Source organism: Neodiprion fabricii, chromosome 6 (assembly GCF_021155785.1).
Source record: "Neodiprion fabricii isolate iyNeoFabr1 chromosome 6, iyNeoFabr1.1, whole genome shotgun sequence".
Classification (NCBI taxonomy): Eukaryota; Metazoa; Arthropoda; class Insecta; order Hymenoptera; family Diprionidae; genus Neodiprion; species Neodiprion fabricii.
The window spans coordinates 8,470,320-8,522,939 of record NC_060244.1 but is presented as its reverse complement, the minus strand read 5'-3'; the positions used below and the strand labels follow the sequence as shown (position 1 = coordinate 8,522,939).

At 39.5% G+C, this 52,620-nt stretch overlaps 1 long non-coding RNA gene across 1 annotated transcript; it reads right to left on the bottom strand.

Annotated features, from left to right (window-relative positions):
- Positions 1-20,672: 20,672 nt before the first annotated feature.
- On the bottom strand, positions 20,673-31,384 carry LOC124184395. Its single transcript, XR_006871187.1, has 4 exons — positions 31,080-31,384; positions 25,882-26,548; positions 24,787-24,926; positions 20,673-21,234 (listed from the first exon to the last, which is right to left on the bottom strand). It is a non-coding gene; the product is annotated as an uncharacterized LOC124184395 (long non-coding RNA).
- Between the last annotated feature and the right edge of the window lie 21,236 nt (positions 31,385-52,620).

The window sequence follows — 52,620 nt, the reverse complement described above, 5'->3', positions numbered from 1 at the left end:
GAGGTAATGACCGTAAAATTGCAAAATACAGTAGGTATAAAATACTGGTTTGTCCAGTTGAGCGGTAAAATCGTACCGGCGTATTTGTAAATTCAAACCTGTCGCAATCGTGTAATACAAGGAGTCGAATTTTGCATCAGAAAATTTAGGTTATTTCAGACGAAAATTGTTTCCAATTAATTCATTCTCTTTTCTCAGTAATCCGTAAAAAATACCTCTTCAGAGGCTCGTTCAATGGAATATTGAAATTCGTAAACCATATTGTATTTTTTTAGGAAAACATGATGCGCCGAAAAAATGAACCTTCAACATTTCTTCAATCCGCGGACAAATTCTGAGGCTGCCAATTTTTTTCTCGTTGTACGGTGTAAAAATCTACAGCAATCTTTCATTTCGAAAAAGGATTTACTGCCATAACCGGGTAGCGTAATCTAGTTCCAGTCAATCGTGGCTGCGGAGATACCGCCGTATTTTCACTGTCAACGGAAACGGTATCGAAGACATTATCGGTTTCGAGTTTATATACCCTCGTAAAGATATGACGAAACGTTCTACGGTGGCTCGCAAGGCCTTGGTACACAAACATATACTATACATGTATAGATATACGCTGGCCAAAGTCCTGCGTATCACCGGAAAGTAATGAATAATTCATTATCGCTGGGACACGTCGATTATCTTACCCCGAAAATATTCCTAATGGCGTGCCAAAGTATATTTGACCTGTCGGAAATTGGGCTGATGAAAATCACGCGTGTATTTTATGTGGCTATTTTAGAAATTGCCTAATGGCCTGGATAATTACGGGGAAAAATCAATCAACTTTTCAAATTAGCTGTTTCGAGTAGAGATGAATGGCAGACTTTTTCAAAGCTACTGACATTGCTTAAAAGGATTGTTCGAAAAAGAGAAAAACAGTTTGCGACAGCAGCATTGAGAAAAATTTCATTTGTTACAGTAACTAGAAAAATTAAGTAAAACAAGTATCGTTAAAAAAAGTGTTTGTATATTGTTGGAATTACGAAAAACGAGGTACACGTAACCATTTTGCGCTATTGTCGAACCTTTTTTGGTAATTGCGACGCAACATCAGTTTCTTCGGTTCACTCTACGTTTTTAGTTAAACGAGGCTTTAACGTTAATTTATTCTTGCACAAGCATTAAATTTTCGCAACAGTTGCAAGAAAATTTAGTAACAGTGATCGTAATGAGAAAGAGTAGTAACGGATACTAGACTTTCCGGTAACAGCCAGAAAGCTAATTTTCATTTTGTACCTAGAACTATATTTTTCGATTGTAGTCAAAAATGAAAGTAGCGAAGGACTGAGCGCTAACCGGAACTAAAAATTTCTATCATCAAGTTATTAGCTGAATTATGTGTCATTGAATCGATAAAATCTCGACGAACTTTGACGAAATGCATTGATTTCCGTTCCGCTAAGAGATAATTAAACTCCCAACGTCCCCTGCAGAAATCGGTAAATACCCGTTCAATTACCCGATCAGACATAATTGGCCATAAAGATTTTAGCGAATGTTCAAACGTTACGCGAATGAAGCGTATAGAGGTTCAAAGTCTCTCCGAACCCGATATTGATGTTGAATTTTATAATAGCTTGAAACGCGTTCGCGAATTAATCGTGTGCTCGGTAATCAAATTTCGTTGTAAAATACCGCGTTACTCATTTCCGTTTTCAATCTATATTTTCAGCTAAAGCTTGGCTCCGAAAACTGATCTCGAGATAAAAAACTATTAAGGAATTTCGGGTCATCTCCACACTTGAGTTTAATCTGAATAAAAAATTCGTGCGGTTTAAGGGGGATCAATTCCCTTGATCGTTCCGCCGTAATTGCAAAGGATGCACATCTGTTGCACCTTTTTGGCCAATGGAACTCGTGAGAGCTGAGAGAATACGAGCGTCCAATATGGCGCTCGTAAATTACCTTCTCTCCTCCAAGATTTGCAACCGCTCGATGTATCCTCGGTAATTGAAGCCCGCAGCTTCTTCTTCGTTAGTCCCTCAGCTCTTATTTGCCCCTTCAATCAAAGCTGGCTACACAAATGCGTGTGTATAAGACACATAACGCGGTGCCTTTGCTTTATTCTTCACGGTACTTTGAAGAGTCGAGCCGAAGTCTGCGCTGTTTTACAAATGATCAGCTTCAGCGTTCTATTTGTGATTACAAATTTTTTTCTACAGTATGAGGAAAGAGTCGACGATTTTCAGAAATCACGAAGAGAGACCGATCTTATCTTTTTTGGAAGTTTAGGTGAAATTGAAAGCCCAAAAACAGCGATGCAATAAAGAGACAGGTACGAGGGTTTGATAAAATTCTCGAATTCTAAAGGCCCGCAAATCCCGAATGGCTTTCAAATCTTGCGAGATTTGGAAAAAAAAAAGATCTCACCAAATCCCCGAAACTCTATAAAGCTTCGCGAGATTTTGTGTAGTCTTGTGAAAACTCTGGGGGTATTTTGTTGGAGCTTTTCAAGTCTCGCATATTCGAGAGTTTATCAAGCGTCGTAAAATCGTGAAGCTTTTGAATTCCGCTATTTTATGTAATTAATCGAAAACTTAAGTATCAACGTTACGACAGACAATCGTTACCTCAGAATCTGACCCTATATAACATTATTACACATTATATATATATATATGAAAATCGACGAACTTTGCCAATCGGAAGAAGGATCAGAGTTCCATCAATCAATAACCCAGCAATGCTCTTTTCTTCCGTATTTCCTTCATCTATCTCGGCTGGCGGTGGAAAGTTTGGTGCTCGCGTACTCGGGCTTACACATGTATCTGAGGGTGGAGTCTGTCCGCTTTGGGGGTTGATTCCGCCCTTGTATCTCAGCGTGCGGCTGAGCTCAGGGCCGAAAGACGGAGTGCAGGTTATAAATACAATCTATGCCCGTTCGTTTTCCTCGGCGAGTCCTCGTCCCCAACTTGTCGAGGATTCCTTTTATTCTTCGTGCCTTCCCGGCCCCGACGTTTCTCCTGCAGGCTTTCCGGGGGCTTCGGCTAATTTAAAACGTAACCCAAAACCCACCGCCACGTTTCGCCCCCCCGGATATCAGCCTCGACGCGTTTCGGTGCCTGCAGCGCCTGTCTGTGAATTCGGTCGCACTTGAAAAGTTTGCCTTTTCGCAACTTACACTCGTGTTTAACTTCCGGTGAGGTTCGCATGCGGGTCCGATCGCGATCATGAGCCGATGTTTGATCGTGTAATTGTCAGAGGAATATATATATGTATATATATATATATATATATATACAGCCTTTGAAGTTGAACCAATTTATTCGGTACCTGCAATTTGCCTCAGAAATCAGAGCGTGTGTACGTATATCCTTTTCCTGGGATACGGAGAGAAGAGGAAAACTGTGTTATATACATTGCATAAATGAATACAAAAATAAAATCATGTTCCCGACCGAATCGAGTTGGTCAAAGGAACGCGGCGGGCCGGTTTTTATTTTAGAACGCATGAAATACACTCTTGAACTTCAAAGAAACATCATCCCGAATTTGCAAAATATGAATTAATTTGAATACTAATTCGAAAGATATTCAATTATATTTTTTTTTCTTGTATATTACGCGTCTCGTTATGTTTATTAACTTGTTTTTAAAATATTCACCCGTTTTACATTCTTTTTTTACGCCTGTTATTTAAACGTTTTGCAGAAAGTTTGCAGTAAATTTTGCTTGCTTTCTTCTTGCCGGGTATTGCAATCGTTGAGTTCGAAGTTTGTACGATAAATAACGAAGGTTCAAATCAATTTTAAGGCACATCTAAGTTTACCTTCAACAATCAGTTAGTGGATAGTTTATACCGATAAAAGATTCTCTTTTTTACGTTATTTCTTTTTTCAAATTTATCGCGTCACAAGAATATAATAAACTCTTACTTGTTCGGTATACTTTTCTCATAAATTGCCATTTTTCATCATGATCATTGTACGTATATTGAACATCAATTCCTCAACATTATAGTTTCCATAATATCATTGTACTTTCAATGCTTTACGATAAGTTTAATAATTAAGTGAACATTTCCTCTGATTAAACCAAAAAAGCAGACTAACTGTACCGAATAAAATACTAACCGCAAAATTTCAGGTATACACGTTTCTTGTAACGAAAGAAAGTTGAAGAAAGTAGTTTTGTCTAATTGAAATAAAAGGTCAATGGGAAACTTAATCGACTCTTCGGTAACACCATTATTTTCTGAAAAAAGTTGCTTTTGCGCAGAGATAAAAAAAAATTAATTCCTAGTCTTGGTTGCGAGAAAACACCGTCAAAATCCGGCGCACGTGATGCGCCAAATGCCAATGGGATTGTTACAGATGGTGCAGAAAGGTGGAAAGTGGAAACGTAAAATATTAACAATTGTGGTTGAGAGGGTTAGCCGTTGTCGCAGCGCGTAAGAATCGGGCTTACCGGCTATTTGCGTTGAAATAACAAGAGTGGGTTCGTTGGATGGGAGGACATTTTTTAGGCAATATTACATGGAACGTGAAAATTTTACTCCGGCGAAATGACGGTTGAATTTAAATGGTGGTTTGCAGAGAGAATTGTTTATAAATGGATTCAATCGCTTGCAATTCGTTCGGGAACATCCGGGTTTTTGAACAAAATGAGAAAAGATGAAAAAAAAACATGGTGCAGAAATCGTGGGAAATATTTTGCGGATGTATGTTTTCGACGAGAATTCGTGGAAAATGTTGAAACTATCGTTTTTTCGTCGCTACGAAGCTAAATACACAAAGTGAATACACTACCTATCGTGTTCTGAAAAATTACTGTGACTTTTTTTTTTTAATTGACATTTTGAAAAAATTCTTCTACGAACTGCGAAACACTTCATCGTAAATTTACTACCACTGTTATAAGAAAGAAAATGACGAAAGTAAAAATAGTTGTAAAGGTGAAACTATAACAGTTATTGGAATTGAATCGTTGAAGTTTACTCGATGTGATTTAAACGTGTTTTATTTAAGTTGAATAAATTTAATGAATATTTGTTTATAAATTATCCTTACCACCGAAAGGAAATATGTAACACCAACTTTTTATATCGTATTTTTTCTCTTTCGATCCTACTGTAATTTAGAGCAAATTTCTGGGTAAGTTTCCTTCCTCGTAGAAGCTTAAATACTTTATTATAGTCTGGTTCGAGGGCTACTCCGTTTACACACTTATCCAGTTTCCGAACAATCGGAAACTTGCGCAATCTCAGTTCATATTCCCATGAATAAATCACTGAAAAGGGATCGCCGGGATCAGAGGAGAGGAGAAAAAACGAAGAGAGAGAAGAAATAATAACGCGTTCGTGCTTCTCGGTCCGTTAACCTTAACGCTCGCTTATCGTTAGGGCCGGATTAGATCTTATTAGATTAGATTAGATTGTGTTAGCGTTCAGCCTTCGCTGGGTTAGGTTAGGTCAGCTTTGGTTAGTCTGGATAACCGACAACGTGTAAAGACACGCTTATTCCAAACAAAACGGCCATCGCGAGCGAAACCAGTTTATTACTAATTCTGTATTCTTGTTCACCAGCCTTGGTTTGGAGTCTTTCTAGGCTCGGTTGCCTCGAGGAAAATTCCACAAATTTGTGGCGGTGGTTATTTCAGCTGAAATTACAATTTCAGGAGGAAAAGAAGTTCTTTCGTAGATAATAGTACAAGAAATATTTCCTATTGTATACCTTCAAGCAGATACTGTTGACTTTTAGGTTGGAAATAAAGCGATTTAACTTTCTTCTCAATCCAATGGATGTGCTTTAATTGTTTCTAAAAGATACTATTCATAGAACGCTATTCATTCGTCAGGGATGAATTTTCTTAATCCGAGTTTTCACAAGAAATTTGATAAAAATCGATGAAATTTCGTGACTGTATATTCAGTTTTTATTTGGTTAAGACCGGTCAGTTTCGATATGTCGAAGTCAAGAATTTGGATCTCTCGAAAATTCCTATAATATTTTCCACTCGTAGTCAAGTGTGAGAATTGGAAAGAATTTTTCATTCCTTCGAAGAGTTTCCGTTCGTATCATTTTTATCCCCGTGATATTTCTGTATGAAATTTGTATTAGTTTACGATTCAATAATCTGAGTGTTTGAAAATAGGGGTCTTGGTGAAATCCAATTTGACATATACAAGATCTATTGAGGATAAGTACCGCAGAAGTTTGAAAGATAAAACTGAATTTACAAATTCCGCGTGATACGAAATTGTGGGAAATATTTCTCATCCAATTTTCATCGGAATGACTAATTAAAATTCAAATTCTTGAATCAGAATGCTCGATCTGTGATGTTCAAGCACAAATTCGAATGAAAGTAAAATTGTTACACCGTGTGAAATCAAAAATTCTCAATAAAAATCGACAGATATACGATTTTCTTTTTCACGCGATGTCGTTTCAGATCCACAACAGAAAAAAAAAACTACAGCCGCGTTCAAGATCCGAGCATAATAGTCACACACGCTTAATTACAGAATCGATTTGTGTTTGACGGTGCGCGGGTGAATGCGCGTTGAAAGATCTCACGGCACGATACGGGGTGTAATCGACCGGCACGGTGTGAACACACCTGCACCCCTCGATAGGCGGCGTTGTGGTCGCGTGTGAAAATCCATTAGTAATAAATCGGTATCAGATACCCACTTTATTACTACGCAAAAGGAGGCTGTTGTATATAATGCTGGAAAGCAACCCTCCCACCTTCTCAACTCTGTCCGTTTCACCCCTGCGTATGTAGAATGAGGAATTCGTGGGCACAGGGTGGGTACAACAGGCAAGGCGTCACCTGGCTGGAAACGGCCTTCGTGAACCGTAAAACTTTGATTTAATAACGAAATAAATTTCGAGGACGTGCGAGCTTCGCTGAACGAACGCAGGTAACGCCCGGGGGCTCAACTTTTCACGACGAACAAACTCTTCTTCATTTTATTTCTTTTTTTTTTTTTTCTTCTTTTCTAATATCGCACGTTTTCTCGTACCTCGGTTTTTCATTTTACCGCCTTCGTCGCGAAAGTATCGTTTTATAGATTGTTCGAAGTGTCCTGTCAATATTTAAACTCGCCTCATCTTGTTTCCAACATTTTTTTACTCGTCAACATCTTACGAAGTAACGTGCTATGTATTTTGGTTTTTCTTTCGGCGATAGCACGTTTTAGATTATTTCCATATCTTTACGTTATGATTTATAAATACTCGAATTTCATGTTGTCTATTATATTACTGAAACAAGAGAGAAAATTCACATCATTAAACTTCTCAGAATCAGTCGACAATCGGATACCGTAAAATCTGTCTTGCGAAACGTTTCGGCGAATGAAAATTAACTGAAGGAAAGCGTGGATTTGAACTTTGAACTCTGTACCAGTGGATAAAAGTTTATCAAATTTGAACGATCCTTCCATATATGTAATACATAGGTAATGTACCTGTTATATATTTCCTGAGATTCTATATTTTCGATGATTTTGCTGCATTTCCTTACCTCGATGATTTTTATTCCGCAGATCATAAACCCTTGCGATTTCTTGTTAATTCGAATTTCGATCACGATTTACTTTGTATTCTCGAAAAGAGCGTCAAGCAAAAAGTACTCGAAGATGAATTTTTTTTTCATGCAAGAATCGGTGACCCGCATTTGGACGTTTTCTAAGCTGAATTTTGATGTTTCATCTCCTCGCCGACGTTTGCGATCACAAACATCACGCGTCGACGAACTTCCTATTTTCCATATCTAAAAACTGTTCAAAACCGTCTTGCCTGGGTCCCTCTATATAATATATCCTTAGAATAACACGGGCAGATGCCTATACAATAAACTATACATACGTATATGTACCCGACCCAATAACCTACGCAATTTTAACACCTGTTGTCGGGGGTGTTTTCCTGAATACAAATGGGGCAATAAAGCCGGCTGTTCAGGGTGGTTCGACGGACCGCAGGATCAGCCCGCGGAGTTCGCTGCGGACGAGTGAATTTATTTCCAGGCTCAAATCCGAAAAGTTAGGTAAGTCTCGAGGCTCTCCAGGATCCCGATTCTCTTTCCTCCTCGCTTGTATACATTTGCCTATGTATACATACGGACACCCACAAAAATGCCAGGATACATCGAAGTTATTGAATTCCCCGCTGCAGATGTTCTTTTTCGAAGACGAAGCGACGCGTTTCGGTGAAAAATATTGTTTCTTATTATTATCGTCGTTATTAAATAAATCGGGTAATCGATTCGAAAAATAGCGTCATTGGTGGAAAATTTTTACGCCCGAATCGGTTCGACATTCGATTCACGATCTTGCATCTCGTCTTCCTCGACAGTCGCTGATCCTGCTGCGATACTTCCTGCGAATTACGCGTCGGCACGCATTTCGCTCATCGATCCTGTCTCACCCTTCGTTATTTCATAGTACTTCTTTTTTCTCACCACCTCCAGCGAGACGCGTACTCGGCCTTTTATCGCCTCAACGTCATACTTTTATTTGGAATTTACGTGACTTTTGCCTTAATTCCTACCCCCGCATTCTCAGCCTGCAGCTTTCGTCATTCCCACTGCTCGTTTTTTACAACTTTAATCTTCCCGGTGTGTTGGAAAATGTTGAAAAAATTTCATTCGGGTGAAACGTAACTTCATTTTAATTATTTTTTGCTTTTTACGATTTTTTGGATATTTAGGGCGTATTTTTTACCCTGTTTAACATCAATTCCTGTACTCCACGAGAGGAAAAAGAATTGCTATTTTAACCAGAACATTTCTAGCTAGCTATGAATACGTACCTTTAAATATTTTTCCGTCACTGTAATACATTAAAATTGGTACTAATACCTAACAGCAGAAGTCGTGAAATCGTTGAGAAGACAGAATTTCAGAGTTTCTCAAAAGTGACAAAATTCAATTAACTAACTTTACCAGCAAATATTCCGTGAGCAGCAGCGGAATTAATTAAAATATTTTTTCAAAGTCTGCAAACTGATGCAGAAAAAAGCTTGTATGTACGTATAATATAACGGAAACAAGTAATATACCTCAAATGAATGGAACATAGTCACATAATATGCTTCGAAGCACGACTTGGACTTGATACGAAAATTCTTTACTTGGACAATGTTTTTGATGTACCTCAAAAAAACCGATGTTTAAATCTTGTTTCGATGAGAATTCGGCAAAAAAATAAAATAATACTTCCGTGATTTCGATGTAAGAGTCTGTTGCACAAACACCATCGTCGAAGAGAACGAATCCTGCCTGTGTGTAGATATTCGGCAAATTAAGTAACTTCTTCGGCGACATTTCCTCCTCTCAGATCGTTACCCGGGCCGAAAAAGGGGCGCTGGCTTGCCAGAGGCTGGGACCTTGGGGTGTTCTTATTTGACCTTTCCCGGGCGGCAAATCCGCCCTCAAGAAAACACAGAAATAACGAATCCTTTGCCGGTTGGTCCCGCTTCTTCGATGCTCGGTGTCGCAGCTTCGCTCTGTCATTCTTACGCCCCCGCAAGCCGCAATCTTTCTTTCGAGTTTACTCCGCCTCCGAGCAACGAAGAACGGAAACAAACTCATTCCTGCCTCGCAGCGTTGCTTCGCCCCTCATATTTTTATACCCACGGTACAGATATACGGTCGTTTTATTCCTACGAATATTGTACGTGGCGAAAAGTTTTTTACTTATACTTATTGGCCGTGGGATCATGTTTCAGATAAAAATTCTGCCTAATCACGTTGTGAAATAATTTTTTCCAACTGCGAAGTCACGAAGGTTCGGATTCAAAGTCGACATAACTTGTCGAATCACTAATTTAATCAATGCAGCTGTGAATGTTATTCTTACGATTATTTGTCGCTTTGCTACAAAACTTGCAGTTCATTTTTAATTTTATTTTTTGCTGCTCGCAACTCAATCATAACTGTCAAAGTTTTGCAAAATTCATATTTGTAATTTACAGTGTGTCTAATGAAAAATAATACAATTTATGTAAAAAAGAAAAAAAAGAAAACTCGTTCCAATTAACAATAATTGAAACAGGTTTTATTCAGGTATAACAACTTGTAGAATAACCTGTCTGTGCTCAAAACTTTCCTGTAAAGCGGAGGCACTTGCAACAAAGTTTGAGAAACGAAAGTATTCTCCGCTTTTTTACCCTTTGCTGTATATTTCGCTTCCTATGTCGGTGTAATACTTTTGGCGTAATGCGGAAGTTGTTCAATTGGGGCTTTTATTTGACTCGACTCTATTTCAAACCCGTTTCACTTTCAAATGTTAACACAAAGTGGCATTTAAACGATCAAGACTAATTAAACAAATAATTTTTCCATGGTTATTAATGATTGTCGATTTGCAACAATTTCGCACAATTTCTTACTTCAACATTTTTTCATCACATCTGAATTCAGTTTCCTGGAATTAATTAATATATACATATATGTATACCTTCAAAAGAAATAAAGAAAATAGTAACTGTAGTACTGAGAAAAATGAAAACATTAACCAAGGAATTCAAGTTTTCAACTTTACGCGGACAATTATTAGATTCTTCGAATAAGTAAAAGCTATAAATTGTGATTAGGAAATTCAAGGCAGTTGTTATGTGATTTTCCTGTAACGTATAACGCTGAAATTACAGCGCTAAACCTGTCAATTAAGAGTCATGATCAAAGGATCACTAGCTATAATCATTCGAAGGAATGTCTCGCATATTTTCACTATTCCTTTAATTTTCTACCAGCAGTCTCTCCGCGTTATGCGCTTTTAATCACGAAGGAACAATTTATCACCACATCGTCGGGTCTAGCAATAAGGTGTAAAATTGCAGTGTAAGTAATAAAAAGTGGGGCTAAGTATTTATCCATACCTAACCCCATAAATTGTTATCGTAGATGGCTAAGTACTTTTCTGCACACCTCGCTTTAGCGATACGAGATTATCACCCTGCATCATCAGTTTATGTTTCATGAATTATTTACTCGATTCACCTTTTACCTTCGCAACAAACAAATCGTTTTGGCCCGATTCTAATAATCTGGGATATTTCACGGCTTGCCACCGCATGCAAAACCGTGGTGTCGACATTCTTTACAAAGTTACTATATTTTGTTTCGCGTATTATTCACAAATGCCATTTGAATTTTATTCAATTTACTCCTCTCAAGAAAACCCTGGTGACGTATGGTTTACTTTAGAAGCTTCTTGCTGGTTGATTTAAAAAATTTCTCACCATATCGCAAATCTTTTATCACTAATTTTTGAACCTGTTTTTCAACGATCGTTTCAGTGACCTGAAAATTATCATGCCCGCCTTTCGATCATTTTTTTCTATTTTGGCTGTTTTTTCTTCGGAGAAAATACACGCAGTGTTTTCACGTGTGTGTGTTTTATTTATTTACGCCGGGCATATAGACTTGTGTAGGCGACTAAAACATGTCCCGTACTCTGAGAAAAATTTCGTTTGTTACAGTAACTAGAAAAATTGAGTAAAACAGGTATCGTTAAAAAGAACTGTTCGAATATTGTTGGAATTAAGAAAAACTAGGTACGCGTAACAATTTTGAGCAATTGTCGATACTTTTTTGGTAATTGCAACGAAAAATCAGTTTGTTCGATTTACTCGACTTTTTCAGTTAAATAAGACTTTAACGTCAATTTATCGTTGCACAAGCGTTAAATTTTCGCAACAGTTACAAGAAAATATAGTAAGAGTGATCGTAATAAGAAAGAATCGTAACGGATACTAGACTTTCCGGTAACAACTAGAAAACTAATTGTCATTTTCTACCTAGAACTATATTTTTCGGTTATGTTAAAACATGAAAGTAGTTAAGGACTGAGCGGCAACCGGAACTAAAAATTTCTTTCACATCAGTGAAGAACTGAGGGCCACTGGACCATCCCCGTGTATACATATAGCATCGGTTGTTTGCGTAATAATTGGATTTCCTATAATCCAATTGAGAGGAATTAAGCACACTGCTCGTTAGAATGCAAATGGGCAAATGACCGGGTGGCCGAACCGGTAAACCGAAAAAGAGGAAAACGGGGAAAAGGGAATCGACGTTGTTGTTAAGCGCGACGGTTATTGCCCCTTGCGGACTGCAAGGCAAGGATAACCCGCGCTTTCTACTTGCCTTGGTAATTTTGCGAAATACAAAGTCATGTATGCACCTCAACGAGTTTCGATAAGGGAGAAACGTGACGGTGTCGCCGATTTTTGCGAGCGCGTAAGACGCGCCGGAGAATTTTTATCTCAGTATATTATGCTAACTGAAAATATACTATACGTATGCGTTATAGCGCCTGGCGCTCTCGGAAACGGGGAAAAGTCTGGGGGTGGAAAAAAAAATCAATGAATACCCCGTGCATAAAAATATGTATACCGGTCTCTGAAATCGTGACGTAAGCTGCGGAGGGGATGCACGGGATAAGAAAATTACGGAAGTCAGCACGGAGGCTGCTTTACAACGTGCTACGGACAATCTGCAATACTAGTATCGATACTCTGGTGAATAAATTGAATCTAGGGTGCGGGTTGAAGGTAAATTCAATGAAAATTCATTTGTGAATATGGGTATTCCAAAGTTTCGAATAATTATGCGAGTGCGTTTGGTAATATTAAGGGCGAGGTTGAAGTTCCGAAAACCCCAAATCTCCAAAGTTTTTAGTGGCGAAACTTGAAGTAAAGAAATCAAACTTTGACGAAACATCAAAGTTTCGAATGGTTCGAAACCCGACGCTCAAGTTCCGAAAGTGCAAAGTTCCCCTGAGGGCAACATTCCGAAAAGGCTTAACTCCGACAGGTCAAAGTTCCGAAAGTGCGAAAATAAGAAAATTTAAATATCTCACACATCGAAATTCTGAAACATCCGAGATTTTCATTTCCGTACATTTTTGACTTGGTGAAATTACACTATTTTGATATTTCTTTGTTTTAAATTTTCGATATTTTTACGCTCAGAATCCTGATCAATCTGATTTTTGGTTTTTCTCATTTTTTACACTCACTTATGGAGTAAACTACGTTGTGTGAGTATATTTTAATTTTCGGAATTTTACTCTGTTGAAGCTCTATTATCGGGAATTTTATTTTATCGAATCTTTGCTCTACCGGAACGTGAATTTTCGGAACCTTGCATTTTGAAACTTTGAGCCGTTGGGTTTCCAACCGTTCGAAACTTTGTCGTTTTGTAAAAGTTTGATTATTTACCTCGAGTTTCGCTAGCAAATAATTCGGAATTAGGTGCTTTCGGAACTTCAACCCCGCCCGTAACATCATGTTCAGGAATATTAATTTACGTAACTCGTATGCGTATCATCTATTCAGGAATGAGCGCTGAAAAGCGGATAAATCTATTTTTGTGAAAATACAGATTAGATGCGAAAAAAACAAAATTACAAACGAGCAATGTTTCATCGAAGGCGGGCGAAACCTTCGATCATATATTTAATATTTCACTTGCTCAAAATCAAATAAATTTCAATAATGTGTAAATTCAATATTGTTTATTTTATAAAAATAATTTATTTATCATAATAATCGAATGCAAAAATCATCTCATCAATTTTACTGTTCTGTCACGAGTATATGTGATGAAAAACATTCTTTATACACACTTTTCTTCTCACATTAAATAATAATAAAAACAAGAACAAACCCATGACACGTTCAATCGAAATCTGATACACCCAAAACTTATTTTTCAAAATCATCTGACCTGCAGGAAAGCAAAAAGTTTCAACTCTTAACACTTAAACAAAGACCAAATTCTCTGGTTACATAAAAAAAAAAAAAAAAAATTACCCATAAACAAGTTTTTGGTCCTTTGAAAAAATATTTTTTTCAATTTCTAAAAAAATGAAATCGTGGATTGATCCACCTACGATCATCTGCCTTCCTAAATTCGATTCTACGTAGGAGAAGAATATAATTTTCGAAAGAACAATCCGTCTTTTCGCGTCTGCGTGACTTTAAAGTCAGGCTGTTATCCCCCTGGAAAAAAAGCGGCACGCGGTATGCGTATATAAATTTTTTGCGGGTATATTCATGGGCCACCCGGCAATATCATGGGAGAATCATATTCCTATAACATACTTGCAGGCCGAGATAGGAGACGACTTGAGAATCGAACAAGGGTTGGCGGTTCTCTCCGTAATTTATTGGCACGAAACCGCGAATGGAATTCGTCGATCGGTTTATCGTTTTTTTTTTTTTCATTCATCTTTATCTTTTTGGAATTCTTTATTCGGTTTTTTGTCAAGTTCCAGCGCCGAGGGTGAGACTTCATGCAATCGAGACTTGGGACAGATGGTATCGCCCGGATAATAATAATAAAAAAATAACCACCCTTGGACCATAATTTCGATTTCGGGACTTTTATTGGGTTACATGTGGTTCCGCGCACACCTCGAATATCCCTCAATTTTCGCTACCTTTTCCCCCCTTTCGTACAGCGACCCTTCGGAGTATCCGAGAGAATAACTAAAAAGTTCCGACACTTTTTGTCACTCTTTCCTTTCCTGCGAACCGCCCATTTTTCCGCCCAAGACACTTACACTTTTCTTTCGTAACTTAAAGGAGATTGTGTAAATTTGTTATTATTTTCTTAGGATTCTTCGACTTATATCAATGGAATGAATTCTTGTTTTCTACAATTCTTTCCACTGCAATATCGAGATGAAAATTGTGGCAGACAATTTTTTGCCAAAATATCACGATTATTTTATAGAGCCAGTGAATTTTGCCCAAGTTCAAAGTTAATTTTCAGGGTTTATACCGAGAAAGAAATTCACAAACCGCCGGTGATTATAATTTCGGGGTGAATAATTATTGAAATAATTAGTGAAGGGTTACAGGAAATATTTGTAAAATGAACTAATATTTGAAACAAATCAGAGAGGTAGAGAAAAAAAGGACTTATGGATTGTCAAGTAGCAGCAGTTCAGTTTATAAAAAACAACATCGTGCGCATTAAGCAGATATGATTACACGAATGAAGTATGACAAGAAAAAAAGAAAAACACATCACAGGCATTATAATGGTTTAGATTTCCAGATGAATTACAATTTCATTTATATTATGGGTGAAATTGTGTGTACAACGGCGCTTCCAAGAGCTTTTTATCTGAAATATCTTGTTTCATTGAAGCTTAGCGTACAATGAGCTTTGTGCTCGCAACGTACGTTGATTTTTTTTTTTTTTTTGTCTCCTTTCACTTTTTCTTTTACGTTTCCTTTTTTCATCAGACTTAATTGCAACACAACGCCTCGGGTTGATTCGTTTAGGTATTTGTAATTAAACGACCGTTTGAGAATTCATCGTGCGTTAAATAAAGTCGCAGTTATGTAGCACGAAGTACATGGGAAGGCGAATTGTTTCGTTGACTGCAATTCAGGCGTGGGTGAAGAATTTCAGGAACGAGCTTGCCGAGCATCTATTTTCCAGCATTGTGCGTGATTCTATTTTTACATCTCGCTGTAACGCTGCTTTAACCGAATTTTTAATTAAAACAATTTCCTTCCACACTTTGCTTCGACTTTCTTTTTACATATAGGTATATACACACGCATATGTATATATTCATATTTTTTTCTCTTCATATCTCTCGACGTTTCGCAAAGCTGACTGCTCGAGCCAGTGCTTTTATCCCCGAGAAGCTCTTTCGGCTTCTTGCCCTTTTCCGAAGCCCCGTAAACTCCTCGGGGAAATTAACCAGCTATAACGCGGGTATTAGAAAGCATTACCTTGTAGATGATGAAGAAGGGTCTCTCTGAATCACGTCGCGATACCTCGTAGACGTAATAATCATGGCTGCACAGTTTTGGTGAACTTTCACCCAGAATTATTGAGGGTTTCGGGACTTCCCGCATCTCACGATCATCTGTAGAATATTCGTGGTTTGCTTGAACAATTGAAGAAATTGACGGAGATGTTTCAAGATTTGACAAGAGATATTTTGCAATCGGTTGTTTTCTTTTTTTTTTATCTCTTCAACATCTACTTTAAATGACGTTTAATCAATACTCAATTCTTGAATCGGATCTCGGGAATTGTTGGTGATGGTTTCAGTCAAAGAAAGTTTATCTGCTTCGTGTCACGACAAATTTATCAATGTGATAAGCCCAGTCTCATATTAAATTCTGACCTATTCTACCCAAATATTGCATTACTTTTATTGTACGTTCTACGAAATTTCATTCGGTCAATAATCAATGTTAATGGAGAGAATAACACAATGGTGGAAGAATTCATTGTATAAAAATAAAAATTGATTTCTTGGCGAGCACTTTATGTTATTAGCGAGAGAGGTGAAGATTGAACTATTTTAAAATAGCGGAAGAAAACAGGTTAAAACGGACAAGAATGATGAATCGATGGGGAAGAAAAGAATTTCACTGAAGCCCGCGGGTCGATACAGTTCAATAACGAACAGATAATGCCCGTAAAGTTAGATATTTTTTGCTTCTCTGGCTCTGGTGGAAACGTAGATACAGCCTATAATTCACGACGCCAGTTTAGAAAATACGAGCGAACGTTGGATGGAAAAAGTGTTTAGGGTTTGACGTTTTAACGCCCTCGCCGCAGCCAGCCGTTATAAAATGATCTTTTTCCGGTTCATTTTATTTGACTTTTTGGCAGATTGCTGGGGTGAAAAAGAAGTAGAGACGCAAGCTCGGGACTCTTTTTTCTCTCATCGTTGCCCGCGGGGAATAAATGAGCGTTTGAGTTCCATCGCGCGAAAGAAACGCCGGCATGAGTGTGGAACAGAGATTCAGGATGATTACAATCGTTGGGAAATTTAGTTGCACGAGACGCCGGAACGCTAATGAAATTCGAAGAGATTGCAATGTTTTTAAATTTGTTTGAAGAAAGGCTTCAATGGTGTTCCGGTTGAAAAAAATGTCTCTTTCTTAATCGCAAGATCTGAGATGAATGATCGAGAATCGAAAGCACCGAACAATAAAATTACTTGAAACTACATTAATCCAAAGTTGAAAGCACATTTTAAGCGCTCAAAATCCGTTGAAATCAAAGGTGAAATTGCTTAAGATCCAATCTCAGGGATTGAAATCGTGTAGAATCAGAAATAAATTGTATTGCGATAATGGCTAAACTATAATAAAATGTACGACAAAATACGTAACAAAATTTCGAATAAGTTGGTGCAGTTCAAAAATTATTCGATTAATTTGTTGAATTTCACTTCGAAACTGACACGATGCGAAATCTTAGCTACAGATCCGATTCCGCGATGCATACACGGATCTAGATGCATAATGTCAGTAAAATCAGTGCACAAATCTGAACCCGTCGAAGACGTGACGAGAAGGGAAAAAGGAACGGTAGAAAATGCGAATAAATTGGCTTTGAAAATACGAGGGAATTGAAAAGTCCCCGGAATCAAACTCCGCCCCCTTTCTCTCATCAATCAGAAATAAAGAGGTCCTTGGAATATATATATATATATGTATATAAAGGGTTATCCGAAGGCCACGTCGGCGTCAGAAGGTTTGAGCGTCCCATCAGCTCGACATCGAAAATGCTGGAACGGCCGAGCCTCGCCTTGTATTTCAGACTCTCGTCGTTTCCATCTAACAAAAATTTTCTCACCTCGTTCTTTTCTCTCGGCGAAAAATGGGGGAAAAAATTGAAAAGAGAAATAACAGAAAAAACGGAGAGAAGGGTGAGAGAGAGAGAGAAAGAGTGAACGGGTATATCAAAGGAAATACCATAGGGAATTGAAAATATATCTCTAACGTCATTCCTTGCGCATCTTCACCCATAACTATGGATGGGAACTCCTTCGTGTTATAGATCATCCTTCGTCCGCAGCTGAGGAGCGAACTTTTTTCGATCCCTTCAATTCCTTGACCGAAATCGCTGATGGATGAATAATATCGAGGGTATCGTGATGGAAACTTTACTCAGGAATGTTATACTTGGAATTTTGATAAGAGTTGGGTGGTTTTACTTTCTCAATAAAGGAACACCGCATCGATCTTTGGAGAATATTGTAACGTTGTTTTAAATTTTTTAAATATTTGCCTTCTGTCGCGGAGACGAAAATTTTCCATAGTACCTATTCTTTTGTTGAACACGTGACAGGCGTAATTTCTACTGCAGATTTCTTCAGTCATGAGATTGGCAAAACTGGAGAAAGATGAAATCAAGAGCTGAAGAATAAAGCTGAAGTTGATTGAACTGAATTTAATTAAAAGGCATATTTCGCTTCGACAAAGCTACTAATCAAGAATCGTAAATTCAAATAAAGAAACTTCTGTGATGATATCTTGAGAAAGATTAAGTTATTTCCATGTTTTTGCCCAAGCTCGTTTTGAATCTAAATTTATTCTTATAAAATTAACCGATATTGATATTGAACAGTGGTAAAATTTCCTGCAATAACCCATAAATTTATTAGTAATTACAGCCTCTGTCTATAATAAATTGACATAATTTACAACGTTTTAAATGGTGTCAATAGAGAAGTTGAAGATTAAAAGTGTAAGAGAGGAAATTTTATTGATCATTCATGAACAACATCAGATATAGTTAATTAAAAAGCGATACAACAATACATGTCACAGCTTACAGTTATGAAAAGCTTACAAAATTTAATTCAATCAACTCAATTTTCACTTTTTATTATATAACCGTGCGATGTGGTTATCATTCAGTGTCGTTTTACTAAATCCAACACCATTGTCAGAATATCAATGATAAATCTACGTTGACAAAGCTACCGCATGATTTATATTATTTTGAGAGTATCGATTGAGACTACGAAAAGAAAAAAAAAAAAAAGAAACGGATAATCTCGTTCATTGTCCAGCAGGGAAGCAGTAGAGTTTCCGGTGCAATAATCGTGTGTCCTGAAATCGAATAGAACGAGAGAAGGAAACACTTGCTGGTTTTGTCCGCATAAACCGATGCAATAATTCTTGTGCAATCGATACGTGGCTTCCGCAGTGATCGATGAGAAATCGAAAGCCTCCTCTGTCTCTCCTTCTCTTTCTCTCCCTCTCTCTCTCTCTCTCTTTCTCTCTCTTTCTCCTTGGCGTGGAACGATTCGCAATCACATCAAGCAAGAGTAGCGATCCTTTTCTCGCGTCTACACGGCTTGGCAAAGTTCAATAGAAATCAATGACATTTAAAAAGCGAATACGCGAGCACGTGAAAGGCGCAGGCAGAGAATTTGCCTACTGTTCCTCTGAAAAGCCCCGCCGGTTGTTTCGTTCTATGTACGTTGATTAACACGCTGAATTGCGGAAGTTTTAAACAAGGGAAAAGCTCGATGGTTCAGCTCCTTGTCCGATTTTCAGAGTTTCAAACACTCGGACAAAAGACGGAAAGTTTACTGCTTGAAGCGAGTTGAGTTTCTCAAAAACCGAACCCCTACTTTCTTTCAGTCACTTTCCGCCGAGAATTTATTCGTCGGGTAAATTTTCTCGTTAAAATCAACTACCAAAGAAATGTTGGCGAACTCATGAGAGAAATTGAATTTTACAGGGAACGTTTATTATTTATAACAAGGTGGGAAAATTTTTTTGCTAATTCTTCACGAGTTTCGAGTACAAGTTTCTAAAAGCTTTTCAAATTCAATCATCTTTCAACCGTTGAGAGTAAATTTTTACCAACACCGGAAAAACAATGAAACTTGTTGATTTCTTGAGAAAACGGGGTTCGTTTGTATAGTCTAGTAGTTACTGAAACACGAGAATCTGACTCTGAATCAAAATATGCGACAACTATTTATCACCTTCATAAATAGTGAAGCTGCTTTCCATTAACCTCGGATTTGGCCCTTTCCGTCTGATTAGTCGGATCCACTTGCATTTTTCACTTAAGCTTATTCAGGTGAAAACGGAACAAGCGTAGACTTAAGTGTAAACACAATGTATCCGGTAACAAATAGCGAGTTTAACAACTGCCGGAAATAGCCGGCGTTTCTTCTGGGGGGCTAAAATTGCGGTTCATTCTTCTTCGTTGTTCATATTTCAGGCATTTATTCTACGTTACGCAAACTCTCGTCGACCAATTTTATGTGGCATAATTTACCTCATTTACTCGAGCAGCTTCCCCGTGAAAGTAAATCACTCAAAGGCCGTTTCTTCGTACGCTTCTCTCTTACTCGTTACACTTAGTTCACTTCTAGATACGTTGTATGTGAGTATATATCTACTGAAATGACCGAATCTACTTACGTCACCTCCTCGAGTCACTTCAATCCGTCGTTTTATAAGGCCAAGGTGTTTCACCTGCCTGAAATTCTACTCCACTTGAGCAGGATGCCACTGTATTAGGTTCTTCAGAGCTGGGTATGATTAAAAATGGTTTCATTTTAATTCCGCACTTAAAATGCACAATGTCATTTGACGCGGTTCTTGATTAGAATGATACTTTTCTAACACCTACTCAAACTCTTAATTTCGGAAGATTAGTAGGAAAAATTGTGACAAATTTCTACCGAAGAATAACCGATTTTTTCAACATCGGGATTAAATCTGTCCTAAAACATCTTCAAGTCGCTATTGATGCTCAGAAACGGTTTTTATAAGATTCTCAACAAATTTTTTGTAAAATTATTTGGGTTTTATATCAAACATAAAAAGTTTTAATCTTAAAGTTTATAATTCAAAATAAAAATAAAAATAGTCGAGGAATTTGTTGAATCTTTATTCTCCAATTTCCTGAAACTCTGCATAAATCTTGCGAACCTCATCTACGAGAATCCCTGCGAAGCTTTTGCCGTCTTTGCGTAATCGTAAAAAATATCACGGCGCCGTCGATTGAGATGCGTGTAAAGCAATTCGCCGTGTTCTCACCAAATATCGGTATAGATCCATTTCCGGGGGTGATTCATCGAGTCCGATGAACTTCGCGAGCCGGCGTTATGAGGGTGAATCAGAGTTCTAATAAAGCGCCCCAAAGTCTCGACTTTCCCCGCAAATATCGAACTCTCGTATTCGGCCCAAGTTTTTCTTCCGGGAACTCTACGTCATTCGGAAGAATCTTATAACTGTCAGGCAGTTCGTGATTCAGCCCATTTTTACCGGTGACTAAAGCTCAGTCATCGCACAAATGCTTTATACCATCTGACGTAACACCCGGCACCTGATGCTGTGCACTCTGGTTTTCCTTTGTTCTTGTTCACCAGCGCGTCAAATTGATCAACAATCTCAAGTTGAGACCGTGGCCGATGACGTACCGCGTGTAATTACGATCCTGCAATTACAGAAAGGGAATGAATAAATATAGCTCTTGGCCAATTTTTTGTCCCACAAGTTCGCCCGAGTAAAATTAATTAACGCAGAATATTTCAGACGGAATCTTTTTCCTTTGTTTGATTAACTTTTTTCTTTTTTCTTTTTCTACCTCCAGTTCTACCTCAACTTTTATTTTCACTATGAGTATTATATTCCTTTTTCTCACAACGGGTGGACGGCTTTGTCATGACCGTGAAAATTTTATAGTTAGAACAGAGATCTTTTTTTTTTTTTTTGCTTCTCCTCTCCTCCTCTACGCGCGACTTTTTAACGGCGAGTTTTACAATGAATTTTTCAATTCTGCTCTACAGGTATTTATACCAGCGTTTTTTTGCATGCCTCAAAACCGAATATATGCCGTAGAACTATACAACTGTTTGTTTGATATATTCGCCAAGTTTTACCGCCGGTGCTCTTGGGAAATCTTTTTTGTTTTTTATTTTTTTATTCCAACCGTGCCGTTAAGTTGAAAAAGTCAAGGATGAGGCGGTGAAATATTGCCGAAAGAAAGGCCTAATGGTAACTCAAGGAGAGAAAGCGGGGAAAGAGAGAGAAAGGAGCGAAAGAGAAAGAGGACGAACCGGAAATGGGCGGCTCCCTCGAGCTACGATTACTCAAAAATGTCAAGTAGACAAATCTAACGAGCTGCTCGCGGAGATGATTCCTGCCTTAAAAAGTTCCCTCCGAATTTTTCTCCCGTAATTTTTCGCTCACTTATTACGTATAATATGTTATACTCGACGAACGTCCCTCTCGCCGTGCTTGATAAGTAATTGGGTACGTGTATGTTTGGATTTGCTGCCCAATCAGCTCACCACCCTAATTCAAGAACGCCGTGTACTGTGTTATGTAATTTCATTCAACGTCGATATCTTTTCTTTTTTTCTTTTTTTGCATTACGACGATGAAGCTTTGACTCACAGAATAATTAGTCGAACTGATTTGAGCCAACGAATTGGAAGGATGATTATTCTCCTTCAAAGATTTCGCTAACTTAGTGATTGAGGTGGGATTTATTTCTGCAATAGGTGAAATTCTTCCGCTAGCAAGTCGTCAGAATATTTAACGTAAGATGGTTACACGGATTCATTGACAAAATATTTAAATAGCCAGCACTCTCATTCGCTTCATCCATTTTCATAATATTTGCTTGGAACAGGGTTTACAGAAATTTAACAGATTGATATTTGAATTATTTAATTTTCAAATTTGACTTTACGAAATATTATTTTTTACTAACCGAATACCTTCTGTACGTATAAGTGCGGACTGTTTAACTAACTCGTGTTGTTTTATATATTCAAATATACCTACTCTTTCTGTAGCTCAATAAATATTAGTTATAGTTGTATATTGGATGTTCAATATTGGCTTGAATAAAATTCATTCCATTCGACAGATTAAAAATGATTTCGACGAACGAAATTCATCAAAATATTTACCTACAATAATTCAAACCACAGTAAATCTGATGATTCAAATTTATTTTTTATCAAATCCAAGTAAACATGATTTAAGTTTGTTAATAATTGGTTATTCAGCAATGTAAATTAAATTAATTGAATTGCTTGTTCTTTGGCTCTGCAGTGCGGGGTGAAGGTTTCATTTTGTGGTATAAAAGATTTGCGGCAATTTTCTTCCTTGCAAAGAATTATTTATATATTTTCTTCTCAGATTACATATACATTGCTCCAACATAACCGAAGTTTCCTCGAATCGACAAAGCTGTGTTACTTTTTGTACTTCGAATAAATAACATTCTGCCGAAGGAACCCCACGGGAAAAAAAACCGCCGTCCGAGAATTAAGAAAATGATTTTCAGGGTGATATATTATTGCTACAAACGATACGTCATTCTTATGCCCCATTTGTCTTGGGCGATAAACGATCGCTTTCTGGAGACGTATTTATTTCTATGAGGCATATAAGGTATATATATATCATATACATATACGGGCGAGGAAGGATTGCCTTTGCGAATTGCAAGAAAAGGTGGATAACAAGCTTACGTCATCGAATAGAATCTAAGATTTACTATCCGGAGCAATCTGCGATTCAGGCCACGGTGGTAAGTTCATATTACATACACTTTAGTTGTAGAACGTCTTCTATGCATCGCTTTGCGCGTCGCTTAAGCCTCTCAAAGCCTCAAAGTTACGTATGCAAGGGTGAAAGGGAAATCCGGCAAAGCCGGCCAGATTATCTTCTAGGAAAAAAAAGGAAATTTATGCGACTGAATTTACGAACAGAAATATAACTCATTTAATTTCTTTCCATCGTTTCTTTCCTAGGAATTCTTAAATTACTTCACACTTTAGTAATTTCAGTTCAATACAGAATTAGACAAACGCTTTATTCGCAATTACTACTATAATGGTAAAAAAAATTTAAAGACTAAAATTTCACCGCTGAAAACTCAAATTTTGTAGACTTCATTTTTCTGAATCTGTAAACATAGAGGCCGACAATTTTATCGTAACTTTTTAAATTCTAGGCTAACGATGTACAAAAGAAAAGAAACGTATCTAATAACGAATATCAAATCTCAAATACGTAAGCCATTGTGAAACTTGATATTACGTTCCGAAGAATTCTCGGTACGTCATTTTGAACCGCTTGACTTTGCGGGAAAAACAAAATTCGATCGAGTTACAGGGATTTAAAAATGTTCACTAAATGCACACGTTTCGATTTTTCCGGCTTTCTAAAATTAGTCGGTCATTAATATTTACACTATTACTACGGGCAAATTTCCCTGTCACTTTTACCGCATGCGGTGCAAATATACGACGTACTGCACAGAATTGCACACAGGCATAATTATACGCGCTATCAAGTATGTGAGATTGGATAAATGCCGTTGTAACCGGTGGCTAATTCACGATTATACGTGATAGGTAGGTACATATAATAATTTATTATTACTGCATCTGGCTTAGCAATTATACCGACAATATTAATTAATCACTCTGCAGCGGTGTCTGCCCTGCGTAACGATATACCCGGTAATATTTAACGAGAACGAGCAAAAAGTCCGTGCCGCCATGTGTTCGAAAGGGAACGTCAATCTAGATATTGAAAATAGTTACACGAACGTGTACAAATACTTTGCATTCATTTGATCACTGTAATTAAACATTTACTATCAAAGGCTTATAAATCGTTATAATAAAACGTTCAATTTTCCGTCGTTTCGATAAAATCTTTGTCTCACCGTTGGAGAACATCAGTTTTATGATTTAAAAAAAAAGAAGAAAAAAAACGTATTTTTCGGAGCACAGAAAATGATGCATGATTTTCTACACAAGATAATATTGTCAGAAATGATAAACATTGAATCGATTTTTCAACATCAAACGTATGTCTTTATTAATTAAATATAATTTGTGTTGATTTTGCGATAAGCCTTTCAAGAAAAAAAAAACAACAAACGAACAAGAGCAGACCACGTAAAAAACATCGATTAAACGTAAGATGAAGTGTGTGCGGAAATAAATCCGATACGACTTACGTGCTCCTTTCCTCTCCCTCTCTCTTTCTATTACTCTGAGAGGTAACAGGAAGTGAAGGTGGAGTTCCTACATGAAAGGTGTTGCGTAAAGACGAATTCCTTACTTCGTGTATCTCACTTATCCGTTTCCATTTTTCTCACTGTAAATAGCGTTTAATTAATTAATTAATTGTCATTGCAGTATTTTCATTTTCGATACTTTTATAATAATGAAACGCGATCGACGTGTAAGAAAAGTTTTCTTGGCAGTCCGATGAGTCACTCAGGATTCGAACGATCGAGCTGAAAAGCAATGTTATTTCTTTTTTCTTGTCGGGTAGAATGAATGATTCAGCAAATCACCAATCTCGACAATTCGTAAAGAGACGCTGCAGAGGAATAAAGTTTAATTGAGTTTGTTTAAAAGGAATAAATTATACAACTTGAGTGGGTAATCAAACAATTAGAAAACGTATTTGGTTTGAGCAAGTCTCGTTTGAATGTATTGAAATTTATTCACCGTCATAATCAACATTTCAATTTACAAAAAAAAAAAAAGAAAAGAAACACTTTCCACGCTGTTTATACTTCAGCAAGTTTTTATTTCTCCTGTATGGTATTTGCCAAAGTTTCTTAGCGTACTTTGGGAAATAACAAATCGACCTCATCCGATGTATACACGCCTCAATTTACCTTTACATGTTTCTTGAAAGTAACTTTTTCGGATCTCTTAGAGTTTCTACCGCGAGACTTTCCGTAGGCGGTATTAGGGGAGAGGAAAAACTTACCGTTGACTGAATAAAAACTTTTTTCGTCGGAGAAAATGATCGGTTTAATATCGATACGTGTACAATTCTCAGCGAATTTCTTCCGCTGTCACCTGCCAGCATTTTTCACCCAATCGTACTCTCAGTTACAAGAAAATTTTCAAATCAAGAGAACGCGGCAGCTGACAAATAATATAATAATCTCGTTCCTCTCGCAGTTTTAAGACAATAGCGGTACTTCGTACTTTTCAATTTGGCAAAATACTTCGACCAATATTTTTTACCGCGAATATCTTTCCACTTTTAATCTCACATCCTTTCATTTTACGCGGTAAAATGAAGCAACTACCTTTTCCATGGAGTACAATTGCAGGATAAGACGTACAAGAAGTGCACTCGGAAAGCGTGGTTGTTTATTCAAGAAATTGCTGGACTTCCCGAGTGCTCTTTTCTCTTTCCCCATCTTCCATTTATATCTCCGTATTTTCGCGTCCTTGCGCCTGTTCTTCGTATCCTTTTCCACCTCGCACTTCTTACCAATTGCCACTCAGACTCGGTGACCTCGAGTTTTCGTGCGACATGTTGCAGCCAGAATTCCATCCGCACAGAAGCAATTAGCGGCCGTCACAGCGGACCGTTTTTACGATTCAATTTCGACTAAAAAATGTTTGTCTATCCGACAGTTTCGAACCGTTCCTCAATCAAGTCATCGAGTTTACTCCACCTCGAAGTGACCTCTCGTCTTATGTGTACCACCGAGTCGTTTGCTTACAGGGCGTAACTGCATCGTCGTACAATTGCGATTCCGCAGGAATTAATTATCCTTTGCCAAGCAGTTTACATCCCGCGACGTACCGTACAATCTAAACTCTGACCGTAAACTATCCAGCTACTAACAAATTTCACAATCATGCTGGAAGCAGCCCCTCGAGTCAAGTGGCAATTTAGTTAACTCCAGAGAGTCGAGGAGTCGCGCAACCCGAACAGCATCCCACTTGTTGTACATCCATGTTTGCCTAAAACAAGGGTCAATCGTTTCTTTCATGTCACTCATCGGGAATAAAACACCATAAGTATTCCGTATATTTTCCTGCGTGAACCAGTAACTCCGTAATCCAGCCGCAAACAGTATTTGGCACCTCTATATTTTGTTTTTGGATATCAAATTCAAGCTGTACTCGAAACATGTCCTCAAAGTCGAGCCACTCGACAAAATGACACAAATCCTACTCTCAACCTATAGGAGAGCTTTCATAAATTACGTAACGAGCTTGAAGGGCGGAGGGGGTCAAGGAATTCGTTACGTTTTGTTACATTGCAGAGGAGGGAGGGGGGAGGAGGCTTGATATCGTCGTTTCGCAACGATATTTTTTCCCCTCAACGTTACATTTTATCTGTGTCATCAATAATTAACTTTAATTTTTTTTAAAAAAGGCGTTATTAATGGAAAATGTTACGTCACATTTGGGAGGGGGGGTGCAAAGCTCCAGATTTACGCGTTACGTAATTTATGGAAACTCCGTAATAAGATTCGAATTCGATTGCATCGATAAACTTTTAAGAAAGACCTGCAGATATATGATTTCTAATAACGCTTGATTACCGACCGGTGTAATTATTACGGACCGCATATCAGCGCAAGGTTTCACAAATAATATGCACACTATAATTCAGAAATGCCTCGGCAATTCCGCGGCTTAACTTTAACCAGTGAAAATATCGTAACAAAAACAACATCGTTGAGAAAAATGAAACGTGGCAAGTTGTGCAAAAGTATTAAAACCCTGGGTAATAAATGGCGAACGGTAAATTGCGCACTTTCTAAGTCGTTGAGCGCAAATACGTACACTTCAATGTTATTACCGTTAAATATATCGTTATGTTCTCATGCAAAACGCGGTGTCTATCTGTCACATTTGTTGCCCATGGTTTATGTGCCCTGTGCGTTTATTAAGTATTCATACACATGACTGCCCTTACTGGGTTCAATTGTGTCACACGGTGAAGTTTTTGTAATGGTCACATGCATAAGAGCGACGGCATAAGGTAGACGCGTGCTTTTTCAAACGACGAATACAAAGGGATCCTCAATACGAAGGGAAAGATATCGCGGATTCTCCGCCGGCGTGTGAGCGGGAAGTTTTAAGGTTCGCGTCTTCTGTTTGGGGAAAATACTATTTTCGGATTTCGCGTTATCGGGAACGGGGTGAGATGAAACCCATTTTTCAAATGTAAATTACTTTTGGCAGAATAATTTAATACCACGGCACGGGGAAACTAACGCAGTGAACCGTGGCGGATGTTTGATTGCGCAGGAAAATCTGTGTGGAAAGAAACTCCATATCACCGACGTTTTGAGGATTTTTTGTTCCTGCTCTCCTACTTCTTCTTCTTCTACTTCACCCGCATATTTATACATGACACGGTTTTTTTCAATAACTCGAGGGATTTCCGAGACTTTGACACTCGGCGGTTGGGTTCACTGGCTTTGGTCCTGTCGAACGGATTTCGCAGTGACCTTGGAAAATCGGCGAGGGCGTTTCGAGTCGAGGGGTGAAAAGTTTATTCGTTACTTCGAGCCGCTGGAGTTTCGAAGATTCGGGTATCGACGGCACGCGGTGTTTTCAATGAAACTTCTTTCCTTCCTTCGACTCGATGGATCATCGTTTCATTTCGTATTCCAGATCCTTGACCCCGGCACAGGATCATCCCAAATGTAGCAGCACTCCATTGCCAACGATAAGGGCGAACCCAGGCCACGTGCCTCCTTCTCCCTACCCAGCGCATCTTTTATTCAGGAAAGAATTTAAGCTGTTCATATTGAGGCTTAACGGATCGCTGCTCGCATTATAATATATTCCCCTTTACTCGTGCCGGGGAGGGTCTTAACTTCAACGCTTTCTCTGGTGCCGGGTAAACTCACGCGTGAATCTGGAATATCGTACCACACGACTTTCCCGCGAAATGACACTGGAACAGTTTTTCATGTTTCCACGACTTTCAGCGTCAACGAACAAGAATAACGAGATTAGTTAATCCCACAGTCCAGTTTCATCCAGATCCAAGTTTTACAACGGTCCAGCAAACCTTTCGAGAATCAAGAAATCAACGGAGAAAATCTTCGATTAATCATCAGTCAGAAAACATTACCGGAAACAAAGAAATTGTAGTTCAAGTTTGGTTAAGGATGTTGCAGAGCGCTTCTCAGCGCTTCGCTGTTGTACAATTCCAAAGAGGTATTTTGTGAGCATTCGTTTGAGAATTATGTGTGAAACCTTGTGCAAAACACTTGATATTTTTTGCTGTTATTTGCAAACGATACGGACAAAGGTCTTCATACTTTACGATCATTTTCTTGAGACTATCGTTAACTATTTAAATAGTTTTTCATTGAGATGCCCACATTTTTTACTAATAATTCCTCGGGATCTGTGCAGACTATCCGTCAGAGGTTTTGCGTAGTAACGTAATTAATATCAATCAATATTGGGTAAAAAATTGAATCGCGTGACTACATTCTAATTTTTCTCACTAACCTCATTAGTGGTGTAATTCCTGTCATCGCGACGCAGGAAGATTCTCTTAAGATTTGAAGATTAGCGGAACCGAGGAGAAAATAAGTGTAACTAAAGTTTTCAAAGTCAAAGTAAGAAAGGGGAAACGACAGCGAAAACCATGGTGGTTTAAATATTTCATGAAAAGTTATCAAGGCATGGGACACGATCAAAAGCAGAACCAAGACTGCCAAATTATCAGGAAAGTTTGTAATTAGCTTGAATTCAACGTCGTCGCACGATTAAAACTCTCCCTTCGTCGTTGCCCTTTCCCTCAATTCTCCTGCAGGCTATCATTACAGTTCGCTCCAGTTTGCTCTGTCGGCTCAACCCGGCAGCCTTTCCTACACCCGAGGTACAAAAATAATCCTTCACTATTTGCTCACGGGGAAAAACCAATTTCCTCAATGTCCGCGCCTTGTCGTGTAACCTTCCTTATTTCTTCGTGTCGGTATACGTCATAACCCTCTTTAAGATTAACGGGAAAACAGATCTCCGCCCTCGTATCTAACGTTATACACCTACAACCCGAAATCATATTACAACCGTTTTTTTTTTTTTTTTTCTTTTTTCACAATCAATCAAAACCGTAGACCAACAACTTCCCCACCACAATAATAAATAACGAAATGAGGATTGAGAACCAGAAGCTACTACTCCCGTTGCCCAAAATACAGACCTATAAAGCTGATCAAAAATACTCGTAATGAGTTTCGGTTAAGCCTGATCAAACATTCCATTCATGAAAACCGTCTCATGTGCTTCATTGATGAAACAATCGCTTGAACATCAAACTTTGTATTGTCCTGATCGATGAAATTAATTAAATGCTCAACTTTGTTTATTTTCTGTAGACCTGAAAGATAAATTTCGAATCAGCGATGGGAAGATTGTAATTGACGGTTGCTGTCGAGTAACAAATATTCTCAAACAGTTGGAAAGCTACAGCTATAATTGGCTAGAAATTAATCGTTTTGTAAAAAAGTCGTCCGCAGTTTCAATTAGTTTAAATTAAACAAATGTCAGTCAGACTTTGCTTTAACAAGACACAAACTGCATTTTCGCACTGTATAATAACAAAGAGGCTTTACATCTTTATACCCAATGACAATGACGAACCTTTTCACTTGTTCAATTCACAAAGAGATTTCCTCTCTGCCACTGAACTTTCCCAGTAACTGTCTGCAGAGGCGTTGCTCGGTCAGCTAATTAGCATTTCTACACGCGGAAACAAAGTTGGTCAGCATCTGAATACTCGGGAAGTATATAAACCGCCTTTCTAATAACACTGTTGCAATTTTTACTTGCGTTTAAATAATGCCTGCGACGAAACCGACGCCAGATGAAATGCGAGACAGAAGCTGCTGAGAAAGTGCGACAATGCACCGACAGAAAATCATCCACATTCTCTTCGTCCGGTTCCTCGAACTTCTGCTTCTTACTGCATCTGAACGCTGCAGAAAATTACATCAAGCCACCCGGAGCTTCCTACAAGTCGGCCTGAAGATAAATGTGAAGGTTAAATCTCACCCCTGAATCATTCGCGCCCCGCCATCTGCAGACGTGAGCATCGTTCTACGATGTCTCCTCGTTCATTTAAAAGACCATCGCGAAGCTCGAAACGAGGCAGCCGAAGTCGTTTACGCTGGTCGACCTCCCCTGACGAGACTATTAAACGAACGTGGTAAAAGGTAAAAAAAATCGACACCGAATGGTCCCCACCGTGAGTTTAGTTCTACAATTACCACCGTATTTCTTTCTCAGTTTGCGACTGTCTCGAATACCGCTATACTTCTGCATTTAAAAGGATGAAATCAGTGACGTACGCGTGAGTAGTTTTTACGACCCTTCATTTCGAACCGTGTAGTATCAGCAACGACTTCCATCAACGATTTAGAGCAATTATCACTGTTTACACGATACCTGGAAACGCTTGTTTCCCGGAAAAGACAACGTCTCTTGGTACAGATGAAAGGATAAGTTACCTACTCACCGTGCCTCGACATCATCGCGTGCATTACATAAACAGCTGGTGGTTTCATGCGTAGCGAACAATACGTCAAGGCTTGATCGTCGTCAGTACCCATCTACCTGCCTCAGACACCAAACCGCGAACGTAGCTTCATCCTACGCGTCTCTGTGAGCGAAGAGGATGTGACCGAAGACGGAGTTGTGCAGAGGAGCGAAACTAATATTCTGGTGAACGCCCTGGCTACCTTGACCTCTGTCGACCTCCGTCACACTCCAAAGCCTCCAAGATCCAGTCAGCCCGCAGCCGCGTCTCGGCTCTATCCAACTTGGAACAAACACTTGTTCGATATCTACTATTTATTTCCAACGAGACCACGTTTATAGCCTCGAGCCTCGTCGCGCTCTGTCGAACATTTCCTTCAGAGTTGTCGCCACCTGGCTTGATGAAGGGGGACACAACTTCTCAACGGTGGAAAAATAAAGCAAATATAGTCTATACTCTACAGGGAGTTTTGAAGAGTAACCGATCAGCTGGAACCATTCGTGAGACGTTGAAGAGGGGAAGATTTATTCGGTAACAGTTCAATTGCGAGCAACGTGCATGCAATGTGCACATAGCTCCACATATCACATAATGCGTGTTTAATGATACAAACGTTTCGATGTGTTTTATTCTAACTCATGATGAGGACGCGCTTTTTTTTTTACCGTGATCGTGTTGTTACTGTGTAAATCAGCAGGTTTTCACACCTGTAGAGTTTATCTTGTCGCAGTTGGGTTGGAAATCAATCAACGTGCAAGCGCTTGTCATGCTGACTTTTCTAAATTAGCATACCTAATTAAGATGAATCGACGGATTCGTCGCTTTAGGCAAAACCAAGTGTTATAAGGTCTTTGTGGTGATGGTTTTTCAACTTCATCGGTAAAACTGTAGTGTTTTTTCAACATTTTTTCTTTACCACGTCTTTTACAGTCGAAATGTGGCACACACTCTCGAAGCAAAACATAATGGTTAATAAATCTTGGCATTCATACTTCTGACATCGATTTATTCTCATGGAGCTGGGATGCTTTCACCCGCAACATGATTCCTCTTGCCGGGAAGCATGAGCAAACCGAGCCAAATCCGACTCGTCAGGAAACGTTTTGTATTTCAAGAATGTGCAAAAAAAAATTGTCTGCGAGACACATGGTGAAGTATTTATTCACTCGTCAAGTCAAAGCAACGTGTTATGCCTCTTCAAGACAAAGTTGTTCCTTTAGTTAAAGATATCCGTATCAACTTGAAAGATCGCGGGATGGTTAGCTGGACTATTTCCAACGGTGAAAGGATACAAGTGAGGACTTATTACAAACACACGACGGTGACTTTCAATAAAGTAAATCAATTTCGAGAAAAACGAATAGCAGGTAGACAAAAATTTGGACAACCGTCCAAGGTCTTGACGTGGAATTGCTAGCTAATTGTATCGTTTTACACAAAGCACAAAGGCAGTAATTACATCGAGGCAGTGTCCTGGCTTATCGGTTTAAAAAATGATAAACCGCGGTAGTTTCCCGGTGATATTGTGACAATGGGACTCGGTTAACGAAGCTAACAAATTTCTGCCTCCGTAGTCATTGTACACAAGGTGGTGCGGAGTCAAACGAAATTGTTACGTTGTTGGTTATGGCACGCGTCGTTTACCACCACCCGTCTCCTGTTGACGGTTAGAAGTACTCGTTCACCGTCTGTCTCGAGGGACAAAAGGCGCGGGTGACTAAATACGCGTACAAACTATCACGCTGGATACCAAGGAGACGTTACCGCGGGACATTCTCAAGCCCTCGACTTCCGTCGAGGCTCACCTGGCTCTCAGAGTTTCCTCAAGTTTACACAGAGCGGTTTAGCACCTCGTCTTAATTACCTGCCGTCCCAGCTACTCGTACACCCTGCAAACGCGTGCTCAAGATCAAATCCGATCACCTTCAAATTGTCTTCCGCGATTGAATTCGATTCGTTTGGAAGGAATGTGTTCAGATACTCCTTTCATATTCCCAGACCATTGAATACTCCTCGAAGGCTTTTAAGACAGTTAGCATTGTTGCAACTAGTTTTTTTGACGAGAGATACTATACTATACAGCGCCGATCCATTCCCAGAGAAACTGAATCAAGTCGTCGCATTTTACTCCGAGACCAATTGCTCAACGTGCAATTGTTTCACCCACGTTGAACCGAGATGAGATCCTCCTTCAAACGAATACAAAGTGTCACAAGGCTGAACGATGGAGCTTGAAAGAGAGAGACAGATAAAGGCCTTCTGTACCTATTTGTACATCCAATTGTTGCTTACCGTCCTCGGATTGACCGGTATAGAACATTGCCGTAAGCACCGAATGAACCCGGGACACCGGCGAGTAGGAAAACAGTATAAAATCCTGTGAGTAATAAAATGCCGGAAGTAATGTTGTAGCCTGTCATCGAAAGGCGGAGGCGGCGACCGGGAGGAAGCAACAGGACGGAGTGAAGAGAATGGAGTTCGGGGAAGGAACACGCAAAGCTTCGGGGATGATTGCTCGAGGCGGTGAGTTGAATTGACTCACGTATAACGCGAGGGGAAGGGTTTCGCGTCTCACACCCTTTCGACAAATGGTGAATCAATAAAGGCATAGAAATTGTTATATGTATGACCGGAGACGGTTTATCCTGCACCCTTTCCCGTAACGGGGTGAAAAAGCGCCCGGGAGGAGAATATAAATAAAGCGGAGGTCAGAGCTCCGTTCCTGAGGGGTGCGTATCTGATCTCGACCGTTACCGTCTGCCTCTTGTGGTGTTGATTTATCTCGACGAGACGAAAATTTATCGGACGTTATCTGACGGACGGAAGGCTGATTCCATCCTCGACATGTCAAGCTTCTAGACTGAAGGCAAGTAGCTTTGTGAGGTTGTTGATGCGATGGCACAGTGAACCGGAAACTACTTTGACTTATTGAAATCCGTGTACGTCACCCTCGAAACACTTCGATGCATTTCTTCAACAGTGAAGAATGACTTATGTGACTCTAACTTTCATTAATACCAATGAAGTTTTACCGAAAATGCCATTGGGTCGTTGATTTTTTTTTTTTGGTTCAAAAATCGTGGAAGGATTCATTCACATCATACGCGTGACGTCGATATCGGTTTTGCCCGAAAGCACTGCGGATCAGCGTGTTAGATTTCGATTCGTGATACGCTTACGCGAAACAAAAACGCATATTAATTAATTGGATAAACGAAGTGTATCGGTATCGATATAACCAATGCAAGCTGAACAAGTAATCGATGCGAATGCAGGTCAATTGCTTATTTGTATTACCAGTGGTAAAAAGCTTCGCAATTTACACCGGAGTAGATTATTCCCTGTTAGTTGAAAGCACTTTCCATCAGGAGTTAAGGGAATTACCTGTCACTTGGTAAGTCTCAGTTTTTATGACCATGAAAGTTACCATGTATTTACGTCGTCGATATGTCTGGATGAAAAATTATAACAGAAATGAAAATGGTAAAAACGATCCCATGAAACAAAGAAATTTCGAGAACGACGTATCTGCTAATCTTTAGCAATTCAAGTCACGTCTGAACGTCTGTTTTATCAGAAGAAAAAAACATACAGTGTTTGAAAATCTTAGAATGAAAACTTTGGAGTAATATAATTAAGCAGTTGACAAAGTTCTGCGAGTGATCTTTAAGAAATTGAAAAATGACAGAAGCAAATTTTTCGAAGCAATAAGCGATGCTGGCTGCAAGATAATAACAACGATGACCGAGGTGAATAGAGAAAGAGAGTGAGTTTTGAAAGTCTGCAGTTGACTCGAACGGGGAAACAAATGATATTTCATCTCACCGGAGCAGGGAGGAAAGAATGTTTCAAGGAAGGGTGGATGAACGCGAGTACCGGTTTGCTGTGAAAAGAACTCCGTTACACTTGCGAGAAAACATCTTTTGACGTGTACAGAATACGATAGAATATCACGGCTAAAAAAAAAAACAATATGCTTCGCTTAAATTCAACAACATTTGAGATTTAAACGTAAACGCGAGTCTATTCCGAGTTTGCAAATTCTTCACGCAAATGACGAGATCTAAAAGCAAATTTTGTGTCAATTTGGCTGGGGAATGTGAATTCTAATTCAAGGAAAAGAAAAAAAAGATGGAAGAACGAGATAAAAAGACGGTGGCAAACGAGCATCTTAATCACCTTGAAGGATATGCTAGTCAACTGCTGAGATTTACGACAACTTACTAATATGGAAGCTAGGACACCGGAGTCCGGTTCACCTTTGAAAAGTACCCTATACGGCTTGCATCCTGAGCATAGATTCAATAGATAGCAATAAATTGTAGCCGATTAATTGAGTGTTCAAATTGAAAAGTTTGTTCGACGTTCTGACCTTCTTGGTGACACAAATCTTTTTTGTTTTTGTGGTTTCTTGTGTCATTGAAGGATCTAAATTTATCATCGATCAACGCGGTGATTCACGATAAGTATTCCGTGACGGACGAAACGATTTCACCTTCGTTTGGCCTGTATTATATCGTATTGATTTTTCTCAATTCAACTGTGTGAAAAAAAGTAATCGTGGTGTATAACATTTTATTCCTAGCATCCGAAGGGAAGTAATTGCAGAAGAAATTCGAACCAGAATCCGTACAAAATTTTCACCTGCGAACAAATGACACGTCGTATAATTCATTCGGCAGTCACGCCTCCGATTTCAAAATATAGAACGATACAACAATGCGATGCGCGTGATAAAATAAGGTGGCGATATTCAATCATCTGTTTGCACAAGACCCGAATGACAGAGTATTCTGGTTCAACTCGGTTACTCAGCCGAGATTGTGCCGGACTAGTTTCAAGCATCAGCGTTGTCTTCTTTCGTAATAACGATATATAACATAGTTGCGTAATCGTACAATTTACAACAATCAGCTCTGTATCTGGCGATAAATCGTTACGTTGAGTAAGTTTGACGATGCAGTTTGGATGTTAAGTGAGGCTTCAACTTCCCACCGTCACCGGCCGGCCATTCGATGATTAACTCAACCAGGGCGCGGCCTCTTGTTGCTTTGAACAAGAGCAAGCCTCGTTATATTTGTTTCGGACCGACTACAATTCCACTACTTCAACCGTAACTAGGAGGGCGAATTACGTTTATCGATCCTTCGGCGGCGAGGAGAGACCAGTAATTTTCTTGGTTCGTAAATTTTATCCCTATTAAGTCGCAACCTGTTTAACATTCTTTGGAATTCGAATAGAGCATAGTAAATTGCCACCGCTGAAAATGTTCATTGAGACGTGAAAGAAAAAAAAAAACCAAAAAAGGCGTGACTTTATTTCACTATAAAATGTTCTTTGAAGAGTTTTACTCATCAGTTGTGCATTTGCATTTTTTTTTTTTTTTTGACACAAATATCTTGGCGATTTGTAAGCGTTTATGCATGGAAAAGATTTATCGGATTAGACATTTTTTCAAAATTCCTGTCTGGACGGTGAATTTCATTGTCAGAGAAAATCGTTGTATATATTCGATGTGAAATGCATTTGATTATACGGTGTTTTGCATATTAAATTTTACATGAAACTTTGCCGCGAAATGTTGAAAACGCAGATTATTGGCTACAACGAAAAATGTTTAATATAAATCATTTTATTGGTGAATAAATTTGCAACGAGGGTAAAAATATTCGAGCTGTTTCTTGAATGGCGTCATAGACAAGCAGGTACGCTATTCCTCTCTCTCTCTCTCTCTCTCTCTCTCTCTCTATTTGCTTAGCTCTAACAATCGAGAACACGAGCAGAGGGAGCCTTCGTACACAGCCCGTACCTATTTTTTCTTCAAACGTGACCGAGGCCAACCAACGTCTGGTTATTTCAAAGCACGGGAAATCGCGAATTGCGAAATATGAATCTCCACCGAGTGCTGGCGCATAAAATATAGAAAATTCATTCCCACGAGTATAACCACGCACACCGAGAGTTGCCCACTGGCTAGAAAAACGAAAAAAAGGCAAAGGTAGAAAAAATTTTATACGATAAATAATACCTTGCATACCTGTAACGTTGCTTCAATAATGGTATACCCAATGTTACGAGGCATTAAAATTGTTATGGACATCGTTTGAACCCTTCATTGTTCGACGCAGCACGTTGAGTAAACACCTACTATATATACATATACATATTTATACTGCGTGATAAATTTTGCTTAAATCAATTATCACTTTAATTCTTCGTCGCGTGTTAAAAATTTTTACGGAATATTGGCGAGGAAGTTTCTAAAATTTTTGTTTTCACATTCTTATCTTCAAAGTATGACATGTATTGGGTATAGAAAAAAAAAAAAAAAATACTTCATTAGATGGTAAATACCTTGGAAACGAAACCGTTCCAAATATTATCCAGTAATTGAACGCAGCAGTTGTTCATCGGTTTGTAATTTCCGCACAATCGATGCCAAACCATTCGGCCTGGATTTTGGGGGACTTGACTGAAATGAAAATGAGAAATTCGTCCGAGCACAAAAACAGTCTTTAAGCGAGACAGCTAGCGACAATCGCTTTTTGATCGTTAAACTGAGGACATCGCCGGTACTCCACATTCCTATATTCAATTTATCGATGCAATTTCACTTTCAACGGCTGCATTACGGGTGATGAAATCCGGTCCGACACAGCAAGGCTGAACCCACGCCACCATTACATCCTCGAACCGGGCTGAGAGTGAAAGTAACGTCTGAACCGGTTGCACGGTAAACACTTGGGTCAATTCACGTATTACGTGTGTGCGTGTATTCGCAATAATCGGCTCGCGTGTGACTCCAGGCCGGGATTATGCGTTACGTCGATCGGATTTCATACCCCGCGATCCCTTTTTCCTCTTCTTCCCGAGACACGGTGAAAAGAGATTACAACAGGGTCGAAGGAAATGACTTTTTTCTATACTCTGATCGATTATTAAGATCCATTATCGGAGGTTGAAAACTAGTAATAGGATTAATTTAGGGGAGGACGATTCGGTATGAAATTTCTAATCGTAAATCTCGTCCGTCTAATACGAGTATTTCGTCAACCAGAAACCAGCCAGCGTCGGTATAACGCGTGTACAGGTAATTAATATTCAAACTGTTTGGTCAGCACGCAAATGGCGGGATGATTAACAGCCCCAGATTACCTATTGCCTACCTCCACCTCCACCTACCCTAAGCTTTGCCTATGAATAATAGAGAGAGATTTTCTAATTAAGATATTAAATTCTATTTTCAAGCATACCTCGACTCGCTAAACTAGAACAAAGGAATTATATTACCGTCAATATTCCGAATGCACAAAACCGCATTGCATTTACGCTGATACTTGTTAGAGAGTAAAATAGTGTCCATAACAAAATTTCATCGATATTAATATCGTAGAGAACTTTATTGTCAAACTAACCTACTATAGAATGTGAAAGAAATTTTCAACAATATTTTTTCATACACATTTATTTATACATGTATATATTAGGGTGTTTGAAAAAAAAAATTTCATTTAGGTATAAAACTAGTCCAGTTCAAATTTGAGCTCTTTATATTAACATTAAGACAATTCAGGTCCTTAAATAACTTTTGATCTTAAATAACATTTGAACGAGTGAATTTATCAGAAAATAGTAACAGACCTCTTTTGAAGAGCGTTCAATTCTCTACAAAAATGTATATGCGAATTTTCTGTACGACGCATCGTTAGCTGGTTATAAAAATAACAAGGAGCAAAAACCATTTTTCCCATATTATTCTCACGGAAATTAGAAAAGTGCAACGCGCAACTTCTTAATATTAATATCAAGAGCTCAAATTTCGACAGGTGTATTTTTATAACTAAATCGAACTTTGAACCCGTTAGGAAGAAAAAAAAATATTTTTAAACACCCTAATGTATATAATATATATAGATATATAGGGATTGCGATTTCAGAAAAACTGGGAAATTTTTTATATGATTATTCCGAAAATCCTCGAAATTTTACTTGATAAAATAAATATTCAGTCGGGTTGTACAGTGAAATTTTAAAGAAGAATAAATAAGAGAAAATAAATTCGCCGCGGCTTGCAGATCCGGCAGGATATAACGTGAATTTTTCAGTACCCAGAGAAGCTCACCGACAACTTCTTTATATCCGCAAAGCTACGCGCATTTAGTTCCACGTCCCAGTTTCGTTACTAGAAACGAGCCTCTCGCTCTGCTCCGCAGCAAAATGTCCGGATATAAGGTGGTCGAGCCCTCGGCAATCCCGAAGGGTGTAATTCGCATCCCTCGGCATGCGAGGATTGCGTCCGTCTTCCAGAAAGGAACGAGGGTAATTGTAACAAATTGTTTCTTAACGTCGAAGTGAAAAGCAGTCGGTTGACGGGTGGAATTTGTAAAACGCGGCGGGCACGCACGAGACGGAAAATTCTATTCGGCAGTAGGCGAATGTTTTCCAGAAAAGCTTTGAAAATTTTACCGCACCTAGATCCAAAATTCTTTGACGATTTTTAGAATTTATTTTTCTACCGCATCGTAACTACATCAGAGTATTTCCGGGCTTTGATTTGTTCGGATGAGAAAACGCATGAAAGCATTGAATAATCCCACCGTCATCGTCATAGCGCAAGCCCATAATTGAATTCCCGTTATTGAATTACTACATGCGGTGGAAAAATAGCAGCTATGCACTGGGAAATGGGAATTTCCGCATGACCGGGGAAACTTTTTTTCATCGTCGACGCTGCGGATTTTACTACAATTTACGGACGTTGAAATACCCGTTATTCAATGAAAGAATTGTGCGGAGGTGTAATATGTACATGCAGGGTATAATATAATTTCACGTATGAGTGTAAATAGTTTAACAAACTTTTAATATCGGTGTATCTCGAAGATTCTTTCGTGCACGGGGAAAAGTTTTGCGGGAAAATAAATTTTCCAAAAACTTTTTTTCGTTTGTATTCTTGCGTTGCCTCAGAACGTCAAAAAATTGAAAGAAACCAGCTTCGCAGTATCTGCTGGACGGTTTTCAAAAGCAACACTTGTTTTACGTGTCGTGAAAAGGCTGATGAAAACTATTTCTCTTGAAACAAACGGTTAGCAACAAGTGGGTGTCACTGAGGCTGGGCTCCGTGTCTGCCACGAAACAGCTTTGCATACTTCAATCACACCTCCTCAAGTAGAAATTCTCATGGGTAGACAAACGGTGAAGAAATTTGTAATCTTTGACAGAATTACGAAAAAGAATATACGTTTATTTTTATTTTCTTAAAGCTAAATACATTCGAACAGATATGTACGAATACTGTTGAAATTGTGAGATCAATGCACGGTACAAGTATAATTGACTTTGATTTCAATTGTTTGCATTACATAATTTGTTTCATTAGTTAACTACATCTCGTTACGTAATCCCGATCTAAACGTCGGTTAAAAATCTTTAAAATAGTCAAGAGTTCGGCTAACTTTGAGGAATGACCCGAAAAACCTTTATCAATACTTCAATATCATCAATCGTGAAATTGTATCCTGATTTTCTTTACATTTAAAAAAACTTTCTCGTACCGGAATTCTGCATGGTGAAGAAAATTCCGCAAAGACTCGAGCACGTGCAGGAATATACAGCCGAAGATCGGATCGACATCTTCTTCACGTGCCGACCGAACACTCACCTGTCAGGAGAAGCCGTGGCGTGATAACTGGGGATCGCAGATTAATTGAAATCCATAATTTCACGGAGAATGTGCCGGGATTATCTCTCTATACGTTATTTACGAGAGGTTAATCGGGAAGCCCGGCGTCTTTGCCGAGGGTTGTGACTACACGTTCAATCCGAAGCCCAAGAATCGAGGAACGCCTGCGTTTTACGTTATACGTGACATTCAACGTCGACGGTTCAGCCGGCAGAGGACCTCCCCTATTCCTCGTTAACGAGTGGCCTGCTCGTCGCATGAGCCAGCCTCCGTTATATACGGTAATTGCATTGTCCGATACACGCGGGTTTCAATTCTCCGCCATCGATTCAAACCCAGGCTATACAGTGGCGGCCATCGTTCCGCACCCCACACCCATGAATCTGACATAATGGCGTTGTTCTCTTCTACCAAAGTTGCACTCTTGCCACGGGCAGACTTCGTCTTGTCACCTTCACCCTTTCCAATTCGCCTGCTTCGTCTTATCATTCCTCCCGAACCTCAGCGTTCAACGAAGAATCGTCAGATCCCAGCTTGGGCCAGTTCGCAAGCTCACCGGAAGCTCGGCTGCTCATTTTTCGTCCATTCTGATAGTTGGCCAACTAACAGTCACGATTTATATTTGCAGTCCGAATCCACGAAGTTGATGCTGCGTGATTTTTCGTTGTTCAATGCGTATTTAAAGACACCCAGAGGTGACTTCGTCGACTTTGGACATCCGTTGTATGCATTTTTACAACGACGGAACATCGGAAATGGCTGAGGCTTGATTATTTACGGTTGAAGACTTACTTCGAGATGATACCTACTCGCGTGAATGCATCACGATGCATTCGCAATGGCAAACAAATAATAATAATGGGAAATGTGGGCTTTGATTATGGCCATCCAAAACTGGCTGCATTTTGTTCGCCAAGTGTGTGTGTAGGTGCAAAGTCCACCGTTTTCAATGTAAATTAAGCTCTCCGTTGTTTCAGTCTTTAGGCACTCAACTACGGAGTTTCACAACTTGCAGCACGTATGTACTTATGAATGCTTTATGTCACTTCAAACCCACGATAACTTTGTGCAACCGGGATACGTGTGTAACTTAAAATTAGCTTCACATAGCCCGTGTTGCTATGCAAGCACGTGCTCCGACACCCGACCGATATTTACTTATCTCACACTCTAAAACCTGCGACCAATGCCACGCGCGTTACTACGCGCACTTCGAGAGACTCGTTTCAACATTTCGAATACACTTTCACAGTATTGGCAATTTCTGCTTTTTAACTGAAATCGTTGAACTTCAGAATCAGCGCCGTTCGATTGTGAATGAATTATTTCATTAGGGAAGTTAGTGATTCGAAAGTCGCTACTTCTTCTTTGATCGTACTACGACTTATTTATTGGCACTTATCGGATTATCCATTCGTAAGCAACGATAATTTTCCTAGTAAGTATTTGTTCGATTTCACTCCGGGATAACAGATTTCGATCAGAAGACTGTTTTCTGCATTTTTACCAGCAAGCTTTCCTTCGTCACATTGATGTCATTGAATATTTAATTTTTTCCAGAATGTGACACACTGATTTTTACCGACAATTAGCAACACAGAATCGCCTATTGAATAAAAAAAAAAAACAATTTTCCAAACAGAACAAACCATCGCGTAATGAAATCGAACAAATCTACCTGAATTTTTACTATTTCGGAAGAGTCTGAAGCGAGAAATCAATATCGAAGCTCCTGTTCATAGTCTAAGTATATTTTGGTTATTGACATATTTAGGAATATCATCGTACCACAAAGAATTATTGATTCGATCAATGCTAAATGTTAAATAAAAAGTGGTAATTTTCGACTAACCAGTCTCTGAGACTCGAAAATTCATATTCGCGTGACGAAGTCTATGTTACAGTGACAAAACACGTGTGTAACAGAATACGGGTGCCTAAATAAGCTCGGATTCGATCCCAATCCTTCGATCTTCTAAGATAAGAACAGAAAAACGTCGTTTTGTTTCCCCGAGATGATCGGACGTTTTCAAGCCCTGTCGAAGAGCTTATTGTCCGATTGTTCCTGCTGTAGCAGCAACGAGATTCTTACCACAACTACAGCTGCGACGCACAAAGCCCGGGACCCTTGTCGAACGACAAGCCACCCACAAAGACGGGACAAGTGCTTAGACCCGACGTAAACATCGCCACGTTTTTCAGAAGCTCGGGGTAGAAGCAACTGGTCCCCTCGGCAGTCTCCAAGTCGTTGGTATTCCGGAGCTACGAATTTGTTTTGGTTACGGGGGATGGCGGCAGCCCCCTTTCAAACAAAAACTCACTTTCAAACACACCATGGAAGCGTATAATGGACCTTCGGAGATATGAAAACCGTTCGACCGTCTTCGCTTCGACGGACCGTAAGGTAAGATCAACTGGATACTGTTGTGTTCGCTGTGATTAGGAAGATTCGAATTTACCTCTAAACAGAAATTTGAGCTATGATGTGAGAGGTCGAGTACTGAGATCGAGTGGACTGGTCGACTGCTCTGCACGAGAGTTGGTTAGAGACTCCGGCATCGTATGCAAGTAGGTAGTTAGGTACATACGTGCCGGAAAGCAATATTAGAAAAGGATAGAAAAAGTTATCAAAAATAATGCTAAAGAAGTCAGGAAAACGGAATATGGAAAAAACCTGGCTCGCCAGTTGGTCGCCAGATTTTATATGACCCTGTGACGCTGGCCGAAGGCTACCCTTCGAGGTACCGCAGGATAGAGAAATTCGAAAAGTATGGAAAATAGCGAAATCAATAGAATGAACGGAAAGATATTTACAATCTAAGTGTATGGCATAGGCGTATGTAAAGACATAGTCACCACAATGTTAAATCCTTGTTTAACTAAAAAAGCAGACTAAACCTTACAAACTGATTTTGCGTTGCAATTACCAAAAAAGGATCGATGATAACGTAAAATGGTTAGGCGTACCTCGTTTTCAGTAATTCCAACAATATTCAAACAGTTTTTATTTCAACGATACCTGTTTTACTCAATTTTTTTTAGTTACTGTAACAAATGAAATTTTTCTCAGTGTGGTACACTTCATATTTTGAAAATTAGTGTTTACACGGGTCAAAGCATCGATGTATCATTTGTGCGGGCCATGACCTCGGATTACGGGTAATAAATATGTCCACAACTGGATCAAACGATGGTCACAGCTGGTACTACGGTGACCATAACCGTTGTACATCTATCCTACTGTGAATGATCACCTCTTCGACAAGCTGCTCAAGCTCATGAATGGCTTATAGCGAGATTAAAATGGTATTGAATATTGTTCGGATATTTCACCGTTGTATTTCCATCAAGACTGGTACTTTTCCTCTAGTCGAATCTCATCCCTCGCAAAGCCCGCACTAAAAATATCAAGTTTTCCCCGAACGTCACGGGTTATCAAGAAAATCGTAGTGCTTTCCGTACTTATTCCTGCTCCCTCGGAACTTGGGGCGAAGCAATATATGTCACCTCGCGTTATGGCCAGGTCATACGAGAAATACTGGAGGTCCCGTCGTTCGGTGTTGAAGGGAACGCCTCTTACCTCCTCCAACGAATGACATTTTTACGACGGCTTGTCTTCGGTAATACCCTACGTTCTGCCCGGTATATTCTTTTGTGCTCTAGAGTACTTTCGGATGACAATAGTTTTACCCTTATTATTATTATTATTATTGTTGTTGTTGTTGTTGTTGTTATTATTATTATTATACCTCCCGGTGAAAAACAAAGGTCTCTTCGCCTTTTCACGCTGCAAGATTAGGCACAGTGCGCCGGCTTGATAGTGAGAATTTCTTTTTCTTTTTGTTTTCTTACTCAGTAGCGATCTGAATGGTTTCTTTTTGGAAAAAATTTTCATCCTTTTTCTTCTGGCGATATTTTTTATGCTCAGGTCGAAGGTGACGTTTCGTATTGGAGCTAACGACGCACCTTTTATGGTGAAATTTTTAACAGCTTGTAGGTCGTACCGAATTCCCGGAAGGCTTAATTTCAACTGGATTTAAATCTTTCCAAAGAGGTAAAGTCCGTTTGATAATAATTAGCTTGTACAAAGCTTCTACCATCGTAAGCCGACCGTCGAGCATTTTATGGAATGTATGTGAGTCGCACAGGGGTAGTAACGAGATGGTCCCCGAACGCCCGGTCCGGGTATTTTGCGTTTGAAACGAGGCTTATTGCTTTCGAGAATTTTCCATCCAGATACAAGGCGAAACGTTACACGGTTATATGTTCGTTCGGAGTGGGTATTCCATTCCAGTATCTCATTCGCAACGGAGTTCGTTCATGCGTCATTCAATATATGGGGCATTCGACGTCAAATTAGCAGCCCGTGTACCTCACCCCCTTCGATTTTCATCATTTTTTAGTATGATGTTCTTAACAAAGCAAAAGATTCCCGGGAATTTTTACAGATTTTTTACAGCCACTGATGAAATTTGTCAAAAATTGCAAAACCAATTATGATAAAGGTATTTTTTTAAATCTGAAAACGTTAACACTGATTCTATGAGTTGAAATATAATTTTTGAGCACCACACGATAACGGGATCTCAAAATTTACGATTTTTTTGCCAAGCTTTCAGTTTTTCTAGGTCAGAATTCTTTATTAAATATTGAGATTCTATATTGTATGATGCTTAAAAATGAAAGTTTTTCGGATCTTTTAGGTTGACTTTTTCATAAAGGGTTTTTCGATTCTTTTCAAACTTCACCGATGGGTAGAAAATATGAAAACAATTCCGAGACCCTTTTGGGTCGGTAGGAATATTATACTAAAAAATTACTAGAATCGAAGATGATGAAGCACACGAGTTGCTAATTTGACGTGAAATGTCCCATGTATACATATATCCCGGCTGAATTTTTTTAATTTTAAACCTTAGTATTTTATAAATATATCGTTTTCAGTGGTTTTCTTCGTGTAGTCAGACATCACTCTCTGTGAAATTCGAGCTATCCAACTGACGATGACTCGTGTGTAATAAAATGATTATAGTAAATGTGTCTACAATTGAATTTGGATGTACAAAGTGCAGTGATGAAGAATGTGATGAAGAAAAAAAAACTGAATGACAATCAACGACTGTGGTTACTTGCCATGTAGATACAGTTTTCTTGCCTGGTAAGAATTTTAAGAAAAAGAGTTTCGGATCCTTGCCTCCGCAAGGCCGTCACACTCCGCGTGGCGTAACGATTATCCATTATCGGTGGGACCCTGAATCCGGAAGTTGGCCCACTGCTGCAACAGCCGGCAGTTAAACGCGCGATCAACCTGTTAATCGGTTCCAGAGTTTATACTACGAAAAGTAAATTCGGTTAGTTGAACCAGTGATGATAATTCTTTATCAGGGCCACTCGCCAGATCGTGGAATACGGAGTTCGTCCCGACGGTGACCTTGACGCTCGAACTTCCAACCCTTTTGGCAGATGCCGAGGATTTGCACGCTTCAGATGCAAATGTAATACATATAAGGAAGAAGCCGGCAATGAGCCAAGACGAGAAAGCTCAGACCCTCAACGCTGCCAACTCTGAAACGCCACGGCTATGATGGTGTGTATTTTCACGAGATCCGCGTTACAATACTCCTCGTCAGAGGAAATCAAATTTGTACCGAATCAGTTCGGAGCATTGAATTCAATTCAGCGTTTCGAGGTCGCGCTGAAAGGTGAATTATGCCCGTTTGACTCGGCGACGCCGACGAAGTTGCAGCGCGGAATGCGATATCAAGTAGCTTTAGACGCTCCGGATTGAACGTTCTACTGACAAAACTTGAGGCCGGTAAGTTTATTCGGTTCACGAATTATAAACACGTTTCCAAAGTGCTGAATGGACTTTTGCGCTGTTCAAAGTGAAGATTAATAGACCTCTCTAAGGGTGTCTCTTCCCTTGAAGTTTCAATTTTCAATTTCAACTAACATTTTTACCTATGACACGTTATTCACGCGTGACAATAAAATTTTTTGTATCATATTGCGCGATACGTTAATGGCTTATATTTTGCCTTCCCTTCTTTCGGTGACAGAACATGACTTCAGTATTTATCAAACTTGATGGAAGTGTTTTCAGGCTGTTACCGTTCCTTGAATGCTACGTGAAAAAGGGGCATGTTCTGATTATACAGTCACATCGCAAATGTAATTGGAGTGAAAAATTACCGATGCGTTCCAGCCGAAAGTTTCATCATGATCATTCAAGTTTTTAACTGTTTTTTAAGGAATGATTCAAGAGTGTCAGATGGTTCGCGAAAAATGGCAGAATAGTCGTAAAAACCCGATTTGAATTCGTGACAAAACCCGTAAAAGCGCGAACCGCGATATTTTCAAGAATGGTGTATTAATGAACACCGGAATATCAGTGGTGCGGTTCAAGTCTATTCCGAGGTGGCATCTCAGCAGCGGAAGCTGCGGGCTGGTCAATCCACATTGCAGATTTCGGTTATTCAGTTTGAGCACTTAGCTGATGGGAGAGTGAAGTCGGTAATCCAGCAATTCGTGGGCCTATTGAATCCCATTATGCCACCTTCGGTATTGGGAAGCACAAACACACACCCTGTAACACAGGATCTATAGCGAAGTACGAGGAGTGCAGACAGTGGGTTAGCACTTCGGTGGCATACCGGCGTAGTGTGGTGGCAACAAAGTGTCGGAGCCACACGTAGCATAAACGTCGAGCATTGTGGAAGGTGAAAAGGTCCTCGTACGTGGTGCGCTTTCATCGCCGTTTCCCTTTCGCCTCACGCCTAGAAAACAGCATTCAAAGTAAAGTTGACATTCGAGGTAGAATTTTCACGGCAACACCGTCTCGAAATAAGTTTTATCGGTTGTGTCGTTGACTCGTGAGTCGAACTTGAGTGGAAATCCACGGTGGCTGATGAATACCACAATCCGGATTGAACGGTATTTGTCAGCTCTCGCACCGTGCAAGGGTGAATATTCGATTCGGTTGTGGCGAAGCAATTGACGAGCACAATGTTCCGCCAACTTCATCACTGGCGGATAGTGAGGTTCAACAAGCAGCGCGGTGTCGTCGATTTATCATAGCAGTCAAATTAATGGAATCCCATTTGTGACGAAGGAAACCTCGATTGTCAATCTAGACTGTTTCCATTATCTCACCGAATATGGGAATATAAACTGATCGAGTAGACAAACCGATTAGAAATTCCAATCACACGATGAGCACGTAACGAAAACATCAACCCTTAATATTTGCCAAACTGTGATTCTTTGAATTTTTGCTTTATTGATCACGGTTTATACGATTCAGCGAATTTCGGCGGCGGCGGTTTTCGCGGCACAAACGGTTGTGCAACCCAAAACGTTTCCAAACAGATTACAGCCGAGGCTCCGCGTGACGCTGCGATTGCAAAAACACCGCTGATGTCTTCATAGGCTGAATCGCCACGGAAATTACCAGATCGTGACTGGAATACGAATCTTCAAATATCTTTCTTCGCCATATGGGGTGGTTGCTTGACTTGCGTAACTCGTTCGCAAATTGCGTAACCTTGTTTTTCTCGATTTTCATCCCTCACGCGTCGCTTTCATCTTCCGCCCTCGACAAAGCTGCGGTATGTACGTCGTGTCAGGAGAAATACATTTTGAATTTTCATACGTCACAGGCACCTGAACTCTTCAAGAACCACCCTTTCGTTTTTCGTTTCTATTTTTTATCTTCACCTTAAATTGTTCGGCTAGAAGTTCTTCAAATTCTGTGCGTCGAATACTAAACAGAACGTTAAAGCGAGGACCGTGGATTCGCAGTTTTTCACAAACAACCGAAAATACGATCTCTTAATTCACTCTTAATCCGCCAGGATGAAACGAGACGCGATAGGCAGAATGCGTAAGAACCTTGCATTCGCTTCGACGTCCCTTTTCTCTCGAAGATTACGGCACGAGCTGCTTTCGTGTTACGCATCCGTGACTTTCTTCATTAATATCAGATCGCAAAGCGCCCCCACGAAAGAGGATCACAACGATATCATCTGTCGACGCGGGCGACCCGAACAGCTGATATTGTAATCTGCACGCGGTTCGCCCGAATTTTTTATTTTTTATTTTTTTCACAACGTTTCTAACCCCCGTTTTTTCAGTAAAAAATTACATTGAAATATGATCGTGGAAAATTTTTCGAAAGCATGAAGCACCTCGGTCCGAATTAACATTTCACGATGCAGTTCATGGTGTAACAATGCAAGTCCTATGCATCTGATAGACGATCTGAAACTAGGAAAACACTCGATTTAAAAAATCGTGTAGCTAACTCGACGTGAGTAGTTGCGATTGGTGCAAACTATCGATAAACTCGATAGGTGAGAAAATCGGGCTAATTTGAGAAAGTTTCCCGGTGTACATTTCGCTATACATGTATCGGTTCAAACAAGAACACTGACAATTTAACATGGTCATTTAACAAACGCTTCGAGTCATCTCTGTTACCGATGTCTACACTTATGCAGAATCCTGCAAGATCTCTCCACCGAAGAAAAAAAGATATTCGAACAATGAATTCGAAGAGATCTACATACATGTTACAGAATTTGCAAAAAATCTGACTGTGAAAATCAACAGAATAAGTTTTCACCAGTGACGGTAATAAGCCATCGAAATTGAATGGGAATTTCTGTTGTAATTGGATGATTTGCATTTCGTGACACGACTCATAGGGGCTGTTCTTAAAACACGCGACGCTCATTTTCGAAATATTTGACCCCCCTTCCCTGTGACTTTCATTTACGGAATATTCCATACCCTCGCAACTAACCGTGACGATAACACAGATCCCCCCCCTAACAGCTTCACGTTTTTTATGAACGACCCCACATCGAAATTCGGCACGAGACGCTGGTTCGAATTTGACCGAGCGTCGTATATGTGTATGATACTTACGTGATATACAAAATTTAAATCGATGAGGTCGGAGTCAGCAAGTGTGTACATATCTTCTTACTTTCGATTACATTGATATTACATCTGAAGAGATTTAACCTGAAGCCAGTTACGATGTAACAAGCAAAGTAGGTATGGTTTTTCGGAAAGTGTGGATTTCCAATATGCGAATGATGGATCGACTATGTACCGCAGATTCGGAGATAACGCAGAGATTTGACTCGAGAAAGTCACGCTCAATTATTTATATAAACTTATAATCGAAGGGTATAAGAACGGAGTGCTCTTTCGATGGAGCAGCAGATATAATACGAATTGAAACCACCAGCCCCTTCAAACGGCAAGCCAGCACACCTCCGCGTTCATCTGCTTCACTGTCAAAGAAAATTCACCCTTCGATCGGAGCCCAGTAATATACTATACATATATACTACACTCAGGTACGCGACGGGAAAATTAGCTGCCATTGTAATATCGCATGAAAGAGAATTCCAGCCCTTTAATCTCACAAGAGCTTGTACGAAGTCGTAGAAAGCACTGCACCATCCAAAGCTCGACCTCAGATACTACTGTATAATTATCACAATATCGTCAGACGCGGAAAAACACTTCACTTCCTTTGAATCTACTTGTATTCAGGTCAAGTCACTCGAAGTCATTCAAAGTTCTCTGGGAATCAACCTACAACGGTAAATCGTTACGTCATAATTCTCCTGCAAGCTGGGATAAATTTGCTATCGGACTGACATTGACAGCTTCTTACTTTTGTGACTTTTCGTAACAGTTATGCTGTAACACCGTTTGGTTTAAAACCTCTCATTTTGAGTATCGGAAGAAAAAACACGACATGAACTGGAGTCCGGAAAAAGTGGTGGTAAAATACAAAAATGATGGTAGAATAACGAGAACGATTCTCCCAACAACAATTTAACAATTTACAACCAAGCAACGGGGCTGCAATACCTCCATTTGTTAGCTGCTGCTGTCAGCCTGCACCAGCCACAGCCAAAGCTACGCGAACATTCGGCTTGTTCATCGTGACGCGTGGCTCCCCAGAGACAGCTCAACGTTTCCCGGGTGATTGACACAAATTTTAATTGCAAAACTGCGTGCGTCGTGCAGAATTCTACGCGTTTATATCACGACACAGATGTGCATAACTGTACTCAATCGCAGAAGTTTGACGTGCCGGGCGTGAGTCTCACGGAGGAGAAACCGTTTCAGCAACTAGCACTGAAAAGTTGCCAAGTGGTATACCTACGTAGTTATTCAAGAAAAGATCGGGAAACTGATGCGATTTGTAAAAATTTTCAGATTATACACATGGGGTGATGACTGGAAATGATCCTCAGAAATGGTTCCTAATCGGTCGAAGAATAAGACAAGAGCTACCGATAAAGAATCTCGACCATGCCCGAGTCGAAATTTAGACCCTACCCTAGAGGTTTTAAAAATATCCTACTTTGAAGGTAAACGTGGAAGAAACGGAAATATCTGCCAAGCTTAGGTCTAGAATAGGTTCTCTTTTCAATACAGAGTTAGTACTCCACCAAACGTAAGAATCGCAGGCGTACACGAGGGTATAAATTTCGACTCTGGTGTATTCTGAACTCCACGAACGGTGTAAAATTCATCTCTGTAACACCGCGGAATGACTCGGCAAAAGTTTGTCGGTAGAGAACGAGTGATTGAAATCCGCGAAAGCTTGTGCAAATGTAGTAGTGACGTTTTGTGGATACTTAGGTGAGTAGTTCGGGAATTTGCATGCAAAATAGCAAACAATGAAAATGGGACCTTGACGCTCGGTCGGATCCAGTTTGGGGCTTCCTAACCGTCAAGAGCTCACGCGCTTAGAATTTTCCCTACCTTTTGTATAAGAGAGGTACCGAAAGCTTTAACGAACTTCATGAATTATTTACCATTTAATTCTCTGTGTCACGCGGAGCGAGGAATCGCTGAAATATGCATACGTCCTGCGGCAATAAGAATGTTAGACGAGATCAAAGGATTTGTTTGTGCGCCAACTCGCCTTCTCCGTTGCCTTTATTACGCCGCTGTTGGTCCGCTTCTATAGGTTTGACACCACTGATTGCCCCAATTGTGTACAACGATTTTTTTCGGATTAACGATAACAACAATAGAAAATCACGATGAAACACCTAGAGAATTTTCAATTGTCATTGTCACTTCGTCAAGTCACAAACTTCCACATTTGCGTTACCCATTTTATTCCACACCGCTGCAGTTTAATAACTCATGATGAGAAATCAAACCAATATTCAACCTATCATTGATTAAACACACTGTCCAAAATAACAGCGACTGTATGAATGTATGAGAAAATGAAAAAGGAAAAAAAAAGACTCAGTCCAAGTCTTTTTCGAGTTTCGCGCCGAGCGCGTTGAAACAATTTCGTTGAATGACCGACACTTGATGACTTCTGCAGCCGGACAATTTCACCCCATTCACACGCTACTGATAAGGACAATGAGGAAGGGTTTACTAAACTTTTTCACACAGCAAACACTCCTCGAGTGTTGTCTCGCGCGAAGGGCCACCTCTGGAATCAGTTCTTGAACAACCCCCATCCTCAGGGGAACCTCAAAAGACTTAGTCCTCGACAAACACTGGGGTGTATTCACTGATAAAGAAACTGAGTCACCCAAGTAGGCGTCTCCGTTAATGCCATCAACAGACAGAGGAATTTCATCAATCGACGCAGTGTAGAAGAATAGAAATCATGACCTACGCGTATTTGTCGATTCAGGGAGACGAATGGTACTGGGAAAGCAAAAATGTGAGTATCAAAATACGAAATTTTAACTACACGTGGTCATCGACGACGATTCTGCCCTGGTGGAAATAATTTCGACGCCTGGAGAATTTGATTTTACGACTAAGTAGAGAATT